This window comes from Rhea americana, unplaced genomic scaffold, assembly GCF_003343005.1.
Source record: "Rhea americana isolate MKP2758 unplaced genomic scaffold, rheAme1 scaffold_267, whole genome shotgun sequence".
NCBI classification, from domain to species: domain Eukaryota; kingdom Metazoa; phylum Chordata; class Aves; order Rheiformes; family Rheidae; genus Rhea; species Rhea americana.
Genome location: NW_028186387.1, coordinates 844,818 through 916,906, shown reverse-complemented (window position 1 = coordinate 916,906; position 72,089 = coordinate 844,818). Strand labels below are relative to the sequence as shown.

At 35.3% G+C, this 72,089-nt stretch overlaps 1 protein-coding gene across 1 annotated transcript; it reads left to right on the top strand.

Moving 5' to 3' along the window:
- Positions 1-13,752: 13,752 nt before the first annotated feature.
- On the top strand, positions 13,753-68,535 carry SHOC1 (shortage in chiasmata 1). The gene is made up of 28 exons (XM_085307888.1): positions 13,753-13,797; positions 18,026-18,155; positions 18,774-18,855; positions 25,230-25,420; positions 29,375-29,537; positions 31,394-31,496; positions 32,472-32,619; positions 34,000-34,107; positions 37,532-37,655; positions 38,529-38,623; positions 40,637-40,879; positions 42,049-42,504; positions 45,767-45,892; positions 47,912-48,088; positions 50,299-50,406; positions 52,184-52,371; positions 55,023-55,095; positions 56,531-56,600; positions 57,086-57,270; positions 57,804-57,909; positions 59,644-59,755; positions 60,770-60,891; positions 61,254-61,347; positions 62,457-62,588; positions 63,952-64,101; positions 65,552-65,714; positions 65,934-66,473; positions 68,435-68,535. The coding sequence occupies exons 1-28, from the start codon at positions 13,753-13,755 to the stop codon at positions 68,533-68,535; spliced, it is 4,335 nt and encodes a 1,444-aa protein (XP_085164014.1).
- Positions 68,536-72,089: the final 3,554 nt, after the last annotated feature.

The following is a 72,089-nucleotide window of genomic DNA, read 5'->3' as shown; positions in this document are numbered from 1 at the left end:
TGCTTTTCACTGCAGACACAATGCAGCAGTACTGGGAACAGTTCTGAAAAACTACACAACTTTCTGCTGGATGTGGGTGCTGATGTAATCAGGAATATTGCCAGTTCATGGGGGGAGAAAATCTTGGTGATCTCAAATGCAGATCCTTCCTACAACTTTTATCACATGGTAAATACCCTTGGAGGTGTCAGAATACCAAGACATTTGCTTGCATTGAATCATAGGCAGAAACTTGACTTAGTAACACTTTGCAACAATTATGACATTTCTCATCCATGAAATTTTAAGTGATGAAATAACTTACTCAAGATCAGGCTGGAAGCTAGTGGTAAGGACTGGCATCAGAGGTGAAAATACAGCACTTAACAGATAAAATAAACAGTTTATATGTTTTTAGCTTTATCTCCGGCACTTGAGCAAACAACATTCTCATAATTGCCAGTCCCACAGAGTACATTCGGCACTTTGTGTTAATGTAAGCCTGCGGGTGCTAATAGTAACATACTGATCAGGAGAATCCATTGCACCTTTTCCTCAAAGCAATGTCTGCTTGCTATGAGGTACTTACAGAATCTATTTCCTAAGCTTTTTTTTTTTTTTTAACCAATCCTATTGTCATTGGATTTTACAGACCAACATAAAACTGAAGTCATTAGTGGCCACAGAAGTTTTGCTAAAGATYATAATGTAGAACAAGTTCCACTTATGACATTTACAGTTTCAGTGATACTATGCTTCAGTAAACAAAGGAGAGCAGCCTTTCAGCAGTTAATCTTTCATGGCACTTTAATGTCAGTTAAAATAAAGCTTCCCTCTGAGCTCTATCAGGTGTACAACTTGAAACCAAACAGATGACTAACTAAAGTCTGAAGAAAGCAAGAGTAAAAATGCTTGGAGACACAGATATTTTAAAACGTAAGATGTAGTCTCTTAGGATAAACCACAATATATCCACACTAGTCTCATGGCTCCTCCAGTGGTGATGAACATTCGATGCTTCTGAGGAGCGGAATAAACAGATTATGCCTGGCTGGTTTGGGAACAGCTAATGAGAGGTGAAAGGCAAAGGGAAGAGGAATTGGTATGCATTATTGGTACGCATGAGGCTTTCTGACCACAACACTGCCTTTCACCACCAGCAGCCTTTGGAGGGGGAGTTAGAAAGGCACAGAAGAAACAGCTTCAGCACAGTCCTCAAGTTTGATATAGACATTTCCTGAGCTTAGGTAAATTCTAATCCATATGTCAATGGATTAGAATGTCTATTATGTCTATTTAGAAGACCAGAACTCTTCTCAAGGTCACCATTGCTACTGTAGAGCCTTGAGATATTCAATTGCAGAGCTCTACTTACTACAGCAGGCAGCTCTGTAAGTCAGAAAGGCTTATTCCTTGAGGGCTCTACCCAATACCAGACATCACAGTTCCTGAATGCACTCCAAATACCCATTAGGGTGCTATCAGATGTATTATATCATAGGTATTGCAAAAGGCTGCACTTATTTTGGATTATAATGTACAGGAGAAGCTATCAAAAGTGTATCATTCAAAAAGTAGTTCAGTGCACTGTCAAGCTGATAAAAGGAAATTCACAAGAGTTAGTGCTCCCTTCCTCATGATGTCAATCCCCGCCTACACTGCCCACCATGGTAAAGCATGGGACATTGACCTCACCTACAGAGGGTTTCACATGGCAGTTGCTTCTTTCATCTGACTCTCCAACTAGGAACGGATGATCCAGAGACCACATCCCAGCTCGGCACTGATCATGAGCAGATCTCTTGAATACCTTTTCTGCTTGGAGGGATAGCATTAGATGGGATCAAGGAACTAAGAATGCTCTCAGTGCACAATTTCCTTCCAAATTTCAGATCCCACACCTACTCTCCTTCTGCGTTTACCTGTCAATATCATCAGTGTTTCCAAACTTCAGACCACTCTTGTTTGGAAGYGAGTTTTCAGGACATCAAATTCTCCTGAGCCAGCTGCTCCCCTCATTTCCTTAGAGCTTTGCTATCAACCATCTGAGGCTGCTGACTCCCATGGCAGAGGGGGAAAGTGTTCCCCTGCATTTCCTTTCCATTACAGTAGGACATGGCTTGATGGACAAGAGTAGGCCAGCCTCACAGCAGAGATGGAATCACTCAAGGCTCAGACTGGCCACTCTGCTCTCCCATTTGTAAGTTATTCCTAGCCACAGTGGAAACTTCTGAGATGATATAACTATATGATGATATAACGACAGTCTTGTCACAAAGCTGGCAGTGGTCAGGTTGGCTTGTCTTCTGAGGTGGAGCAAGCCATTACCTGGCAAATCCAGCACTTCACAGGAAGAAAAACCTGAATGTCAACCAGCTGGCTTCATTTCAGCTCAGACAAGATGTTGAGTCTGATTGTGATTAGAAACCATCCTGAGGAACTGTAAAAAGCCTCTGAAAAACCCATCTATCAAGGGAAACTGCTCATCCATAATCATAACAGCCTGTAAGTTCAGAGACTGGCTACATGCATTTGTGCTTCTTGTCCCCTCAGCAACAGCAAAAGCCAGTAATTTTCTCTGTTCTTACTCAGACAAAATTACTCTTTTCTGTCATGTGGAGCATATCTCTTTCAACCTGGGCATTCAGAGTAAGTTATAGCAAAGTTCTTTACCTGTGCTGGAAACATATGAAAACTCACCTTGTGAGATATACTGCCTCCTATAGCATAAGGTGCTTTGGTTTCCTCCACTGACAGCATTTCTGTTCTGGTAAATATGGATTGCCAGGCATAACTGAAGTGCTATAGCAACAAAGTAGTAAACAGTAATTAGTCTAAATGTTGTTTAAACTCATAAATTTTATTAGTGTGTCTTTATAACATAATCTTATCCTTGGTATCATGTGCAAAATATGTTATGTTCAGTTAAAAAAAAAATACCCGTATGTAAGTGTCCTATGTAAAAAACTATTATATATAAACCAAGAAAACAGATTTTTACTAAGCTTGTCTATTAGAATAATATAGCTGGTAACTTATATAAATGACTCTCAGATTTGCCTTAGCATTTTATTTGCTACCCCAGCTACTAAAGGTAAATACGTATTTTTCAGAGGGACATTTTTTTTTTGTTTCATCTAAGAGAGATACATACATTTTGAAGATGTATACATACATCACAATATAAATGATATGACGAATGATCTTTTCAACTTGTTATTTTGCTATTCATGAAAAACCTGACCACATCAGCAACTAATAGTACGAGCAGTGCTTAAGCACTTAGCTTCTGCATACACATCTCCTAAGACACTTGAGACAGGCTGTGCAAGGATGGAAGAGCAATTTCATCCAGTTATAGACCTGTTCTGAAAACAAGCTCTTTGGGYTATTCAGAAATATCCATGAAGCCAAGAGACAACAAAACTGCAGCTTCTCAGGAACCTTCAGCTTAGTGTTACTGCCAGGTTATCAGAGCTGTGCCCTTTTTTTTTTACTGAGAATTTTATTAATATCTAACTTTCTTCAATTCTGAATATGCAGGAGAAAAAAAATGCAAATGCCTCAAATCACTCATCAAATGAACTCACAGAAAGTAGCATCCACTAACAGCCATTCATAAGTTTGGGAAACATGTTTTAAGTGAATGTCTGATAGTCCTATCAGTGTAATTCCCATACCAGAACCTGGAAAAGTGCATGCATCAAAAAGAGCATGRATTATATAAGTCAACATCTGCTAACACAGGCAGGCACTATGTGTCTGTCTTCCTCTTTCCATGTTTTTCTCTTCTAGTTCCTTCATCTAAAGGTAACACTTGTTTTCAAACAATTCATTTTAGATTTGCTGCATCCCTAAGGACATAACTACTGTGTCTTCCCTGAGTTTACCTTTCTCTTTCATACTGGCACTGTTTATATGTACGAGCACTGGAACAGGTTGCCCAGAGAGGTTGTGGAGTCTCCTTCTCTGGAGATCTTCAAGGCCCGCCTGGATGCAACCCTGTCTAACATGCTCTAGGTGACCCTGCTTGAGCAAGGAGGCTGGACTAGATGATCTCCAGAGGTCCTTTCCAATCTTACAGATTCTATGATTCTAAGTTTCATTGAATGGTAAAAAAAATAGTCTTTGCTTTTTCCCTGTTGCCCTGCCTACATGACCTAGTAACCCCTTCATAATATACACAACATAGCATTTTCGCCCCCTCTCCAACACCCTGCATATTACTTTCACTTTTCCACTCTTCATCTTTTCACTAGTTCTCGCACCTAGCAATTCCAGCACCTTGTGTATAGGACTGTGCTCACAATTCAGAGTGGAGCAATCTACTACTGGGACTGCAGAAGAAAATGGTTAAACATATGACGTGTTTCCTAGCAATAAACGAGACACAGAGATGGTTTTCTGTTTCAATAGGTATCGTGATCTCTAACGACCAGGACTGAGAGCTGCAGGTTTTTATGGAGGGCAGTATTTCTGCTTCATGTCTGAATGTGAACTGTCTGAAATTGGCAAAAGTTTCAGAGGCTGCTTTGAAGACAGAGAAGAAAGGTGGCACCATGACAATAACAGTCCAAAAGGACCAGACAGACATGAACTTTAAACTGATGTTGTTTCTTAAGGCAGATGCACAACGTGTTTCAAGTCAGAAATGCAATCCAGAACTGCAGGGAATATCAGCTCCATCTAACTTCATATTTGGAATATGCCTGAGTTAGGAGATATCTCAGCCATGAGGAAAAGTGAGACTCTTCCCCAGAACTATTCAGAGCACTGGAATATACAACGTGTATCTATCAATGACCACATAGGGAACCTAATTCTAGATAACTGGGATTRAATGATATATGTGCCTCCATTGCAATAAAAACACATGATGACCAACATATGAAGGTTCAGGATTTGGTATGCACACAGACCTGTTTATATCTGTTCAATGTTCATAGCTGTGCAGCACAGCCCAGAAGGAGGTTGCCATTTTTTGTCCTCAGATTCAGAATCCCACCATCGACCTTGAGTGTTCCTGGCATTGTTTGATGAGTCAAATATTGCTGCAGTTTTTTCTGACAGGCAAATGAAAAGTGTGTCCTGAGTTTCTTCATTTTTTTTCTTCATCTATACAACTATGACAGGAAAATGTCATGTTTTCCCCTCAAAAGAATGCTAGTCCCTTGGTCTTAGTCACCAAACCCGCATCTGATGTGAATAAAACATGTCTTATCAAATAATTTATGCTAAAGTAAGGAGGAGAAAATAGAAAATAGAAGTAGAAATCCATAGCATCAGGGATTACACTGCATCCTTTTTTAAGTTTCTGTAAACTCACAAGGTGTTGGGATGCTTCAGACACTAGAATGGAAAGTATAATCTGACTATCCCTAATCATGCTAGAAATCTTTGTGACAAACAAACTGACAAATCAATGGAGAGAATTGCCACTGTAATTGCACTCTTAGCAAAGAGTATCTGAGACTAGCTAGAATCATGGCTGACTGAAAAGATGCTTTCTATCAGACCTCCAAATGTTGCAGAAGACACAAATTAAAGATCAGGAAATAATTGTCTGCTGTATTAAACACAGCACATCCTAATACACAAGCAATTTGGGATGGTAGTGTTCAGTTCTGAAGAAAGTTTTTCTGGCCACTAATATTTTTGCTGGGACACGACTTGAGACATATAGAATTAAAAAAAATTACTCACTTAAAGAGAAGATGCTATTGCACTGAGTCCTTGTAAGCTATTTTTTTGAATTTTTTTCCCCATGTTGTCTTTCATTTGGAACAGGATGATCAAAAGAGGAGTGCTATGGGAAATCCTTTTTCAAACCTGAAGGCTAAGAATGCACCCCAAATTTATAAAAACAAAGTTGCTAGCATCAATATTACCTGCCTGAGATGCTAAGCCTGTTGAAGCACCTCCAGCGTAGAAATATGGTGGGTGCCTGTTGAGTCACAAGAGAAAGAAATCCTATAAATTAAGGTTAATTTTTTTTTCTAAGACCATATATATCCTACAACTTAGTATCTTCCTTTTCTATGGTTTGTAGCACCCTTGCAGGCTGTCAGATAATGAACTGTACCCATACCAGCTCCACAGACTTCAAGGGGAACCCATGCTTCATAAGCCATTAGGAGAAGACTAAAGAGCAATCATGACAGTARGGCTGGTACCTCTGCCACCCATTTTCACACCACCACCTTTACTGCAACAATGCACACTTAAGAACTGCCCTTCTGTTCTGAGACTGGCATTGATAATAGTAGGCTCACTGTGCACTGAATATATATATGGATAGAATGAAATTAAATTGAGGGAACCAAGACCAGTGAAAGCAGAGTATAAAAGCATGTATCACAGATAACAAATAGTTAAATAATAGGAAATGCATTAAGGGGCTATGAAATAAAAATCAGCCTGAGGGAAAGAAAACGTCAGTTTATAGGGTGATCTTTGATGATGTTTTGTTTAGTGTTTCACAATTAGATAACAAACAAGTTTTTAATCAATAGCCATCATTATCCGAAAATTTTGAATTATAATCTGCCCCCTACAATTTCACTGAGAATTTTAGCCCAGTTGTTTTGCCTTGTAGTTTTTCATTGAATGTATGTTCATGTCTCAGTTAGCCAAAACACAAGTATTGTCTGAGCTAGTGCTTCATGCTTTCACCAAGTTTCCATAACTACCATAGTTGTGGCATATTATAGCATCTTATTATCATGCCACGGAATGTCTTAGCTCAATTTGTAAAATGAATCATAATAAAACTCCATTCTTAAAAAAAAAGTGTTTTTTTTTTTCTTTAAAGATTTGATGTGACTCCATAAAGTTTGGGGCTAGCACATCTTCACAGGATTAGTCACATTAAATAGTTCTCCTCCATCATGCAAAGTCTCAGGATCGGAGTCATCTTCTACTGTCACCCTGACTCCTGTCTTATTTAGTAAAAAATTGATTTTTCAAATGTATTTCAACAAGCATTCTTAATATTAGAATGGCAGTACTCAGCTATTATTTGAAATTCCAGGGCTTAGTGGACAGGAGTGTTTTTCATACCAAAAACATTATAAGGAAAGATTACATAGTCATGCTGACACTTCCTCCTCAATAAATACAGTTTATAAAAATGTTCCAAAAATCTTTATTGTTGTATGTGAACAGCCACATACCCCCCACACATATTTTTTCAAAGAAGATGGCCTACTAAGTATTCAAGAACTGTTAAGACAAAAAAGCTTTAAGTTCACAGAGTTTCTGTGACGATACAATAACACCTTTCATTAACATTGATTTCTTTCTATTTTGGAAGCAAATCAAACTGCAAAGAAAATACATCAAAACTTCATGAAAGCACTGCACTTTTATTTCAGGGAATATTACCAATGCCAGTTCCTCTTTTGAATATCCTCTCTTCTGACAGAGGAGCTGTTTTCTTAGCCCAGTAGAAAGATCTCTCTTTTGGGCAGGTAGCTGGAGAGCTGAAACTTCTTTTCAGTCTCTGTGAGATTCTTCAGCCTACACTCTGCTCTTGTGACTGGAAGCTGTTTAATCTGGAAGTGTAACAATGACAGCCCCTAGTGGAGTACAATTACATTCACAGTAGCTTTTCACAAAACCTGTTTTTTTAACTGCAAGTACTGCAGCATTTGTGATACCTGGATGTGTATTTTATTATAAATTCTGGTGGTGAATGTCTATATCCATAAAGTTCCCACATGCTTCATGCAATCTAACTAGATATTAACTATGTGCCCTGCTTCATCAAGTCGTTTATATTTTTCAAGAACAGCTTATAGCATTTCACTAACCTCTCTGTATTATTTCTAGACTTACTAATTACATTTTCCACTTTTTTTKGGGGGGGGAGAGAAATTGAAATGATTACACAGTTTTATTGCTTTTTTCATGATTCTGATTCATAAGTAAAAATATTTTGATTTGGTATTTGTTCTCATTTGAGGAGGCACAGTATTATAGCTGACTTTAATATCTTTGCTTTCCTGTTCAGTCTTCAGATGTCTCACTTCAAAGTAGAATTTTTATTTGTTCTTCCTTCTTTTATGAAACACTAGCTCTTTGCCAATATCACAAGCAAGAATTTTACCTTGATTTAAAGATTTTAATTATCTTTCTCTTTGTTATCAAGAAATTTGGCAATTCTGGTTTGAGATGTTCTGACAAGATGCTATGTCTTAGTGACTAAAATGATCTAATGTATGATATAATCTAATCCAAAGTAGCTATTAAAAAGTAAGCACTGAAGTAGTACTATAGGTGTGAGCAGTGTTGCAAAACAAAGGCCCATTTACCAAACCATAACAAATTTTTAAACAGGAACATGTTTACTTCTGGGATAAACTTAATCTTATTAACCTGTATTTCTTCATACTGAGGCATCAATTTAAGAGATGCATTACACAGCTGTTGCAACTACAGCAGCTGAACCTAAAAAATAAAAGACTCCATAGTTACTGCTTACCAGATCACTCCACCGTTTACTTCACTCACCCCAATGCATCATTGCTCTAAAATACTGTAGGGTTTTCTAAGAACGGTTTTTCTAAGAATGGTTTGATCCTCAAAGTCACTGTTCTCTTTTCCAGCACTGTAATTAAAAATGTTGGCTAGCACATCTTCACAGGAAACCAGGGAAAAGAACTAAGTTGGATCAACATAAAATCAGAAGGACAGGCCCCACAGTCAAATAAAAAGTTATTGAAAGATAATGTGCCCATGAGATGAAAAGTCCAGCATGTGCATTAGTCAGTCTTCAGAGGTGCGGAGGCATCTGGAAAAGCCATTTTTGAGCATCTTCCACAGGGTGCAGATACCAAAAGTTTGCATTGTTTTGGATGGATGAGATTTTTTTGTACTGCAGTTAGTTATCAGTTGATATCATCTGAAACCATGCATTTTTAATGAAAGATGTTTACATAACAACGAGTCATTCACATGCTTGTGTTTACAGTCGCTTTCCAAACTTCTAATGCATCTGTACGTCATGCATAAACCCTTTTTAATTTTCAGCTAGAAGACAGAATTATATCAACCACAAACCTCCCCAAGAATCATTCATTAAATAGAAGGACCAGTATGAACTAAATGTCAAAAGCTCAATACTGCAACAATAAGTAACTGACATATAAGATGTCAGCTTTATTTGATGCAGCTSTAACTTCTGACTGCTAGTTGACTCCCAGGCTGATGTCTTAAATTGGCATTTTAGCCTAATCTTTTAATTATCAGAACTTAGTGTCTTTGGCAATTAGGAAATGACTAACAACGCAGACACCATGCAGAGCAACTGAGCATAACAAAAGGCAAAAATGTCAGATTTCAGAATACCAAACAGCCATTCTTTAAGATAGTTGCTTTTGCAGTAAAGAGAAAAATATAGCTTTTTTTGTATTTATGATACAAAAGAAGCTAAAACTCCTTCTACTAAAGTTAATAACAGCATTCCTGTTGGTTTCAAGAATGCTGCTTCAGCATGTACATTGATATGGATTTACCTTGTATTTGGGCAAAATTTCCATTGATCAAGGTAGTCTTGATGAGATAAGGACTTCAAACTTTGCAGCTGTTGCCAGTATATTCTTACCAAGAGACTAACAGTTGTCATTATGTCTTTGCTTTCGAATAACAGTATCAAGACTGAGATGTTTTTCCAGAGATGTCCATCAAAAAAGTAGATCACCCGAAAGACTTTGGATCTTTAGGTGGGTGTGATTGCTTCTGCATGCTCAGATAAAGACGTATTGAAGACAATTTTACCGACATCAGTTAAATATCAATAAATGATGACTTTAGCTACATGATTCAGTTGCAGAAGAAAGACCTGACTTTGTTTCTTCTAAAAATCTTCATCAAAGGTCAGACAAGTGCTTTAAGAGTCTTATTTATCCTCTGGACAGTTTTTTCCATGTAAATTATCTTTATTTTCAGACTGTTACAGATAAGACCGCAATTATAAGGCATACTCAAAGAAATGATATTGACAAATCTATTCACTGCCGTATACAGGTCTTAGCTATATCTTTCTAATTTTTTTATCAATATCATTTATCTGCAGGCCTGTTTTTTAAAGAATTTTAATTTGAAAGAAATCATTCAAATTTTTAATGATATTTTAACAGCAGTCCAGTCCAAGCAGTGGAAAAGTTCCCTTTAGTTAGAAAAAAGAATGATGGACAAATAAATCGTCATGTAAAACAGAATACAATTATGCTTTAGCTAATAAAGACAACTGCATACAATTAGATTCTCATTTAGCAAAAGAAGACTAGTAAGCTAAAGTGGTCTTGCGTTTGACCATTTAAATGGTTAACAGTCACTAACAGGCTAAAAATCGATTTACTTTTTGATGGAGGTTTTACTTATTTGCTTAAATTTTTTTCCCCAAAAAATATGATTTAATATGTCATGATGGCAACCTATATATTAATCCAAACAATGATAAAATAGTTTAACAAGATTAAGCACATACTTATTCCTGAGGTGATTAAAAATGTAACTACTGAATGAAGTTATTTGATAAACTTCCACATAATGTGGAAGAAGGGACAGGCCACTTTGGAGGAATGTAAGAACTTTGTCAGAGTATGCAGGGATGTGACAAGGAAGGCTAAGGCCCATTTAGAATTAAATCTACCAAGGGATGTCAAGGACAACAAGAAAGGATTCTTCAGGTACATCAATAGCAACAGGAAGACTGGGGAAAATGTGGGCCCACTGCTGAATGGGACAGGGGCCCTGATGACAAAGTATACAGGAAGACAAGGCTACTGAATGCCTACTTTCCTTCAGTCTTTACTGCTAAGGGCAGCCCTCAAGAATCCCAGAGCCTGGGGAGAAAAAAGTAAGTCTGGAGAAAGGAAGTAGTCTGTCTGCTACAGGGCACCTGACCAGGAAGAGAAAGTCAATGAGGCCTTCTATAGACAGCAGGAGGTAGCCTCACCATCACAGGCCCTGGTGGTCATGGGGGACTTCAACCACCCTGACACCTGCTGGAGGGACGACACAGCAAGGCACAAACAGGCCAGGAGGCTCCTGCAATGCGTCAATGATAATTTCTTGTCACAGGTGGTGGAGGAGCCTATGAGGAAGGGTGTCCTACTAGACCTTGTCCTAACCAACAGAAGGACTAGTTGGAGATGTGAAGCCTGCCCAATAAGCTCTCAGTTGCCTCCTCCTCCTCCACCCCTAGGCAGAGCTCGATGCATTCCAGTTGCTCTCTCACATAAAGAGCAACTCCACCACTTCACCTCCCTGGCCTGTCTTTCCTAAAAAGCACGTAGTCATCCATGACAGTGTTCCGGTCATGTGAGCTATCCCACCATGTCTCCATGACTGCAATGAGATCATGGCCCTGTGATCGCACACAGACCTCCAGCTCCTCCTGTTTGTTCCCCATGCTGTGTGCATCAGTGTACAGGCGTTTCAGAAAGGTAGTCATACAACAACTTATATTTGTATTTTCAATGTATTGCTGTATCACTCTGCTAAATCAAAAAACTCCTGTTAACACCAAATACCTTCAAAAAAGTAGAATCTGGTATTGAACATCACACTCTCCATGTGTAGAATATTCAAATGAAACTGTCTGGAAAATATTTGACTCTGGTAGTTGTTTCCTCAGATTTTTCTCTCATACAAGCTGCTACTATTACATGGAAGTGAAAAGTTAGAGTTTTCATTACTTAGGTGTGTTTATTACTTTAGAAGTATTTTCATTTCTCCTTTAAAGATCATGGAAGTTTTCTGATATCTTCTCCTGAAATAATGATCAAAAATCTCCTTTTAGATATCAGGTGGAGTCTGCTTCTGACCCCTTGCCTGTGCTGCTCATGAAGGCAAGGCCACACCGCAACTCCACATCCAAAAGCACAGTTTGAAAGTGAGTTTCTTCCCACCCCGACTCCTCCCTCCCTGCCCACGCCGCCCTCACGGTTCCCGCCCGCGAGACCAGCAGCTCAGCGGCGCCTCCCGCGGCTCACATACACCCCGCCAGGAGGGCGACCGTTGGGGGGCGGGGCCTGTCCTCCCGCCGCGCGCGACCGTTGGGCTCCCTGCGCGCCAGGGAGCGGCAGCCAATCAGAGGCGCACGTCGTGCGTTTCTCCCCCTCTCCCCCCGCCATTCTGCGAGGCGAGGTGGGGGCGCGGCAGAGCCCGGTGGCCATTTTAAGTCGCGTTTTGCTTTCCTTGTGCTTACACAGGCGAGTGCTGCTCGCACGCCTATTTGAGGTGGAAAATGTGAGATGTATCTGATGGAGAGAGCTATGGTGTTTACTCATTAAGCAACACACTTCTAAAAACCTAATATTTCTAAGTAACTAATAAACACGATTACCACTAGATGTATTAGTTCTTAGTTATATCATTGAAAGTAATAGTAATAGTTGTAATTCTGTTGCTCAGTATTATGTGTTTATACTACTATAAAGAAATCCTAGAAATGATACACTATTAATGATGTTTTTGTACTTAAGGTACAAGTCTGTCTCTTAAATAAGCTTATTCTGTCTTACTCCACCTTCTCACACAAAATCTTTTGGATGTAGAAATGAGGGAGAGGCCAGCGGGCTGTTCAGCAGGATTAACTATCTAAGGTGTCCCTGCTGGTTTGGGTCCTCATCACAGCCTTAACACTGTCTGTAAGCATGTACACTGCTACCACTGGAAGACACCCTCTCTTTTCTGCTTGTTTTTATTCTCTCCACTTTCTTTTCTTTTCCTGAACCCATCTCTTCACCACTCCAGCACCTCCTTTTCTCCACTCAGACTCATCCCAAACAAAAACCAGTCCCTAAGGACTTGCTAGTCCAGAGTCCCAATTCTGTTACATTTGTAACCAAATTTAATGTTTCCGACACTACTCAGTTGGGCCTCATGGTATTACTGATAGCTGCAGTACCAGATGTAGCTGCTTTTGAGTCTTCAAGACTCCCTGCTGATCCTACCTTTCATGCAGTAACAGTGTATTTCATTTCCATTATACGGTTTTGGACAAAATAATCTTACTTTACCTTTGACTCCTCTAACTAATTGTAATTAACTGCAAGCAATGTCTCATGCACACCAGAGCAGGAATATAACCTATTTTGCGCATGTATCCTATCTCTGCCCTTTAATGGTTTTCATCACGCTCTTGGTTCACAACACAGGCTTTGTTTAGAGGCCTGCTGTTACAGCAGGACCTCTTGCTCGCAACCTGCCTTTACAATCCCCTTTTTCTTTCTAAAACTGAAATAGATTTTTAAAAGTCCCCTCATTTTTGCATGAGCCAGTGAAAAACTAATGGTGTAGATAGTTAAAGTACTGTTGTTAAATTAGAATCCATATAAATTTATTAAATGAGTTTCAGTATCATAATTACTGTTGAAGACGGTTGTAATTCAGGAGAGATACTTTGTATGCTTACATTCATTTGATACTTTGAAAAGTTTTATGTGAAGTTGCCTGTAACAGCAAGAGGAGTAGCCAAAATCCTCAACTCACTTAGATTAAAATCAGCTCTCCGTGGTCTATAGTTAGTCTGTTAAATTCTTCTGAAGGAGGAATATTGAATGCTTTGGGTATCATTATTCTAAGAGAAATTCCTTYTAGAATGCATGTGTTAACACAAATTAGAAAGTTATTATTGGAAAATTATAATTTCAACTTTCTCTTGTATCATCTTTGTATAATATGGGGGGACTAAATGATACTTTATTTTTGGACAAAAATTTTTTTTAGACGAAGTGTTGGATACATCACGAAACAAGAAAGATAATGTTTGCAGCTTTTAAGTATCACTCAACAGACTATTTATATGAGGTATGGTTCTATTATTTCTCTCAATCTTATTCTACAAGACATGACAGTAATTAAAATTTGGTACACAGTAAAAAATACATAGAGTACTAATTTCTTGAGAATTCTGTTTTAGTGAGTTTGTTCTACTGTACCTTTGCTGCAAATATGACTTTAATTCTCTTACTGATGGCGAAGTGATGCATTTTTTAAAAATTGGAGTATAGTTTTGCCAGATCTGAAGAGCATCAGTTTTTTGATTTTCTGTTGGAGAATCATGCTTTTTAGCTGGTTTCTTGTTCAGTGGGACTGAACAAAGGTCTTCTGAAGCGTAGAAGTCAATTAACTATCTTTTCTGGAAAATGAATCCAATTTTCTATCCACCTTAGTATCCGGGTAGGTAGATAGTATTAGGGTAATGGTATCCAGCACTGTATTACCTACTGATGGTACAGAGGAGTATTTCTTCATAACGTTTTAGGTGTTATTCAAATTTCATGGAAATATTTTTGACATCTACAAGGAATATTTTGGTTTTGTAGTTGTTGATTTGTTAAGACTTAAAAATCTTATGAACTCTTGTTTTCCTTCCTGTCTACTTTTGTGTGATGCGGTAGTATGAATTTGCTTAGCACTGAAGCCCTCCATCTTCCCTATTTCAGTTTTTATATATTTACATTTTCAACARGAAACTATAAGCCAAAGAAAAAACTTCTCCAGCACAGTGGTGCTGTGCTTCAAGGGCTGTCTTTCATGTGTGAATGAAAGAGTGAGATATTGAGACATGAGGCCTTCAACAGTTCRGGGAGTGTGCAAGTACATACAAGTACTTATGCTACATAGATGAAAGAAATGCAACCTAAGACTGGTACAGTGGTAATACCTGACGATAGCTAAGATCCACAGCATAAAATACCTTGCCTATATCCCTTGTCTTTGAGTGCAGAAATTGTTCYGTATAGTGCCCCTATATGATGCTGTAGTATTTTCTTGAGCTATAATTGCAGAAACTTCTACAGTTACTCYAACAGTATGCAAACTATCATTCAGTATTTAYGTGAAAACCTTCTCACAGTACTTCCACTAAGTTTGATCTTCTGATGTTTCYGTGGTACTTGTGAATAAAAACTGAAGTACATGAGCAAAACGTGTAAGAGGCTATAGTGGAAGAGAATTAAGTTTCAGGCTTTTCTGGCCTGAATTTTAAGAAGTAGAAGAGTGCTGACCAGAACACAGCAGAACAAATGAAAACACTTAGAAGAGAAATGACCTGCTGAATGACTACTCTGAATCTGAATAAGGATATAGCTCTCTAAAATGAGCTGTGCTGTAGCATGCTTTCTTACCACCAGAAAGGGGTCAGTAGATGTTATCACACTCTAAAGGTATTAAGCAGTAATCTGCCTATACAAGCAGTAGGCTCCTGTAAAACTGCAGCATCTTGTTCCACACTTGTTCCCAACTTCCACCGTATTAGAGTATAAATGAGAATTAGATTGATTTTTCAGGCATCTGTTAACAGTAAATACACTTACGTAGTGTTTCKTGTTCTTAGAAAATGCTGAAGTGAAGTGAGCGTACCACATTGATTCTCGCACACAACTGGCTAAACTGACTATGGAATCCTGGTCTTAATGTATTTGTGAATTTTTATCCCCCCACAGACGCTGTTTTTCTAACTGCCTAGTATAAGTGATATACTGAAGAAAGGGCATGCTTCAAGCATTAAAGACTCAGGTTCCTTAAGGCTAGTGAGTGTTACAGGAGCGATTGCAAAGTGATCTTAGAAGTTCAAGCTGTGTTCTGGTCAGCACTCTTCTACTTCTYAAAATTCAGGCCAGAAAAGCCTGAAACTTAATTCTTTTCCACTATAGCCTCTTACACGTTTTGCTCATGTACTTCAGTTTTTATTCACAAGTACCACRGAAACATCAGAAGATCAAACTTAGTGGAAGTACTGTGAGAAGGTTTTCACATAAATACTGAATGATAGTTTGCATACTGTTGGAGTAACTGTAGAAGTTTCTGTAGTTCTTATGTTACAAACTGACGATATATGCAAATCATTAGGAACTGTAAAAATACAATGTTTTTCAGTTAAAAATCAAATTTTCAGATATGTTTAAATTTTGTTAAAGTTAGGAGTATGTATGCATTGATTAAGTTATGGCTATTAGTGGCATTTTAAAACATTTTCTGAACATATATCTGAAGAAAGCAAGGATTATATGATAATAGATTTTTTAAAGTGAGCTGCTTCATCTTAACCTTTACACTCAGAACAATCTCATTCTGAAATATTCTGTGAAATACACTTTTACTGTTCATAAGGCTACCATCTGTCAAGATTGCCCTAAGACATGCTTGTTCCACTACACAAACATCAGTGACTGAAAACAAGCTTAATTCTGGACCGTTAGTTTAAAGTTATCCTCAGTAAAACGCTGCACTGATGTTACAGTTTCTTGCTGATCTCTGTCATTTTATTGCTTGAATTTATTTCTTTAGAGGTTTCTACATAAAGCCCTGCAGGTCATCCCAGCAGGTCATTTATTTGTAACTCCAGAGTACTTTAAGAGCTGTTACAACACAATCCTTACAGCTTGTTTTAATAAGATGAATTATTACCAACTAATTTTTTATTTCTTTGATTTCTGCTGGGAGCTTCACTGATTGTACCTTATTTTACTGTAAATGTAAAGGTTTTCATAATAGTTACCTCACAAGTTACTTTGTCTAATATATGGCCAGCAACATGAAGCAGGCCTAGATCCAGTTGTCAGTTTCTACTTTCTTAGTACTGAATCAGTGGAGAAGGAGATCGTGCAGGAACTGTCATGCTTTGACTTAGGCAAAAGGGAATATATTGCATCAGTGTGATGMTTATCAAATATTGGTAAGAACCTTCTAAAGCAAAGATTGTATTATAGCAGTAGTTTTTGCCTTTTGGTTAAAATTAACTGACATTTACAGAACTGGGAATTGTGTCTCTTGTATCACAGAGGGATGAACTGAAAGGAGAAAGATCCTGTGATGGTAACCTTTCACAGAAGTGACAGTGTTTGTTCACATTGCTTCCTGTGTTTTTTGTTTGTTTGTTTGTTTGTTTGTTTTTTAATTTTCTCTCTGTCTAAACAGGAAAGTTTTGAAAAGTGCAGCTAACACCACTGTTCCGGTGTTAGCAATCCGAATCAGTGAACTGTCTATACTTTGTCACCTAAAATATCTATCGTTTTGAACTGTAACTGACTTGACAGRGTATGCTTAAGTGAGTGGGCTGAAGTAGGAAGATTCTAGGACTTTAAGCAGCAAAGTTTAAGCAAGCCATGGACACAGAACTACAGAGATTTCCAGTCTCGCTGATGACATTCTCCCACATTTCTCTTGCCAGTTGTACTTCCCAGTATGCCTGTTACACAAGAATTTTGGACAAGTTCTTCTTAGATCATAAACTTGTTAAATCCAAACCTCTACTTAAGAATATTTTTTTCTATACCTYCTGAAGTCAGTGTTTCATATCTGGTTCTGTACCATTTATATAGTACTGCATGTGGGCTTTTGTGACACAAAAACTGTTGCACAGTTTATTGAAGGTGGTCTTTTATGAAAAGTTGCTGAAGTTGCCCTGTTGAGTATTTAATTCTAGAATTCAGTTGATTGTAACTAGTATCAGTGGCATGTTTCAGAAGACTTTATATACATTGTGTCTGTCTAAATGTGATGAAGCTACTGTGTTTTCCTTATTACTTTTAATGAAGGTAAATTAGGTTATGAGGGAGGATTTATAYAGGTATTTTAGCTTTTAACTTTAGATTTATTTAGGTATTTTTAGCTTATAATTTCRTATGAAAACTGGAAGGCTTTAAAAATATTTTGGCCTATTATGAAAGCAGTAGAAAGAATCATTTCAAACTGTTTCTAGTCAGGCTGTGCGTGTATCTGTTAAACTGTTCCAGAGGTGTATGCAAGTTACTATATGCACCTGTAATTGCCCATTAGAAATTTAGATAGGTATAACTAAGTATATGTGCAGTTCTTCATAAGCGGAAGTGTAGATAAGGTTAAATATCAGGTGTCATAAATATTAAGCTTGTGTCCTAATTCTGACTGTATTGATTTACAAAAAAATRAAGTTTGAATGTATAAGTAAAACCTTGAAAACAGAGGGACTGTTTGAACAGGTAGAGCACAAAAAGAATAAGAATGGAAGTTTATCTCTTACAATTTTATTGTTTACTTTTTATTTGTGCAGAGCCTAGCAAGGCAGAAGTTTTCCATCTGTAGATTATCACTTTGTTTTCCACGCTGTTTACATCAAGATGAAAAGTATCACCTCACTGGACTTTTTGCTGATGATAARTATAGGAGGCCTTGGACAAGAAGTAAGTTATAAAGTCCTGTATAGTTTAGACTCACTGTAATTAAAGAAAAAGCTGGTGATTAGGCATAGTATGATACATCCAGTAGAAAATAAAGTATTTCTAAAAGTGTCAATATATCAGTTCATAAAGCACTTGCAGTTAGTATATGTTCATTATCAAAGTAGAAACAAATGGATAATACATGTTTATTTATGTATAGTGTCACAAATAAGGGTAATTGATAAGTTTGTAGAAATCTCTGGAAAATTTACTGTTGAATTAATAAAATACAGTACAATATGTCAGGAGTGTGCAGTTGTGGAAGGAAATGAGATGAGAAAATGAGTAAAACTGCRTCTAATTAGTTGGGAGAGGTTTGAACGATGATGCTGAGATTTTGAGGTAATGAAAATGGGGGGGGGGATTTCCAAGTATAGAGGTAAAAATAAAATAAATAAGAAAATATTTGCATCTTTCTGGTGTGTTTTTAGTTACTATTGCTAATGGAAACTAAAAGCATTTTTTCTTCTGTACATACTAGCCACAGTTTTGTTAGTTTCTGCAGTGTTTTGTCCAGTACATAAAAGTAAAATCTCATATTCTTGTTTGATTTTATTTGTTTCTCTGTTTCAGCCTCAGTTATTTCAACACAGAACATGACAGATATTTCTGTATTGGATCAATGGAAGAAAAGCTTGTCTGTGGAGGATTTCCTGGAAAAGTCAGTAACCTTAATTTAAAAATATAGACAATTYCTTTGGTATCATTTGAGTACTTTCTGAGTCATAAACTAATGGTAATAACAACACAGAAATGTTTTCTGTCAGGTGTAAGCATACAATGCATGTAGCTGTGTAAGCAAACATCCTGAAGAAGTCTGTTTCTCTMAAACTACTATTTTTTTTATGGAGTTCTTTGCTTTCTTGCCTTTTTTATTAATTGATCTTGCAGCATATTTCTACTCTTAGGGAAGGTCCCTGAAATCTGTGCACAGTCATAAAAGTAAACCATGAAGACATTTTTCCTCCTACTCTCTTTAAAAAAGGCAATTATCTCATCTACAGCTTATTTTAAAAGGTTACTAATAAACCTCTAAAAAAGTRTCAAGGGAAGCTAGAAAGCTATGCATTGCAACAATAGGAGATATAAGTAATTATTTTAAAATTCAAATAGCAATGCAAATGGCTGGTATGGCGACTAATATGAAAACTGTGTTATCTCTGAAATACAGAGTTCATTTTAAAAATAGGCCTGCAACTCAACCTTAGTCTGCATAGAACATGAAGAAAAAATGTTTCCATAAAACCAATAAATTGTGTGAATTTCTGCTCTCAAATTTTTGTCAGTCTGAAAGAAATGGAAAAATYACATTTCTTCCATTCTCCAGTTTTACAGACTAGACTGAAGTCTATGTTACCTTCAGAACTGCATAAAAAATAAGCTTTATGAAGAAAACTTGTAGTTGCAGAACTAAACAATCATATTTAGGAAATGTCAACACCATGGTTTACGGTACCTTATTGTGTCACTCTTCTATAATTTTCCTGTGATACTGTCTTTAGTTACATCACTACATACTATTTTTTCTTTATAATCCTCTCCTCATTCATGAAACAGAAATGATCAAGCTCATGAAATTGATCAGAACTATGTAGTGGATGAGGGTGTTGACTATAAGATTATGTCTCTGCTGTAGCAATGGAGAGATGACTTGTTTGTGTATGTGGTATTGCACGAGAAGGAAGTATAAAGCTCTTCAAAACAAAAATTTGTTGTTTCAGATACTGATATCTAGAAGATAACTGGAATAAAAGGACATACATAAGAGAGTATCTGGAAGAAAATCTTTACCCTAAATTTAAAATGACTGATAACTCCCTTAATGTTCATCTTGTGTAATTCTTGGATCATAAATTAMTGAAGATAATAGACTCTGGAGTGGTTGTCTTTTCTTGCTAGTATGCAATTTGTGAGGCTTGGTTAAGGAAGTTGAATGCTCCCTGTGGAACTGTTTATACTTTTGGCTCTGCCAGAACTGTGGTTTTGGGTAAGTCACTTGACCCAAAATCTCCACAGTGATCCATTGAATGTGATTCTGTTATTTTCTGAAAGAGTTGACTGGAGCAGCACTTGAACACTGAAAGTTCTGTAAAAATGCCAGCTGCTTTCAAAGACTGGAGATTTGGTATCTCAGTTGGGGCACCCATCATGAGTACTGTGGTCCTATTTTTGAAAGAATCTTTTGAAGATTATTTAGATTATTTTCTGGTTTTCTTTCAATGCTTTTTGAAATATCAAAGAAAAAATTAATGTAGTTGTTTTCAGTCTGATATCAATTAAATGGCCTATAGCCATATGCTGAATAGTGAAGATAATAATATTGAGTAATTTTCATTATTGGGTAAGTCAACAGATTTGTAGGAAAAAAAAATGTGTGATCACAATTATGCCAAATGCAGCAGCCAGTAGAGCGTAACATGTTGTCAGTCTTTACACAGAGTCCAAGTCAGATTAGAAATTCTCTAATATTTCAATGAATTCCTTTTGAACTTTTAACTTTCTTTTGACAGGGATTTAAAAACAATTCCATTTCTTTTTTTCTTTTTTGAAAAAGAAAAACAACAAATAACTGGAAAATACGCTGCACTGCTTTATCCACTGAACACAGTAGTGAGCTGAATATTTTATTAGTGTCACAGGAGGATAAGAGTGGGTTTCCTGGTGACACTTGTTTTCTTTTCCTGGCTTATTGATGGGAATACACTCAGTAGGCTGACCACCATTCTGCCTCTTGTCATTCCTTCTTCTCCAGGGAGTCCGTTCTCCCTCTCTCCTTCTCTACTCTGTATTTCCATGGTTGACTGCTGTCTTTGCAATATTTATTCTAGTTTCACACCTGTTTGTATCTGTGATATCTGTGTCCCCTGACGTTTTCCTCTCCCGTCAGTCCCATTCTTCCAGTCCTATACAATTACTTCTTTTTCTCCTAATCTCTTTTCCCCGTACATTTCTCTGATATCTTTCTCATAGACAACAGTACCATAAGTACTGAAAAATTTCCTAAAATAGGACCATAGCCATGAAGCCAAAGTCTGGAAAAGTGAAAGAAAATTGAAAAAAAGTTTTTATGAATGTGTCAGGCAATGTTACTGATCTACTTTGTGGTATGCAGAGATAGGACAATAAATTTTGAGTTCTTATTTCTAGCTGATAATTATCATATTTATGAATGATGTTACTGTTGGCGAAGAGATTAGAGAGAAATACATACTCAGTTGTTTTTTTTTTCTTAGTGCATTTTGAGCATAAACGTAATGAGTTCCTCTACTTTCTAGCAGATCAGCTACCCTAGAACCCATGACTCATTGGATTGCTCTTTAGCTGTGTTTGGTCTACTYTGACAGTGTGTCTACCCTGAAGTCCTCACATTGCTTTGGGGAGAGAGGGTGGGTAGGAAGAGATGATAAAAATTGTTCTGGCTGCAGAGATATGCTGCTCCTGACCATCTCTTCTGCTATGTAACATCAGATAAAAAATAAACATAATACATAAGATTTAGAAATTGACTGAAATGTGTATATATGTCATACTGTTTGTGATAGGGGAGGGCTATGGAATATGTCCTTGATGGCAGATCGGTACAAATGAAAGTAAAGTTGCATAGTTTGACTTTATGCTGCCTGTTTGCACTGTGTGTGTGCTGCCTGTGCTCCCATACTATTGTGTATCTTCTTGGATTCTTGCATTTGGATAGCTAAATGGAAAATATTTGATTACCTTTTCAGTTTTTAAATCAGACCAGTGTGTATCAGTGTAACCAGTATATTACTACCTTTTTAAATAAAACAATTTAGATTTTAAAAATTTACGACACAAAGGGAATTATAAAGTGAATTATACSTGAAATGATTTTGTACTCTAATCAGCTTGAGCTGTGGAGTTGGACTAATACCAGAAGCAGTATTGAAGAACAATTTAAATTACAGTCTGACTCTACAGAAAAAAATGAGAGTTATTACCTATAACAGTTCTTATCTCTCTACCTTCACAGAGTGAGAAATGTACTAGCTTCCTGCAGAACCCGTGCAAAGTTATCTCCCAAGGCATTGTCTAAACTAATAACATTAATAAAAAAAGAAATCCTTCAGGAAGTTATTCTGCAGACCCAGTAAACTGCGCTATGTCAACAGTGAGCAATCTAACAATCAGTTAGATGYCATGTCAGGGTTAATTAAATGTCAGTAATGAAGAAGTTGTTAAAACAACTGGCACCTACTTTTCAACAAATCGCTCTTTGTGTCTGTTGTTTTATCTCTGTTGTTTTATCACTGAAATTAGTTATTCATACCATCTACATAAACCTGAGGAAAGCAGTGCCYGTATCAGTCTCCAGTTACGGAAAAAAATACGTAATTTTACTTCATATATTTTTAAATTAAGTTGACTTAGTGTATATACCAGCAAAAAAWTAACTGGAATCAAAATGTAAAATAATAGCAGGAGCTAAATTTAGGAAGAAATTATGTGTTTGTKCTTCAGATGCTTCAAGTGCTTTGCATTGTGTTTAAGACAATGTAGGTAATTCAGCAATAGTGGCTTTTCTGTGAGTAAGATTAAACACTATTAATACACTTAATTCATCACAAATCATTCTAAGTATTCTTAGTGTGGAAAATAATATACTGACATGCATTTGAGACCCAAGAAACAGAAGAAAGAGAGGAATGAGCAGTAAATGCAGTAAGTGATTATTTTGGGGTATTTAAAAAGTAACCTACAGTAGCTGCTATTCAGTAGATTTACTGCTGAGAAGGAAAAGAAAGTGAATAATGTGATAGGTAAATTTAGCAATAACACCCAATTCCTTCTCCTAGTCAAAATATGAGATGATAGGAAACAAGCAAGAAGCTGTAATTTCTTCCAGCATTCCAGTATGGATAGAGACAAGTACTAAGAATAGTGCTAGGTGTTCTCTGGACTAGTGTTCACTGTTGGATATGGCCTACAGAAGAACTGTCGTTTTGCAGTCATGCAAAAGTAGTATAGCTGTCTAKTTAAAAGATTCTAGAACTACTTATATTTTGGCATAATAATTAACAAAATATGCATCAAATCGGATACATAATATCTGATACATAATTGGGTTATAATTGAGTGTAGTGTCTTCTTTGCATTGCTTCTCATCGTAAGGTGCAGTGCATCCTGTTCTAAGAATCTGCTCATAACTTTGTCTTGATATAACAATATAGATACAAGTTTTCACTACAAAATGTGAGCTTTTTGCAGATTTTTTTATATTTTTCTGTGTGTCTGTAAAAATTTGGCTAATGAAATTAAGATAATTTTGGCATAAACTCATCAACTTTGTGCTTTTGGTTTGGGGTTTGTGTGAAAAAAGTCCTTCATGCCATCTAATAAGGAGTGTAAGCAGGAGTGACTGATCAGACATCAGTGAGTTGAACTGATACATTAGGGAAACTGTTTCAAAGTACCAGAAAGCCTGCTGATATCTTCAGGGAGAAGCTGAGATACAAAAGGAAGRCAAAAAGCAAGTAGGAGAAAAGTGAGGAGACACAGGTTGTTTAGGTGAGGATGAGAGGGGATCTGGCAATGAGACAAGGACTGGAGGTGGGTCTGTAATTCTTAAATGTGCCAAGTGACTTAGCTGGCTAAATGCCATTGCTAGCTTGGGTATCTGCATTCAGTTACCAAACTCAGATGTCCATATTTCAAAGCTACTCCTGAAAACTTTATATCATAAATAGCTAAATGAAACTACACATGTTAAATCTGATGTGGTGCATTCTATCATCAAAACACCGTACAAACAGAGCTCTACTGTTTGAACATAAGTTCTGTATTTAGGAAGTTTGTCATGTAGTATTTATCACTTTTCCAGTATGGAGAGTGCTACCCCTTATGGTCTCTGCTCAGCAAATCACTTAGACATGAACTRTCTGTAAAACTGTAGGGAAGCCCATTAATTCTAGGCAGGTCAGCCCCTGAGTAACTTGAAATGGTTTTCTAAGGTCCATTGGTTTTCATGCTTATACCATCTTAAACATTAATTTTTATCAGTACTACATAGATACTACTTGTAAACTGTRATGTTTGTAGTTTCAAAGTAAGCTTCTGATCTGTTTCCTGCTGTGTGAAATAGTTGATTTTTTTCAAATACATGCAGCAGAGATTCCTCACTATTACCAGCTAAATCTGAGGKTTTTATACTGAAAGTCGTATGTGCATTCAGTACTTGTATTCTGATTTACATTTTAGGAGTTCAAACTCCAGATGTCTAGCAAATAATAAGATTGTTTAATACAAAGAATTATTAGGATGCTGAGTAAATCAATGCACAACTGAGTAATCAATGCATGAAGTTCAGTAAGTACATACTTACTGAGGAGAAAATGGGTTTTTTGGAAATGTCAGCACTCATCAGTCAGAGTCAGCCTCTTGTTCAGTTATTCAGGGTAATACAGCATTATCACAAGCTGCATTTTTATCATCCAATTACAAATATTTTGGCCCAATGCATAATTAGTCCAAAACCATGATCTTTTTCCTGTGGTCAAAAGATCTTCTTGTTTATCTAGCAACCAGTCTTTCTTCTTGATAAATGATAGTAACATTGAAATAAATAWGAAAAGGAATGGGAAAACTTCAGTTTTGTTTCTTCATTTATCCTGTCTTTTCTCTGACCACCGTTGCTGYTGTGCTTTCAATTTCTGCATATTGTTTGAAACCTGGATATATGTGTAACCAAGCAACAAATTTTTGTCATAAATGCTATGACTTCGTAGGTTTGGTTGGCTTTTTCAGCCATTATCCTTTTGTTCAATTTTGTGCTGAGGCAAAATTTGAGACATTTTCTTTCTTGAACAAAAATTAAACAGAAACATAATCTAATGAGTAATGATGTCAGCTGTAATTTCTGATCTTTTCTAGTGAAATTTCTGATCTTTTCTAGTGAATACAGTGATTATCAAAGTTCTTAGAGCATCTTTTTCAGTACAGTTCAGGATAGTTGATCCACTGAGGAGTCAGGGAAGTCAACATTTATCTTACGGAAAGTATTATTTTTCTGCTTTTTAGGAAACCTATATCTTGTATAAAATTCCATATTAATAATGAATTAATTGAAGTCATTCCAAGTTCAAATCCATGTTCTCAGACTGACTTAGAAACGTCTTATTTACTAGTGAAGAACATTTATAAGAAAGAATTCACAGAGGACAAATACTTGAAGACTGACTGTGCCATCAAACTTAAAGAACAATATCAAGGTAAAGTATTTAGTTTACCATCTTCTAACCTTTGATGATGTCAACTTGATAACTTCCATAATTTTTAGTACAGGATTCATAGAATTTGAAGAGATCTTTTGTGTGAACGCATCCTTTGCAGTTTCAGTAGTTATAACTGTTTAAGAGGGATTTAGTCTGWGGAGAAGCAGGACTTGTCTGAGCAGTGCAAGACAGATGCGAGCCAAAAGAAATTTCAGGTTGATTAAAGATTTGGCAGAAGATGTACAAAAAAATCACATTAAATGGACTTTATCAGGCATTGTTCAAAATGGTCATGATCTTTTTAGTTTAATAAAATTAGATCCTTGTTGCATGTCCTTTTACTATATAAAGGAGAGGAAGAATTAAGTAGTTCTGGCTTTATTGCTAGGATAAAGATAGTTCAAATTGTGCAGTGTTCCTGTGTGTTTTCTGAAACATTCTGATCAGTAGCACCCTAATAAATAGAATAAATGCTGATCACAGAAAACAAAAGTGCTTGGTTCAACTATACTACAGCTTATTATTCCAAACTTTTTTTTTTCTTTTTTTAAATGAGGGTTTTAGTTTGAGGAATTCTACCTCTAAGCAGATTAGTGTAGAAAAAGAAGGTAATTCAATCAGTATTTACTAAGAAGAGCTTTGTTCCACAATTACAAAAGGGAAACAGCTGGTTCTTGATACAGGATTGTACAAGATAACATTTACTGGAGACATAGTATCAATAATGCAAGTGTATTGTAGTTAATAATTGAAAGACCGTAATCTTAATTCATCATAGTAAGTAATTTCTGGTGTTTTTCCTAAGATAAGCCTATGGCAGAAAAGAATTAAAGGATACTTATTGTTCAAGATTTCAATAATTGATTAAGGTTTGGTATATAAGATACCTTCACAAAGACTGTAAAAGGAATTCAGATGGTTTTCCATTTCTTAATTTTTACCTTCTTAGAAACAACCTCTAAATTTCCACTGATAAGACTCTCCAGTAGAAAAAAAAAGCATGAAATTCATAACACATTTTTTATTTTTAAAGTTACAGGTAACTATAATTGTATTGTTGAATTAACAAGTCAACAAATATCCATCAGTGTAACTAGTATATTACTGCAAAATCTTTTCTAACTTAACTGTTTTCATTCAAGAAGTAAAAAATAAAAGTAAATAAAAAAGTAAATAAAGTTTTAAAAGTAAGTAAAAATCAGTTAAATTTTGAGGGAAGTCTTATTAAAAGCTGCCATTTTGAAAGATTTGTGGCTATTTGAGAGCCTGCTATTTAATGCCTGCTAGTCTGCTGGCAGCACAAAACCAAGCAGGTTTTATTAAAAGTATTAAGTTACATATAGAAAATTCCACAATGTGGAGAATCACTGAAAGGTAAAGATAATTAGAACATGGGTATTGTGGATAATACGACATAGCTGTCAAGTCTTTATTTAAAAGAATGTATGATACAAAATTAAAAAAGATAGATAGAATTTGAATGATAACTTGAACTCAGTATTTCCAATAGAGGATGGCTGAGTTTTAATTTTTAATAGCTTAGTTTATTAGTACATRGGGTTTTTAATACTTGCTTGAGCATATTAAAATGTTTCATAGTTATTTCTATTAATATAACCCTGTGCTTCCTTTTAGAGACCAAAATAAATTTCTTGAGTCATTTAACTTTTTGAGATGTAGTATGTGAAAGTAATACATAAAATAAAACAGTCATAGCACTGCACATGATATGAAGGTTCTTGTTTAAAACAAAATTGTTTCTAGTGAGGTTGTGAAATTTAACGTAATAGGTTGTGCCTACATTTAAATGTAGCTAGTAAATTAATTGTTAAAGTATAGTGGCAAACAACTCCAAGCAGGTTAAAACTGTGAAGTATGCCCAAGCAAATAGAATGGACAAGCTGAAAACCAAATTTTGTTCAGTTAGTAACATAGATTTCTAGACTTCTTCCCAATGTATGTCTCTTTAAATTAAGTAGAAACAAGCTCTCAGTAATTAATGTTCAGTTAATAGTCCTTCTGTTTTGCATATGCTGTCTGTTATGTGTAAGGGGTCACACTGGAATGACTACCATCTCTGTACTGTCTAGCTCCAGCTAAAGGTCAAGAACATTAGCAYTGCAGTTGCACATAACAGCAATACCAGTAAGGCCCCCATTCAAACATGAATTATGACTGAAAAGTATTTAAGCTCATACTTAAGCCCATTATAGCTTTTTTCTTAAGCTTTTTGATGAGCAGGCGGTTCTGAATCAAAAGTGTGTAATGATAATGCCTTCAAATTATAATTCTGAAAAATAATTCTCTACTTAAAATTGTGCAATTACACCTCCTAAAATCAAGAAGTAGTAACAGTGAGTTTAATTTTATATTGGATTCTAACACTGGCATTTATGAATATGTAATTTTAACTGTTTCTCCAGTTGTAAAATTCTGTATCAGGAAAGCAGTTAGATATGTGATTGTATATATTCCTTTTCAAGAGGGCAGTTGAGTACATGCTTCAGTGCATTCCTGAATAGACATACTTTCCTGAGGTGGGGTGCAAGAGGTTAAATGTGTTAAAATTAACAAAGAAATGAACTAATTAAAATGTTTGAATCACATTAGAGTAATATGAAGACTGATTGAAAAAGTCCCTTCTCATACATTTCAAGTAATAGAGCCACTTACAATAAAAATATACACAAATCAATATAATCAAAAATTAATAGAAGCTATACCTAAATTGAGATTATAAATACAAGTCAAGAGCAAAGTTACATGCCTTATCTGACCTGATTTAATGTTGGCATGTTAGACGTGTTCTTGTGTATAACATGATCAAATTAATGATGTTGAAGCAGTTCTTATTTTCTGAGTAATTTTAGTGCTAATTTTTCAACTAGAATTTACATGAATATTCAAGTGCTTCTACACTGTTTTCCTGGTTGCCTTAAGAAAAGAAAGAAGTACAGATTCAGGAYCATGAAACTCACAGCAGAAAATAGAGTATTTTTCTTTACTGGGARGTATTCTAAGTTTTGTCGGCTACTATTAAGTTTCAGTAGCCTGCCCTGAACTAGTCATTTATTTAAACACAGGCATATTATAGCAAGGCATAAATTTTTGAATTGATAAATTTCCTTATTGGGAGCTGTTTGTGTTGTGCAGCATAAAATTTCTAAACAGGTTGAGAGGCCATATTGGGTGTCTGTCATTTCCAGCCACTAGGAGGTATATCTTTATAGATAAAGAGTCATCTGAGCAATGAATGGGGAATGTGGGAATCAGGAGGCTTCCAAGTTAGTAAAAGAAAAACGAGTTCTTTGCTCTCCTTCCATACCCTCTCACTGTAAGTAAAAGGCTGCAAGTGTAAAGGATTGCATCAAACTATAATTCCTCTATAAGCTTCTGTCTCATGAAGAGTAGTAAACTGAATTCAAAAGAAATGCAAGTCCATAATTTTATCTTTATTGAAACCATACTAATTTGTTACCCTCTATATTTTTGACTCTTTGTTTTTTAAATAAATTGATCACTATCATAGAGTTACAAAGTCCACATTTAGGTTTAGAGATATGGTAGTATAGAAGAGACTGTTTCATCACTGGCTGTCAGARTGTGTGAGCCTGTCATAAGTGGCATTGAACTAAGTTACTCAACCAAAATGTGCCTCARAAGTTCCTTTAGAATAGGTTAATAATGCAAACAATGGAATGACTAGACATTTTTAACAAGTATTACATATAGCAAAAGAGAAAGGAGAAGAGAACCAGGGCTTATTAGGTAAATCATTGGAAATCTAGACTTTGTTGCATTTACAACTTAAATTGTAAAACATAAGAAGTCAAAATTTTACTGTTGTGCTAATATTTATAGCATTTCAATAGCCATTCAACGACTGTCTTTATTCCAATAATGATGATTGTTTTTTATGCTGTTTGCTAATGTCATTTTATTTATTTTCAGATTTATATGTTGGAGATGAACCTGTTTTTGTTGATAATCTTGAAAATTACAGTAAAAAGCTCCCTACTTTATATGCCCTTCTGGACAGGCTACATTTTTTTTTTGTGAAAGACCCTCTTCTAGATTCTGAAGGACAGAATTTAACAGAAGAGAGTATTTTCAGGTATATACAAAATTTTTGTATATTATTTAAGATAAATTGTAATAGTTGTGTAATATCATTTACATTTTAAAATCTTAACTTCTGTTGTATGTTAAACAATTTCTTTATATTTGCAATGAGTAAAGATTTTCGCTTTTCTTATATAGGAAAAAATGAGTGGAATGGAATTTATATATACTAATAAAGGGAATTTATTTAATAAATAAATATTTTTAGGTTCTGTAACTGTCAAATGTGATCAAAATTTTAGTTTTGGAGTGCTGAATAATGCATATCTTTAAAGAACGTGCATCAGACTGACTTATTGTCTGATGTCAATATATCTATATTAACTATAAAATGCCAATAAATTTAGCAAGGCCAGGAATTTGCCCAAGTKTGCATGTTCCTTCTTCCTCTCCTGTCTGTCCTCTTTCAGTAGATCCTGGTGAGTTATAGTTCTTCAGGTTCAAATTTTATTTATTATTGTTAAGTTGATTGAATTTAATTGAAATGTGTCCTTTGTGTCATGGGTTTGAACAAACTGGTATATTACAACAGATATAAATTATATTCAGAATATGGCTAATATTTTATAAGTATACTTATCTATGTATATATATTTTTAACAAACTCTGGCTGAATTCTGTGATGATTTACTCTATGCCTTGATGACGTATATAACTTCTTTTGCACTTGATAGGGTTGCGTGTCTCTCAAGCAAGGCAAGGCAGAGTTTAATTTTGTACCTATGCAGTAATAGAAATGGGGAGACAGAGGAGGAAATTGATGACTTTTTCATGAGTCCTGATCTTGCAATGCATGCCAGGCAAAAGACTACATGAACACAGCAGACTACTCCTAAAAAAAACATTTTGTTCCAAATTCTACAGTAACTTACAGAATTGCTAGTTACAGCAGAAAAGATGCTAGTATGATACTCTACCTGAATTTTTCTGACCTTCTGCAGCAAAGCCACCAGCYTTTTTGAGATGGGAGTTYGGATCTCCTAGTGGAACACACAGGGGGATGCATTCTTCAATCAGACAAACTTCTGCTGAAAATAAATGTGGATGCAAATCCTATGACTAGACCTTGAATAATTTATACTCTTCAATCTAAAATATTCCTGCAGTAAAATAGTGGTTCCAGGGACTTAGGAGGAAGCTCTCCCAGAGAAAAGTGATTCTTTTCATAGTTTCAGTGCTTGTAATAGCCCTAGAAGCAAGCCCAATAAGAGGGTTTCTAATGCTCTCTGAAAAATCTTCAGACTTGTCCTGCTGGTTGTAACCTAGTTTTTCAGGGCAAGAAATAACCTGACTCCAAAGTTTTACTTGTTGGCATGTTAAGTTTTATCAGTTAAACCACTCAGAATATTTATTATTTGTTATTTTAATATATAGTGAGCGTACTCTCTTTTGTTCAATGCTGAATGACTTCTGGAAACAGAAGGTTCACAAATGTTGAATTATATGAATATTATAGATAATATATTATAGATAACATTATAGATAATAGAAACCTTTTCTATAGTAGATACATTCAGTTTTAGAAGAAGATAAGACCTGAAGCTTTTGTATAAAGAGTTGCAACATGACAGGAGACTTCAGTGTTGGGCCAATGAACAAGTTTAATACTTTTCTGTATTTTTAAAGACAATCTTCAGTATTAAATTGCTGTGCTTGTACAGTTTTTTTGAAAAATTACTTAATTTAGTTCCACAGCCTGTTGCAGCATGTCTTGGAATTGTTTTCCTAGAAAATCATGGGTTTAAAAAAAAGAACTTCCCATATGTATAGTTATCAAGGCTACTTTTAAGACTTTTAATCTTACATATTAAATAATTAAAATTTGCTTTATTTTATGATGTTTTGAAGGAAATATTTGACATTCCAAAATGAAATGGAGATACAGGAGAATAAAAAAGAATTGCAGGGAATTAAAGAGAACTTCAGTCCAGTATCTTTAAAAGATGAAGAGGTATTACAGAGTTATTCCTTGCCAGTTACATTACTGATCGTTATGCACAAGTGTTTTTTCATCTGCAAGTCATTTTACTGAATTCTTTTCATAGCTGCCAAATATTTGAAGGCTTCCTATTTCTCAGATATAAAGGCACTATTATTATGCCCATATYTTTTATTCCTGAATGCCTTTGTTATGAATCCCCACTTCAGTCAATTGTTTCTCCTGGGATCTGATGTACTGGCATTTTTATGTCAGTTATGACATTTTTATGTACCATTACACTAAGAGTAGAAATAAACCAGAATAAAAAGTTATGATGTATGCAAGGGAAAGGGAAAGTATTTTGTGTTTTGTGATTGGGAGGCTAGTTTGGCCACGTTTTATATACATATCTGTATATATTTTGCTCAGTTCTATATACATATCTGTATATAGTTTGCTCATTTTTTATCTAAAAATGTATATTGAGGCAGATGATGTTTCTACAGTGTCAGCACTATGGAGGAATAGTGGGACTCAGGAAATGCTGAGAAGAATACTGCATCAGAACTGCCCTCAGTGTATTTATGATGAGTTTTTATTCAGCATAACAAAAAAAAGTATTACAGTCATAGTCTCACACCACTGGGGAAATGTATTTTGGTGCCAGTAACAGTGCTCATAACATTATCCAGTTATATACCAAACTTTCAGTGAAATAAATGAGGCTTCTGCTTGATGGGAACTGTAAGTTCAGATCTGCTCTTCCTACWCTATTGGCTCTTTTGAAATACTGTAACACTATTTTATGTTATTTTATCTTTTTTCTTTGTCTTGAAATAAGCTTTGTTGATACTGTGTGCACATCATGTGACATCACTGTTAAAAGCTCTAAGAACAGTTTAGAATTAAGCTATTTCAAGATTTTCAAAAAGCTGAAACTCTACAGTAGCATCAAGAGAAACTTGGAATTTACTTACCCATTGTGTTGTGGTTAATTTTTTTCAGTATTTAATGCTGCCTGTTGAATTAGAAGTCTACAGGACAAGCAGATCAGAAATCAAGAATCCATCATACTTGGAACTGAAACAGTTGTTAAAATTAGCCCCAGAAACTATGAGTGATGAAGCCACATGTGAAGAGTTGATCAAAGAAAGTGAGAGCAGGTTTTCTTTTATGTTTGACTTGATTTTACTCTTATTTGAATAGATATAGAACAATCTGGCTCTTTTGCTTTCACCTCACTTATAATTTGCATCATAATTTATAATTTGTCAAATAAGAATTTCTGTGTATGAGACAATAAATTTTGCTGTATCCAGATGTCAGAATATTAGAAATGTCTCCTCAAATAGGCAAAGGAAGTGAACTATTTGCTGCACAGTCCTGTTCAGGGTTATGTTGTAATCCTGAAGTCAAACATTATATGAGCCATAATTCTTAATGTCCAGCCCTCTGTGAAGACAATGATTTAGTATTATGTTTTCTTATCTGTGATTAAATTTGCTTCCAGAGTTATACCAAGAGGATTATATGCGGTATGGTCATGCCATATAAATTGCATGTAATGGCAATTGCTTGTAAATGGCTTCTAATGACATTGTAATGGCAAAAGCCAAAGCAAGTTTCTAGGAAAAAARAGTTAAATATTTCCGTGGATAATCAGAACATTCTAAATTACAGAAGTCATTTCTTTAAAGGATTTGAGGAAAAATTACTAAATGCTTTTACATTGTAGCTAAGAAATACATCTTTAAAGACAGTTATTGGCTATTGAATTTGTATCTAAGGCGGTATCTTTTATTATTAAGGGAAAAAGACGTTTTAATTTTGACAGAAAAAACAGCTTCGTTTCAGCAAACAAGTGAGTAAAGACACTTCTTTGGGGGACAGGAGGCAGATAGTGTTGCTCAGAGAAGCCAGATTTATACTTTTAAATATGGTGAATACATACTGAATTCTGCCACTGCTAGGGCAGTAGTTTCGGGTAATCCAGTCACATACTAAAGGTTAGACAAACCTTGAAAATGCATTTGCATTTTTGGCTAAAGCAGTTCCTTAGCACTTACATACTATGTTCTAACTAAGCCAAATGACTCTACCCCTACTGCAGAGGTTTGGGGATTTTGCGTGTAGACTTCAACATGTTCCTTTTTGTTTTGTTTTTGTCTCTTTTAGTAGGGGAAAAAAAAAAAAACACAGGCAAACTCCTGGTGAAATACCTTGAGATCACCTACTTGTTCCAGAAATCACATCACTGTAGTCAACTGTACTTTGAGTAGTTCAGATACTGACCCAAAATACTTATTTATGCAAGATGATAGTATATTGCATTTGTCTTTCCGCACTTTGAAGGAATGAGACTGCACTGCTCTGGTCCTCTATGGTTACTAAACTGCAGTTCTTCATAGTGAAAAGTTATGGAGATCCAGTAAAATGGAGACCCACTAAAAAAAAAAAAATCCTGAAAGTTTCATTTTGGTAAGAAAAAGAAATAAATGGCTAATTTATGATATCTTTTAAAATCTGTTTTCAGTTCTCAATGCAGAAATTACAAACAAATTAGAAATTTCCAATTACTGCCCCAAACCAGAAGAGATTTGTTCCAGTAATAGGAGAAGTATGTTGCATTTCTGTGAGTCAGGTAAGAAGACCTAGATAAATCCAGTGGTATTATTTAAAATAAGTTCTTCACGTAACTGTTCTCTTACCTGTTCTTGGGTCACATGTAGTTGTGCCACATGTACTTAAGATCTGAACGTTTGCATTGTGAAATCTACTATTTTGTACTGGTACCRTAAAGAAGTAGAAGTTCCATGCGCCTTTCAAGAGTTTTAAAAGTGAAGCACAACTTTTCGCTTGCTTTTTGTTGATTTAGCTGCAAGTTCTATCCATATCTTTTGCACTTGAATAGCTTTGCAAGCTTTTTTTCTTCCCCCCTCCCTTTTTTTTAAAAAAAAAAAAAAAAAAAAAAAAAACTAACACCTTCCCTACCCAGAAAGGGGAGAGGAAAGTTAAGGCAAATTGATGCAAATTGAAAGAGCAAGTGAAAGAGTACAGTTTAAAGCTTTTAAGGTCCTATGTAAGCACTTTGAAAAGGAGTAATAGAGGAAAATTTAGGGAGAAGTGCTTAAGATTTCTTTACTACATCCGTACCTTCTAGAAGTGGAAAACTCCCAAGCAGACGTTTTGGTTTATGAATGGTCCAGTATAGCTGTGTGATCAAGAAGTAAAATCAGGTAGTCACAGAGCTGTTTTCCACAGAATTAAACTGTTGTTGAATTTTGTTTTGCGTGAGTTGAACACTGCCTTCTCATATGTTTAGTGTTAAGAAATTCTGTGTATACACCCCTAGTAGCTTGAAAAAACATTGGTCAAGCGTGATGGTAGCTTATAATACAAACTAATGCCAGATAGTTTCAGTGTCTGTCTGTTCAAACTAACTGTACAACTCCAATTGAAATTTTCTGAGATTCTGGATATAGTCTCTCAAAATAATGGTTATTCTTCCCAGCCCTGTTTTCACAGCCTAAATATTAGCTGACTAAAAAAGGCAGAAAAATGATGTTCTGCTGATATTTTTCAGTTTTAATTCCAAGCAGAAAAACTCGTACAAAGACCCACTGATCTCAGGAAAAGCATGTCAGTATATTGGCCTGTGCACAGTAGCAGTGTTACAGTTTTAGCCTCCAGTGCATATTCACTTGATGATCTTTCATCCAGCGGTTACTAGAATCCTGGAGATTTTCTGATTTTCCTCCAGACTAAGACCCCTCCTTACCTCAGTTTGCATGTAGTTTTAACTAGACTGGCTTTCCTCTTCAGGCTAATAGTGTAATACTTCTGATATTGTAGTGAAAATGGGCTTTTCATAGGTGCAGTCGTATCAGCTCGTATTGTCAGATACAAAAGTTCCAGGACACCGTACGCTGTCCTACAGAGACAAAGTTATACTTAGGCTCCATCTGGAGGTTATTGCCTAGTATGACTAACTTCAGTCTGAACCCAGTGAGCTACCTGCCTGCTTTTTACTTCTAAAATTTATTATAAACAAGAGGAGCTTAAGTATAGTGGTACAGCTGGGCAGTTTGAGACCCTCCTGCTGTATCTAGTAGAAAAAAGTTGTTTGTGAACTCATCTAGGATACTCTTTGTTCTTCAGGAGTAGGTTAGTAGTCAAACTGTCACATTTCAAATTCTTTTCAAAAGAATCTACATTAATTTGTGTTACCAGTTTGCTGGCTTAGCTGTACCATTGAATCAGGCAAGACTCTCTGCAGAGCATRGACAGCTTCTATGTCTTCTTTCTTCAAAGGTTCTCAGGTCTTTAGGACAGAGACATGCAAACCTGTATGTGCAATGCTAAGATACTGTTTTTTAGTGGAATTACCTGTATCAGGTGTCAAATTTTAGCAGAGATACCTAGCAGTCTTTTCCTTAATTTAATTTTGCTATTCGTGAGATACCAAGAGTGAAATATATGGCCAAGTACTCAGAGAAGAACCAATCAAAAAATAATGGCATTGTTGATACACATTTAATGTTTTGCCCTCCTATCCTGCTAGCTATGTGGATTGTTAATTGATAAATATGTTGAGGGACAGGAGAAGTCACTCAGTTGTGTTCATGTTTTTAGAAGGAAAATGGGGTATAGGCTCCCTGATTGTAGGCAGATTTCTGGCCAAAATGTTCCAATCTCAAAGGCAAAATAACTAAAGAGAAGAAAATAAACATTATTTTTCAGATAGAAATAATGGGTCTTTTTAAAAATTTCAGAAATTTTTGCTCTCCTAAGAGTAATTCCTTGTCCTTTTGGGGAAAAAATTTTCATTTCATTTCTTGCCAGAAGAAACAGTCTGTGAAGGTGAAGTTCAACCACTGATAAGTCTTTCTCATTTCTAAGTAAACAGGGGAGAAATTATATTGGTTGGAAGATAGTTTCTTTCTTGTATAAACACTTTTTCTTATTTTTTCCAGTGTATACTGTACATACAATAGCTTCTTACCACTGCCCTGTATCCTTCCTCCCCAGTCTTCTAACTTTTTAGCTAGATGAGTAGCAGCTGGGCAGATGGCTGATTCAGAGCCAGCTGTGTTCATGTTGGCCATAAAATGTGCATGTGGTGATTGCAGCTGCTTTCTGCCTGATGGAATGGATATGGAATTTGTTATAATTTATTTTTTCTTTAGGGATGCATTGATTTAACTGATTTTTCTGGCTGTTGGTTTTCACAGAACGTATAAGAACTTGGATTTTTTTCTGATCTCAACTTTCTGGTCCAATTTGACTAGAAAAAATGTTAGAAAAATGTCAGAGAAATGAATACAAGGGCAATCACGTAAACCACCAGCTTTTAAGAAACAAAATCAAGAAAGATACAAATTACGTATTAAATTTTAATAAAAAGAAATAATAAAATGTCTACCTTTAATATATTTAGCAAGAAAGGCATTTGCAAAGTGACYTGCATGGGATTTTTTAACATCCCAGACTTACATGTGTACTGTTTAAAAATAAGATATTAGAATTAATTTCATCCCTGAAATTCCAATGAATATTAATTCTATTCAACAGAGTAATTATATGCTTAAAATCTTGAGGTTTCTATTTATGGATTTCCTGGGTCCATTCATGTGTTTATAAAGTTACAGGACACTGCAAAACTTCTTGAGATATCTCTGTCATCTAAGTAGTTTCATTTATGTGGGGACTACCTATGAAGGCCACTACTGATCAACACTTAATATCAAAACCTTATCCATAATATTTGGTGATTTAATCATAACAATTACCTTATATGGGAAGGATATGTAAGCAGAAGCATATTACAGAGTGAGTGAAGGACTGTGACCCGTACATTATCTTCTCCATAACTATCTGGAAATTAAATATGAAGAATGTCACTGATTTTTACTGCTTAAATAATAAATCATTCTATGAATATATCCTATGTGTTAATGCAAAGCTTCACTAATGTAATAAAATYCGTAAATATATAAATTTTATCACAGGTAGCTTTATGAATAGTAACAGTTTTTTGGTTTGAGTTAATTTTATGCACTTTCTAACTAAATATGCTGCATATCTGAAAGAGGAAATGGAAGTACTTTTAAGTCCTCCTTGCAGACAACAAAGATCTCAGTTGAATTTTCTGGGTACAGGACTCCAAGAGGAACCTCTTTCTGATAACAGGTAATGAAATCTTTATAGGAATAAATGCTATCATAAAATACTCTTAAATTAGTGCAAAAATAATCTTATTCTATTAAATAGTGGTTATATTCTTTTAGACAGTTGTGTTTACTTTGTACTTTGCCTTAAAGAAAGCAAAACATTTTAAAGAGAGATTGCACCCTCTGTATTTTGCTCACAGAGGGCACAATCTCTATCTGTGACCTTCTTCCAGGGAACTTGAAAAAGAAACCCAGTGTCCTGTTGTAGAACTCTCTTTCTCCAGAGAGGCTTAAGAGCCTAAAAATCCAGTTTCACTTTTGGAGTATGCAACAATAAGTATTTGTGGAGCAGCATCACCTACAATATTTCCAGAAGGGATACAGTGCAAATGGGTTGTACAAGTTCTGGAGAAATGCAAATGACAGTGGAAGTTACACCTTTTCTCGTTGGCATAGAAGCAGAATTGCTTTACCCTTTCTTTCTCATCTTGTTTGTGAGACTAGCTTTTGTTCTATTGCCATAAGCAGGAAGGATTTAAATGTCTTTTGGGGGAGGGGACCACAGTCTAGAGAGAATTATTTTTCAGTACTATTTTAATTTATGAGATACATGCACAACCTTTGTGATTCCTTTTACCGCTTTCTGCTCACAGTGGTCGTAGATGAAGTGACCCTGTAGATGCACGAGAAAACTTTTCATGAATGGATGAATGAATGAGTGAATGAATAAATGAGAAGTTTGAGGAGAATGAATAAATGAGAATTTTGAGGAGAAAACAGAGACTTTACAAAGTAATTTTGTATAAATCAATTGATTTTGAAATTCAATGGATAATGCTCTTAAACTTCATTCAACAAGTATTATTCATTCAACAAGTCTTGTTCTTCTTAGTATTTTTATGGCAGAGCCCTCTAGAGAATACTTGGAAAGTTTGATATGGCAATCAGAGAAGTACCAGGATGATGTGAAATCTCTTTTGCTTAAAGGTAAGGCATAGGTGTTCTAACTGATGTTGAAGATTTCCACATACATGGAGGCAATATAGTGAAAAGGATAATGATGTTACTGAGCATATCTTCTCCTCAAATMTTGAAGTTTATCTAACCAGAATAACCCACCAAAACTTGGATTATATGATTTTTTTTTTTTTTTAGTGTAGATAAAAAATTATGTATATGGCAACAAGGAAGTTAGTTGGTCATGTATCTTTCCGTGGAGATAATTTGAATGATGTAAGGGATTTATTTCTTTATGAAAATGTCCAGTTCACTACTACTAACATTTTTTTTAATGAGTATGTAAATGAAATTTAGTAATCAGACCTATTGAACTTAACTCTTTTCTGTTAGCTATTTATCCTTAGATATTTTTTTCAAATAGCTTCTATAGAAAGTAACTTGTTATAACATATAACAAGTTATATGTTAACAACACCAAAGTTGTCCCATCCCACCTGGGTCCCATCCTGTTCAACTTCTTCATCAGTGACCTGGATGAGGGGACAGAGTGCCTCCTCAGCAAGTTTGCTGATGATCCCAAGCTGGGAGGAGTGGCTGACACACCTGAGGGCTGTGCTGTCATACAGAGAGACCTGGACAGGCTGGAGAGTTGGGTGGAGAGGAACCTCCTGAGGTTCAACAAGGGCAAGTGCAGAGTCCTGCACCTAGGGAAGAATAACCCTAGACACCAGTACAAGCTGGGGGCTGACCTTGTGGAGAGCAGCTCTGCAGGGAAGGACCTGGGAGTGCTGGTGGATGACAAGTTGACCATGAGCCAGCAATGTGCCCTTATGGCCAGGAAGGCCAATGGTCTCCTGGGGTGCATTAGGAAGAGTGTTGCCAGCAGGTGGAGGGAGGTGATCCTGCCCCTCACCTCAGCCCTGGGGAGGCCTCATCTCGAGTCCTGTGTCCAGTTGTGGGCTCCCCAGGACAAGAGAGACATGGAGCTACTGGAGAGAGTCCAGCGCAGGGCTACAAAGCTGATCAGAGGGCTGGAGCACCTGCCCTCTGAGGAACGGCTGTGAGAGCTGTGTTCAGCCTGGGGAAGAGAAGCCTGAGGGGGGATCTGATCAATGTGTACAAGTACCTGAAGGGAGGGTGTCAAGGGGACAAGGACAAACTCTTTTCAGTTGTCCCATGTGACAGGACAAGAGGCAATGGGCAGAAATTGAAGCACAGGAAGTTCTGSCTGACCGTGAGGGGGAATTTCTTCCCTGTGAGAGTGACGGAGCACTGGCACAGGTTGCCCAGAGAGGCTGTGGAGTCTCCTTCTCTGGAGATCTTCAAGGCCCGCCTGACTGCAACCCTGTCTAACATGCTCTAGGTGACCCTGCTTGAGCAGGGGTTTGTACTAGATGATCTCCAGAGATCCCTTCCAACCTTACTGATTCTATGATTTAATGATTCTATGAAAGTACCTGTTAAGAAGGAAACTGTGTAAAAACAAAATAAGCTGTACATGGTTTCTAACGGCATCAGAACACTCATCGCTTGCTTTCATTTCATGTTATTTCGCTTTGTTTTACAAGTCTCAGGATTGAGTAAATGACATGTTACATTGTCCAATTCATTTGTATATTTTTTATAGTTGAAAATGTATTAATATATTATAGTGTGTAGAATGCATAGTAGTCTCATTACTATTTCATTTCATTTTTTTTCCTGGTAAGGATTATGTTAAGTCCTTGTAATTTTGACAGGTAAACCAATCTGTAACCTGAGAAATGCAGCTATGTATTAATAGAGCTGAAAAATTTTAACACACACACACATGCACACACACATATACACACACTCAATTAAAAAAAAAAGCACACTTGCTCTAATAATGCTAGCTGCTTTGCGCTTAGGTCCATTAATGGACACTGAGTTGCTAATGAAATTATAGCCAAGGTATATATCTAGAATGTCACAAGTACCTTGGGGCTTTCTTTTTCAAAATGGCATTCTGTTTTTGTGTTTCTCAAATACTAATGTTATTTATTGATTTCTCTTTTTTAGAGCGTCAGACTAGTAAACTTACTTGTCAGCATCATTCGCTTGCAGAACTGAAAGAACTACTGTCTGTTGACATAGAAACACCAATGTTTAGCTCACTGGAAGTGGACTGGTGGTTTCATTTAGGATTAAGTCCAGTCTCCTTAGAGACTTTGGAGCAATTAAGTCTGAATTCGAGTAGTACAAACAGTTGTTCTCCTGCGGAAGTAGAAACATTCTCACTGTTTACAGCATATCAGCTACACTGTAAGTATGGCGGGGGGTAGGGAGTCCAAGAAGTTTTAGTTATTAAAAGGCAAGGATAGGTACTTCAACAGAAAGTTGCACAGTGACAGTCACATACTTCCTAGAAGGTAGGTATGAAGATTCCTTATTCTCAAGAGTAAAATGTATTGTAACAATATAAAGCTAGAGCAAATTTAAAGGACAAAAACCTGTGTTTTAATTACATATGGAGTTACGCTTTTTAATACAATGACCACACATTTCCAAAAAAGTTTCCRCCAGCGTATATATTAACAAAATAGTCTCATACAGAAAGATCCTAGGTGAACAGTAACTATGTATTCAAATTTTTCATATTGTTCTTGTTGACTGATCACACTATATCACTGAATATTTTGATAAAGCAGACATTCATGTTGTCTTATATGCTCGAAGGCTAGTGGCGAGAATGTGCTACAATGAAGATTATAGATATTATTCAATTTTTTTTATTATGGTTTAAAAGATTTTAACCACTTCAGAATTTCTAACGGGCCGCAATACATACTTACTCTCAAGCTTCAACAGGAAATACTAAAAGATTTTTCAAATTTTATTAGAATAACTTCAGCCTGGCTGCAATGCACAGATCATTTCTATAGAACACCGAGGACTGACAGATTGCAATTTCAGAAATGTAGCACTACTGTGCTACTCTCATGGAAGAACATTGCCACTTAACTGCTACATACTGGAAAGTATTTAGATACATGTATACATAGATAACATGGATATATAGCAGCAACACAAAAGGTTACAGTTCTAGTRGAGAACACCTTTAGAAGGCAGTGATTGCATGCCTTATTTCTTCTTTTTTTCCTGTAAGAATGTTTCTGTTAAGCATTTAACCATTAATTAATTAATTAATTAACCAAACTCCTTTCTTCCCCATTCTTAGGAAGATAAAACCAATATATACAAAGAGATGGTGAAAATTTTTCAAACCAGTACTGTGGCCTTCTGTTTTCTCAGCATTGTAGATTTTGACTTGTGAACAATCAGTGTAAATGTTCTAAAAGTAGGTTTGAACAATCTGAGAAGGCAGAAAGAAGAAATGAAACAAAACTTTCTCTATAATCAATCCAAAATAGTATACTCCAACCAGGAAAGAAAACCATGTTGCAATGCAGAAATCAAATTTTGTCTTTTAGGGTGGCTTGAAGAGCAGAATTCCATGGCAAACTGGGAATTGCTTTCTGCTGGAAAACATCAGTTGGACAAAATAACCAAACTTCGCATGTCAGCTGAGACTAACAGGCAGCACTTTTCCCAGCATGTGAGTGCTGCATCTTCTGTCAAAATGCACAGCTCAAGTACATCTGTAGAAGAGCTTACTGGAGACAGTATACAAATGACTAAGGTAGAAGGACCTATTTATTTCTTAAACCAAGAAAAGAAAATGCCCCGATCTCCTGAATCAGTTGGCTGTAAAGATGCATCTTTCAAACAAGATAATTCACCTAGGAGCCAGAAACCATCAGCAGTTGCCCTAGCTACAACAYGGGATACTGATGATTCTGATCTTCTGAGCAGCTTTATCATGCTGAGATCTAAACATATGTTCACTCAAATGGAGAAGAAAAATGACATAAATAGTCCTGAAAAGGGTATGTGAACCAGTTTATTATGGCATAATTCCAGTTAAGGCAATGATAAAATTTTTATGGTCTTTTGTGTGGCCAGATTTTCATCTAAGGATCATACTTACAGGGTTTTTTTTACTTTAGGTATTTTAGTTAGTTTKCTTGTCTGTTTTAATAACATACGCATATGAGTTTAGTCTTGTTCTGAAAAGCAACTCTAAATGGTACTTTGTTACTCTAGGARATCGGTTCTGTTCACGTGTTCTGAATCAGATCTCCTGACTTTCATGGAAAAAGAGTAGTTATCAATTGCTTTTGACTCTTAGCATTGTATAAGCATCATAGACTAGAGAGCGAGCAAAGATTATATTTCTTCACTAAAAAGAGCTGTTTTAGCCCTTTATCCTGCTGAAAACTCCATCAAAAAATGGGACAGAATGGGTGTTAAAGAAAACAATGTTGTTTGCATGCTTAATGTCATTGATAGCAATGTTTATGAAGTAGGCCCAGGCTTCTCAGGTTGAGCATTGCAGAATGGAAAATAAGAATGGGGAAAAAGAAATAGAAGATTTCTAAGAATATTCTTCTTAGTAGAAAAATACTTACTAACATAAAAAGGTATATTCACAAAATCACAGGATGGCTGAAGTAGGAAGCAACCTCTGGAGGTCATCTAGTCCAACCCCTCTGCCCAAGCAGGGTCACTTAGAGCATGTTACACAGGATCACATCCAGGCAGATTTTGAATGTCTCCAAGCATTCAGACTCAACCTCTCTGAGCAACCTGTTCAGTCATCCTCACAGTAAAGAACTGTCGTGTTTAGACAGAACTTCCTATTGCTGGCAATACTGGGAGGGGTCTGGCCCCATTCTCTTTACACCCGCTCTTCAGATACTTACACACATTGATAAGATCTCCGTAAGTCTTCTCTATTCCAGACTGAACAATGCCAGCACTCTCAGCCTTTTTTTCATATGAGAGATACTCAGGTCCCTTAATCACCTTAGTAGTCTTTTGCTGGACTCACTCCAGTAGCTCCCTCTCTTTTTTATATTGAGGAGCTCAGAATTGGACACAATACTGCAGATGTGGCCTCATCAGGGCTGAGTAGAGGGAAGGAATCACCTCCCTCGATGTGCTGGCAATGCTTTTCCTCCAGCAGTTCAGGATACGATTGGCCTCCTTTGCTTCAAGGACACATTGCTAACTGGTGGTCAGCTTGTTCACCAGGGCTCCCAGGTCCTTCTCCACAAAGGTGCTTTCCAGCAGATCAGCCCCTAACCTGTAGTGGTGCGTGGGGTTATTCCTCCAAGGCGCAAGACCCTGCACTTGCCTTTGTTGAATCTCAGGAGGTTCCTCTGTGCCCAACTCTCCAGCCTGTCCATGTCTCGCTGAATGGCAGCACAGCCCTCAGGTATCTTAGCCACTGCTCCCAGTTTGGGATCATCAGCAAACTTGCTGAGGAGGCACGCTGTCCCTTCTTTCATGTCATAATAGTGAATTTGTACAGAAATATACAAATGTATACACAAGTATAAAAGAAGTATAAATATATTAAGTATATATATATGTATGTATGTAAGTGTATTAAGTATAACAGAAAATACAATGCAAATATAAATATAATAAAATATTTGATGCAATAAAATAACAAAATATTGAGAGACATGTCATTTCTAAATTTACTGTCCATGGTAAAGTTGTATTTAAAAATTTTTGGCATGGCTTGGACCTCATATAGCAGAATTCTTGACAATTACTTTTGTCTGTTTGAGGTATATGCTCCAGCATAAAAAGAATTTGTTACATAAAAATTTTCAGCAGTACTTTGGCTTCAGTATAACTGTGTTCTTTTATAATCTTATTTAACAAATTATTTCTGGGTAAAATTCATCTGCTACTGATGCTCATAGACATGAAAAATCTTCCATGGCTTCAGAAAGTAACTATCCTGCTTTTTAAAGATCAAGATATCTGAACTGAAGACTTATGTTACAATCTAGTGAGCTCTGAGCAGAACTTCATCTCCTAAAAGGAAAACTACAAATGTATTAAAAGGCAAACTGTCCACGTTGCATTTAAAAATAAAAGGCAAATAGGCCTGTGGAGGTTTAAGCTAGTTAAATGTAGTATTAAAAAAAAATAAGTTTACAGGTGGACCCCACTGCATATCAGTGATGTCTGGTATGTAGAGAACACATTCAAATGTATAGCTCTTTGCACAGTGATGTAATCATGTATTTTATTTCATGTATTTTATATTCTTTGAAAGAATTAATAATTCTTATAAAGGGTGGTTCTAAAATTAATTGAAGAAAAGAAATTACAATATTGCTTCTCAGACTGTTTTTTTTTACTTTATTTTTTAAAAGATATCATTCTGCATAATATAGTTCAGAAAATATAAAGGAGAAATGTACTAAAAATAATTTATTGACCCAATTTTGAACCCTGTATAGCTTTTCAAAATCAGGAAGGCTTTTTAACTTAAACTAAAAAAAATGTTGAGATTATGTTTTTCTTCTGTCAGTTTGTTTACTGAGGAAACTGGAGTTCGCAGCTAAAAATAGTAATGTTTCAGAGCTACCTATCCTGCCACTGTCCCTCTCTGAAATAAAGAAGTAGAGCTGCCAAAGGCATCTTTATGGGAAAAAGCTATAGCTGGTGAATACATATTTATAAGGAAGAAGGGAACAAGCTGTTGATATACTAGGGAGTTGCAAAAGAGCTGTAAGAAGTGAGAACAGGTTCTTTTCAATATGCAGTTTCCTTCTTTTATCTTTTCTGCCATTTGCAGCTTCCATGTTCTTTCTGGGTCACTCCTGATATCTAAAATTTTCTACGCGTACTACTGATACATTTTTCTTAGTTTGATTGAGCTCATTATAGATAGTACCAGCTTACTGGCTCTCAGGCATGTTTTCTCTCTGTATTAAGTCATATGAGTTTCACTATAGAGCTATACTGTTGAGCCGTAGTAACAGTTCCTTAGCAGCTCCTTTTCCTGCTCTGTGCCTTTGGCCGAAGAAAGAGGAGGCTAATAACATGAATAACATGAATTCTTGGGAAACATCGTCTACCCTCTGAATCATAGTGTTCTTTTAAGAGTATACAAACATATGACAGTAAAGAAGTAAGTTCATGAAAAGAATTGTAATATGTGCCATTGAAATTACTTCATTTGAAAAGTTATTTGCATAGTCACATGTGAAAGAGTTTTCTTATTAATTGAGTTGTTCTTGTGATACCTGTATATAAATGTTCACCTATATTTTAATGATTTAGTACTGCAGCTTGAAGAAGAGCATTTGCATGCTCAGAAAGAGGACAGTTCTGTTTGCGAGACTGTGACAACAGAAAAAACAGAACAGGAAGATGAAGACAGCATCACAGTCAATATTCAAACATCAGGTATACAGCATATCCAGAATTTTTATATTAGCATTGTAGTAAAATAGAATTTTATATTAAATCATGTCCACTCACACAAAACAAATGTGGAAATCGTTAGGCTTAGTATCTGTTGCTTATGACTGAAAACATTCAAAATAGATGTATATTGGTTTTTATACAGATCATATGCAGACTAAAAAATACTGCCAYTGAGTTATGCCCAAACTGAATCACCTAACATGAAGTCTTTTCATACCGATCTGTTCCTCCACATTATTAATTTGCATTTTTTCTCTGGCTGCCTAAATGAGAAAAAGAGAGATGGCAGGAGAATAACAGTGATTTTAGTAGGGAATCTTTAAAACAGTAACAATCCAATGTGACTTTATTCAGTAGGTAACTGCGCATTACCCAGTGAACTCTTGCCTTTGTACTTTTCACAGTATTATATCAAGAAATATGCACTCAGAGTGGTAAGTTTTGCATTTTGGGGCGGTATAAATGGTGGAGAAGTACCTAGAAGGTGTTYATCCATGGTATTTTACAATTTTACAGGCCTAATGTCAGCACACCCAGTACAAGAAAGTTTTAGGCCTAGTATAGATTGGTTTTGCTGGAAATACATTTGCATTATACATTTGCTTAAGGGGAGTCTCCTTCACAGAGCCAGTAAAAGACAGGAGCACTGTTTTCATCCATTTCCAGTTGTGAAATGGGTTTATAAAATATCATGTAATAGCTGCAAATTTACTTTTTAATGATTGTTTCTATGCTTTGGGGAACAAGGCTCCTTTAATGCAACTGAAAAAAAAAAAAAAAAAAAAAAAAAAAAAAAAAAAAAAAAAAAAAAAGCTTTTCAGCAGTCAAAAAGTAACATTTTGCAAAGATAGTATTTAACAGGCTTGAATGTTATATAACTATCCTTGAAATGAAGGACCCATCACAGCCTTGCACATGAAGTAAAGAAATCTTTCTCAAAAACAAGCTGCAGACAAAACAGAGGTTAGAAACCTTCACACAGGCATTTTTCTTAGCAATAGAACAGTAAAGATATGTGACTAGAAATATGCTTTGAAAAGAAAATGATACATTAATACAGCAATGCTTCCAAAATGCTATAGCATTTCTGATCTGATTCAAGAAGGGATGAAAATCTGGAGGTAATTATATGCACCTTTTCTTAAGAATGCTTAAAAATATGAGCTAATTAATTAAGCATGTTCTTAGGAAATAGTACAATGACTAAGTGAAATCAAACTGGATGACTGTATAGGTCAGTTGTTGGATATATTTTTTTAAAAAAAAGAAGTATATCCTTGAAAATGAAGAATCATAGAGTTCTGATCTTACTGACATGATGAACTTAGCTATAATGGTGAGTACATTAAAAAGTTGATGCTGAGGAGTTTCACCTATTTCCCTGAGGAAAAGAACATCCTTTTCTACTCATTCGGCATTAAAAGGCTTTGTCACTTCGTTGTCTTGGATTCTAATAGCAAAAAACTCAGTTTTGATTTAGAAGGAATAACAAAATACCCACTCAGAAGCTGTTAAGAACTGCTAGCATGAAAGAATGATGAGACAATGAGCTTGGCTGATTTACCCTGGCTAAACAAAGACATTAGAAGTTAAATATCAGTGAAGGAGAAGAGCTTTTGAAGTCTGTTACAGAAACAAATGGGTATCAAATGGACTAAAAATAAGTTTTACTACAAAATAGAACAAGCTTGTAAAACAAAGAGGTAGTAGAGTCTTAGTGGGAGTTTCAAGGGTAGAAAATTACAACTTTTAAAAATGAAGTTTAATCACTTTATGGACTCAATAGAATAATRCAACTGTACATTTTAAGGAATGGCTTAATTCTGTGACAGGCAGCTCCCTGTGAGCATCTGTTTTTCTATTTAAGTAACAGCTTTTACAAAGAAGAAGGTGCCCCTTGCAATTTGCCAGGCCTTTTTTGTCCAGTGATGTATTTTTGTCCAATAATAGTATGAAAATCCAGACTCTGTTGCAATGTTTTCTTTATTGTGTTACCAGAAAGCCAGTGCCAAGCATACTGTCTCTTGGAAGCTGCTGCTGCACCCATTCTGAAAGATTTGACACATCTAGGCATACTTGCAGCTGTAAATTGGAGCTTTATCAATATTAAATTTGACCACACAAGGTTTTTCTTAAAACAGCAGGAGAAAGTGATAAGTGATCACTTTAAAGAAGGTATGTTTGTAGAAAATCTGGATGGATTTATGGAATTACGGGTTTAGCTGGTAACACATGTTTCAAGGTGTTTGATAAATTAATGATAAACTTTCAGCAGTGTGTCATATGGGTATACAATAATTGATTGGCTCTTTTACTTCCAAAATAATTTGTTCCCATAATACTACATTTATTAACATAAATATTACAAAAAGTGTTGAATTTCTAAGAAACGTTTAGATAAATGTTGCTCATACATCAAACAGTGTTTAAATAGTATTTTTTTTCATGCTAGAATTTAAAACAAAAAGCTCTACCTGTGTTTTTGTTACTTCCTCCTGTTTAATAGTTACTTTTTGTCATATCTGCATGATTGCAGAGAAAATAAATGAAAAATGCTAAGCCTGGGTTAGAAAAGAGGAGAATATCATTTATTTAGTTTCTTTCCAACCTTATTTTTCTCCTGTCTGGCCTGTGCAAACCTAACAGAAGAAAAAGAAGAATTTTCTGTCTGGAAGATTTGTAGAAACAGAGAGATGAAGAAGATGCTGACATATCCAGGCCATTTCTAATGAATATTTTTATAAATGTGTAGAAAAGTCCACAAACTTCCATATTTTAAACTACTTGCGTTGTATCCAGTGTAATTCCTCCTCTCTTTGAAGGTTTTTTTTCTTTCTTACTACCTCAATGAACTTAAAAAACAATTATTCACAGCCTGATTATGATGTATTAGAAGACTACTATTCCTCTGTTGGTCTTTTCTTTTACACTGAACATCACCAAGTTCTCCAGTCTTTCTTCATAAAACATGTTTTCTTACTGTCTTGTTGTTTTCATTCCAAATGTTCTGTATTCTGTACTTGATTTTTAAATATTTATGGCAAGTGGTGACAAGAATTGGACACAGTCCTTCAGCTTTAGCACCATCACTGATACAGAGGAGCAATCACTTCCTTTGTTTTGGTACAATATAGCACCAAGGTCTTTGTCTGTTTCTCACTAATTCTTCCAAATTTATACTTAAAAAAGTTTGATTTTTCCTTCCTGAGTGCTTCACATGTCTTTTTGAACTAGAAGCTATATTAATCATAGTACACAAAAGGGTTTATTCAGGGTTAGCTAACATTTCTCTGAGTAATCCTTAATCAGCTCTAGTCATTTATCTTCCCCAATTTTTTTTTAGTATCCTGAAATGTACTTTCTTTTCTTAAGTCCACTTAGTCCACAGCATTCACATCTTTCCTTTCTTAGATAATAGCAGATAATAACAGATACTAACACTAGATAGTAAGATAATAACACTACCTCATGATTGCTCTTGTCCAAAATGCCTTCCTTCTGCGGAGTAGTAATTCCTCTCTGTTTAGTAAGATCCTTGCATGTTTGTTCAGAAAGGGTATAGAATACCCTGTATCCCATAAATTGTTTTATTTACTCAAAGAATGTAAGACATCCTCCAAATATACCTTCTCAAAGTTTATTAAGATTCTCATCAGGAAACACTAATTAGGAGTGGGAAAGGTGATTCCATAAGTAAACACTTGGATCATTGGAGGAAAATAGGAATGGTACATGTGAAAACTAACCAGATCCAAACCACCTCCTATAAAAAGTGTAGATTTACAGTTTATAGTTTAAATTTCAGTGAAAAGGTTCTGTGAAATATGAGGTTGACATTGTTTTAAAATTGCTTATTAGTTAGCAAAGAGTCTCATTTTGGTTTCTTGGGAAGAGTTCTGTAATGTTTGGAAAATTGGTTAGAAGGAGTGATGATGTCAGTGAAAATTTTAGTGATTTGCTTTGTTAGGTGGAGAAATAGTAACATGAACAGCTGGGCTTATAGGGAGGGCCTAAAGGACAGGTGGCTCATCCATTTCCATCCATATTTGAAGTTTCCGTTCCTGAAATCCATGCATCACTGGGGATTCACTGGCAGACCTACTGGAACTGTTATCCACTCCTCCAGCAAACATTGTCCATCTCTACACACCTCTCAAAAACACCCCATGTTTGCTACTTGCTCTGGGTCAAATGACAAGGGAAAGGTTCTGCCATTTCATAGTCACTTGCCATCATTATCACCTCTGTCCTTCCAAGTTTATAGCTGCTTAATTGTGCTTAAATAAATTCTAAAATATCGAGATCTTCTTTTAAGATGCTTACATATGTATAGCATAATTTTTGAAATTTTATATGGACCACACCTGTTTCTTCTATTTATAAAGGTAAAATAGATGAGAAAGAGACCATGCTGTTCAGACATGCTGCTCTAGTACATCTGTTGGTGACCGTTCGAGACCTTCTTTTAACATGTGGCTTGGACACAGCATTAGGTTTGTTTTTTAAAGTGAAAAGTACTACCTAGAATCCAAATGCTTGGTGTGCATTCTGTAGTTATTCCTTCATGTTTGTAAGCTGTGATTATTTGTCATCAGTAAACCCCCAGCATAGCTTCAGTATGTTTTCCAGACCCCTTTGTTTCCCTTTTTCTGTTCCATCTTAGATGTGAATTCACTACAAATTGTGTGTTGGTAGTGGGTGTGCTCACTTCACTGTTTATGTTTTCACTTGGATCTGCCTAAGAAACATTCATGGGAACTTCATCCACATACATAATGTGTTTTTCACTGTCTCTCAGAAAGACAAATTTATGTTGGAATCTCTGYCTGGAAACTGAGAATCATGAAAAAATGACAGGCCCTCGTTTTCACAATCCACCCACTGAGTGGGTGGAACAGTTTCTACCTAAAAATATTCATAGACTACTTGACGATGAATTATTTAGAACTGAGAGCATTTTAAGCAAAATATGAAATACTACTTAACACATCTTGGGGATAAGGTTTTTGAAGTTCGAGTTTAATTCTTATCATTAGGCTCACATGAAAGCTTTTTTGAGCTTTCTGCTATTAAGTTAATCAGATTTGAGATAACAAAATTTTTAGCAACTGATTTTACACCTGAAAACAGAATAATATGCTTGTCAAATATGTATATTGTGAATTTTCACATAGATGTATCAGAATAAATTCATAAGGTATAAAGTCAGCTTTTATGAATGGCCTGGGAAAGTTAGACTCCCTCTGTATTTATGGAAGGAAATAAGGCACACTAGATGGCATTTCAGAGCACCTAACATTAGTCTCTCTGAATTATCCCTTGAAGGAGGATTTTTTTTAAATTGACTTAAAATGGAAAATATTTGTAGTAAACTGAAGTGGAGGGATGCGGGAAGAAGATTTTATATTTACTTAAGTATTTCTAGTCATAAAAGTGTGGGAAGAAAAATGTATATAAATATGAGAATAAAGTTCTCAGCAGAATTTTTTTCTGAGATAACCTTTAACAAACTAGCAGGATGGTAGGGAGACAAAGGAGCAGTTCCTTCTCGGCAGTTAGCAATTGTGCTTTAGCCAGAGCATTCCTACATGTTGTTTCATGATTACACAGCACCTGTCCATCCAGATCCCAGAGATACCTGCCACAGGAAACTTTACACAACTAAAAATGATCTGAGAAAAATTTAAAAAAAATCAGCCAGATACTGAGTAAACAAATACTGAGATATCCTTTAGTCCTCTTATGTTGTGATGTTATGCTAAAATTCAGTGTACGTATATTTTAGATACGTATTTTGTTTACACATTTTCAAATGTCCCGGACATTGTTCTCTGTTTATACAGCAAACACATCATTCAGGGGTATCTATCTGTTGAGAAGTAGTTGTGATAGTATGAACAGACTACTGAAGGCCACAAGTGAAGTAAAGTTTTTGAGAGTGGGAAGTATAAAGTTGTAATTTAGCATAAGCCCTATGGAATTAGTTAAGTGTAAGCATAATTTTGGTATCTGCAGCTCTAGAATGTGATGTTCTGTGACCTGGGCTCCTACAGCAGATATTGTAGGAGCTACAGCAATTTTCTAAAGGTCTAAATGCACCTAATTAAAAATAGTGTTCTTCCATGTTGGTTAGTCATCAAATTTTCAGCTTTTCTGTGTGAGTTACCTTCACGTGAATTTTAGCTTGAAATTTAGGTTAGATAGAAATCTTGGCAAATATCTTTTGTTACTACAATTACTTTCTTTTTCTTTTTGATGCTTTATTAACAGGATATTTGTCCAAGGCAAAGGATATCTATAAAAACGTCTTAGAATCCTGTTTGGATAAAATTTGGAGGCAGTTGAAGATTGTACAGTACAGCAGCCAGAAAAAGCATGAAACCAATCCCAAAATAACAGAGCTTCGGTGTCAAATGCTAAATTGCATGCAAAGTGGTAGAGAAGAATGCAGTGTTAAGGTTAACAATGTAAACACATTTTCTAAGCAAACAAAACTGTGCCAAACTATAGCAATAACTATCAAACCAATTTCTTTCAACGAGGGCTGGTTTATGGAAGACAGTCTTATAATTAGCTTTCTMATTCACACTGTCTGTTAAATCTGTGTAACATAAAGTTTACAACCTCTTTTAGGAGCAACACAGATTTGTGCTTCATGGGCTCTCCCTTGCTGGAAGAGTGAAATAACTTACATAAGGTTTTAACATTGCAAGGATCTCATAGTATTGCAGGTGTTTTTTGTCATTAAGTATACTGTACCACATCAYTTTTTGGAAGTTAAAACTTCCCATTTGAAGGTCTCAATCTTCTTCTCATGCAAAGAAATCTAGAAACAAGTAAAGATTGTGTACTTGTGCACGCACAGAGTGGAATGTATGCATGATCCCACCTAGACAGCTCTGCTTGACCTCTGTATCAGGCTAATTTCCTGACATTATATAAAAGGCATACTCATAAAAGGTAGTTATAGCATTGAAAATAGAGTTGTCAAGGAAATTCAAGTTATCTAGAGGTATCTTTTTTTCCTGAATATGTGACTGTTTTAGATGATACTGTGTGRTACAAAACGCCATTTGCCGTGGCAGCTTGTTTATTATTTCATTTATAGATTATTTATCACATAATGAAAAAAGAGGAAATATATGTTTTCTTAAATGTGTTGTTTGCAATAGAATTTATACTGCTGAACACTCAGACAAAAATTCTACTTGCATGAATTAGAGTTCCTTTCCATGCTTCCCTTTCTGGAGCTTTCTTCTTCTTTACTTTCCGTTGAAAGAGTTGCACTAAGAGCTTTGGACACATTTTGATATAATTTTCCTGAAAAGAAAAATAGAAGAGCTTACTGTACATCCTTTCGCAAGTTAAAATGAAAATGAAGCAGCCAAAGCAAAATGTTGTTGATTGTTTTTGTTGTCAGCCTCTCAGTACCCCCTCCAAGCTGCCTTTAGCATTATTTGCTTCATCTTTAGAGAGCAACCCATTTTGCTTTCTCATACTAGGGTATGCTGTACTAAGGGACATAGGACAACTTTACCATCTGCATTTCAGCCTAATGATAATTTTCTTTTGCTTCTAAACCCCGCTAGATCTGATTTTGAAAAACATGTAACTCTCCTCAGTTTGGCCTGCTTACGTGATTTAAACCAGGTCATACATGTGTACTTAGGCAGTCTAAGAGTATATATAAATTTATTAATAATTTTAAGAGTGTGCATTATTCACTTATATTCAGAGACAGAATTCAATGACTCAGAAGAGACAGAAGGAATATTCCTGCTTTAATGAGAAGTAAAAATTGCATTACATAAGCCATTTTCTGTTCTATCGCATCACATCAGCCTTGGTTAATGTGATGTGAAATATGATAATCTGGTTATACTTTTATTAGCCAAAATTTGCATTGATGCAGGATTATAATGGGAAGTAGCCTTGCAAGCAAAGAAGTTGCCAACAGAATGGAATAAACRTATTTGAAGTAAGCTTCTGGGCTTTACTTTTTATTTCATTATTATTTGTACACATTGTTATGTAGAAAAAGAATATCGCTAAAATATCATCTAGCTCACAAGGGGAGATAATAAGTACAATGGTGGATGGTACATGAAAAAGCAGGTTGGCATTTTAAAATGCAGCTGTTCAAAACTTCTGCTTTAAAAAGAGCAAATGGTTTGCCAGGTGTCTGTTCTGTGTACCTACATATGAAAATAGATGCCTGCTTTAAGCTTGTCATACAGACTGATACCCAGAAGTTCTTCTATGACAAGGTCTAGCATAGTGTTAGCATTTACATAAATAATTTTATTGCGTTTATAAGTCTTAGAAGCCATGTGCCTTCTTAAACATCTACTCCATGGCATGTACCATGAAACGGGCCTATAAAATGGCATAGATGGTTCAAATATTATCCTATCTGAAACAGAAGATATGGTGCAGAAGATACCTGCTTCTTTACATAGTGTGATAACGTAGCACAAGTTCAGTTTGTGTCGTTTGAATTGTTGGACGAGTAAGTTCTTTCTCACTAGCAATTCTTTTAAAAAGTATCTGCAATTTGTTAGATTGTAATTCTTTTCAAATTTTTCATCTTCAGCAGTAAGAAGTGAGCCACGGAGATAAACAATCTTTAGCAGTGCACTCAGTGCAATTCAGTGCACTCTATTTACAATATKGAAAATCTTGCCAGTTAGCTCAGCAGTACATCTAGTACCTCCCTCCAGTTCATTACCATCTTGCAGGCTAAATTTCTGATATCTTCTAAATTTATGTCCATAAAGGTATCAGATTGGTCTGAAAATCTTATCCTTTCCCATAATCACTTTACTGGAACAGTAATCTCCCTAATGTGACAGCAATAATGTGGTATAATGTCTTTAGAAAAATATCTTATTCTTGAATTCAGGTACTGATGTCTTTTGTAGTGTCGTTTCCGCAACTCTTGTAGTAATATTACATATACACTTATTATTTTTCTGAAAATTCTTAAGTTTATATTTTTTCTCACTGCTAAGTCAGTCTTGTATTTTATATGCAAAGGAGGAAGAAAGATACATGTGCACCGAAAGTACAATTTTTAAAGCACTAGTTTCTTTTACTTGCCTACTTTCAGATACTAATCATAACAAGAATGGATTCGGATAGAGAAAAAGCTGCCCTAATTCACGATTTGTCTACAGTGGAAGGTAAATGATGTTTTTCACATGTGTTTTTGAAAGATGAGAAAAGTGTTTTTCATTCTGTGTTTCACTGCATTCCTGCTTATGTGTTTTTCTCATGTGTCACTCGTTTTCCTCAAGGACCTTTCTATTTACTTTTCTAACTGTTTTCTGTCTCCTGACTCTTCCATCTTCCTTTTCTTCCTTCTTACCATTTTAGTTTCTCTTGATTAAGAGTATGATGTCTTGTCTTGCAAGAGCAATGATAGCTCATCTGTTAAGTCAGAGATTTATTTAACAGAACACATAGGAGGTGTGGACAGTCCATTGCCTAATTGTAATTGCATCAGTTCTCTCAGTCTGTTGTCCCCCTTTTTTTTGCTGAGCAGTAGTCAGAATTTTTATTCTTTAAATATTTCCTAACAGCAGTACAAGGCAAATTCCGAACTCTTAACTAGGCTTCCTAACATAAAACCCTAACTGAGTAGTAGATGCATGTCATGATTCCCCTTAGACATCTATTTCTAATCTTGTTTGTTAATTTGTTCAATGTGTAAGCATAAGCTGTACCAGTCTACTAAACTCAGAAAGGTTTCCTGTTTCCCAGGCCTGCTAAGCCAACCAACACTTAGATCGTTTTATCAATAGGTAATTTTTCTACTAGCTTTTTCAACGTCAGAGATTCAGCTGGCAGAACAAACAAGTTTCAGTAAGATTATTATTTGAGCCTGTATTTATGCCTAATGAAGCCTGCTGATTCTTTCCTTCATAGTTGTTTTTTAAAACCATTTTTATAGATCCTGCTTGACTGAGCCTTATCAACAACGTCATATGCTGTATTGTTCTTTTCCTTTCAAAATAAGGTTAAATTTCTTGTACTCTTAAAAGATAGAAATCTTATCTTTTAGAATGTTTTGAAAGGAAGAGGCATGTTTGCAATACTATCACTAATTATAATAATATTTAGTGAAAATTATTTGGTTTGTTTTAATATTTTAAGACTTGGTTATGAACACAGATCAAGCCAGCTAACTAAACTTTTGAAGAGAGGAATTTGTGTTTCTCAGATATTGYCTATTAGCTGCATCTTCCAGGCATACTTTTGTAACTTGAACTATACAAGCAATGTAAAGGAACTTAAAAGATCAACTTAAAGGGAAAAAAAATGCTTCATTTTGCACTAGCCTTTGATTTCCCATTTAAAGTTGTTCAGAAATACTACTTGAGTACAAACTGATTTAGTCTTAGTTCTTCCTTAGGCTCAAAAATAGAAGTCTCCAAATCATTGCACGTGCCTGTACAATACAAACTGAAATTATGTAGGACTTTTTCAAGACAGACAATGTAACTCATAGAATTTAAATATTCTATGTTATTCCATATTTATTGCTTATTGGTGTGCTTTGATTTATGCCAGCAAAAGCTCACTTATTTGACTAAGGCTTTAATTCTTTTTATGCAGGTTTAAAAGTCACAGATTTGAATACCGAGAAAAAAGGAGCCTTTTTAGGTTATAAAGAYATCATGAATAGGTAAGTTAAATTCATGATTTTTGAGGATGTAGAGCGAAGCTAACTTTAGTGAAACTTCTTTTCATTTCCATGCAAGTGTCCAGTCTAGAGTAAAAATTTCAGAATATGGAGCTAAAACTCCATTCTGAAAGGTAAGAAATTTGGCCAAACTCAATTAAAATGCTTAGATGTAGGACTGACAGGAATTTCCACTGCTATCAATCCTAAGTATTTTAGAAAGACTCCCTAATGAGAAGAAAAGGCTATAGCATTGTGATAATACCAGATTATGAAATTACAGGAAAATATGAGCATTTAAGGTAGAGAATAGGAGTGGGAAGGAAAAGTAAAAAAGGAAATTACAGTTTTTAAATTCAGGAAAGGTACCTTCTCTTTTGTGAATAGGCTTTAAACAACGACACTTCTTCAAAATAAAAATATGTTGATTTTGTTCTGTGGGTAGTTATACATGAACATAATTTTCTTAATTTTTTTTTTCTTTTAAGCCTAAGTAGATACTCCTGTCTGATTGTACATAATCAGCATATAGGAGCAAATTTCCCTTGGACACACTTCTCATTAGTGATGGAATATGATTACTGTGAGAACTCGTGCTGGAAAAATCTATGCAAAGATCTGAATATTACTTACATGACTTTTAAAACCATCCTCCCTGAAACAATACTAATGGGTAAGTGCTCTCCAGAATTGCAATAATACATCAACAGCTGGTCTGGGATCTGAAAGCAAAGCATTTCATATTGTCTAAAATAGTTAATTCATGTGTCTGCAGAAAGGAATGGGTAACAAATTCTRAACGCTAACAGAAGGCTAAGCAAACTGAACTAGTTTATCTCTTGAACTGTACAGCAAGATAGGAAAGGGCTTTTCTTGTGGGGTGAGCTTTGTTTTGGCTGAGATGTAGTAGTAAAGGTTGGTGATCTTTTACAAAAGTCTTTGTAAGTTTTTTACAGTTGATGCAAGCTGTATCCACACTCCTCRTTATAAGGGAAAGTTGCTGCAGATCCAAAGGAATAAAAGTTACAGCTTAACCTGAAGTGCCTTATTCATAGAAAGCATAAAATTGAAGCTTTTTTTATAGGAATGAAAAAGAARCTGCATTTTTAAAAGATATATCCTTAATGAAGTGGGTGTATCTTTAAAAATATRTTTTTTAATTTTCTGCTTATGAAATTACTACCTTACATATACAAACTGTTTYAGGGGATCACTGTGGTTCCTTTCTTCTGGAAGTGCAGATTCCCTACATATTTCTGACATCTGAAGGACTTGTTAACATGCCAGGTATCCTTCAGCTTTTGGAATCAGAGTGAGTGAAAATGACCTATTTAATTATAATGAATATTTATTTTCCCTTTTCCAGGACGTGCATCATCTATTTGGCTATAAGGTATCTACATGTTACTGCAATTATAGCATTAACATTGCAAGAGACAACAAGTTCTTATACTGAAACTGATAGCTTAATTCTGTCGGTTCACACAAATGTCAACCAGAGCAGAACAGGTYAATTTGTTAATTATAATGATGAGCTGGAACCTTTAACCAAAACAACTTTTTAAATTATCTATCTTTCCCCAAAAATAACAATTTGGACCCAAAATATTTTGCCTTGAATGCTTCTTTGTGCTTGGAAGAGTTTGTATTGTCAGTTTGGTTTTAATTCTTTTTTTTTATTTTAAGATCAGTTCTCTGCTAAAAAAAATACAAACTAAAGCAGTCTCATTTTCTGATCCTACGTGTATTTCGGGAAAAGATAAGTTAAAAAGAAAAACTACTTTATATGTAAAAGATTTACTATTAACTTAATCTTGAATAATCCTTCAACTTGTACAAAAATTTCATGTTTGAAAATTTTTTGCACATGTGCGTTATTTCCTTTGACATCATTTTCTTGTATTTTGCTTTCTTAAGAGTAAACACCTATTAAAAGTACCTTTTATCATGAAAGAAAATGAGAAATAGAGGATGTAGCAGTTTTGCCAAGCAGTGTCAGAGATATAGATGGTTGATTTCACCAGGTTGCTGAAGAGACTTGCCGTTATGGATGTTCATTGTATCCTACAGTCAGCTGTGAAGCCATTTTTGAACTGTTTCTAATTCCAGATCAATACACTGAATGTATTTATAAGTTTAATATTTAAAATTTGCACATTTAATTTGACATGCTCTTTTAAATACTGAGCTATTCAAATTCACTGTTCAGCCTGGCCAGAAGTGAAACAGTCAGGTATGCTTTACAGTTCTTTTCCATTAGATCTCTTAGCACTGATGAAAAAATTAAAAAGGGAAGCAAAGAGCTATGTAGTTTCAGAGAAACTTATAATACACTTTTTTATTAATTTATGGATACATTTTCTATCAAGTTTCTATGAAACTTACTGCTGGCAGAATCAGATTTAGAGTGTGCCTGTTTTCTGTTGTCTAATTCCCCTTCATTGGTCAAGACTCCCTTAAAACCATAAGCAAATGTGAGCAAAATTTAGAATCATGCAAATGGCAGATAGGGAACTTTCACTCAGTTCATTTTCCCTGTCCCATGCAATCATGAAAAAAATAGACACAGTTTTAATTAGAAAAGATGGACTGACGATCAAGAGATCCTATTGCTAAAGCATTTTCACGTTTTAAAGAAATGCAGTATACCTTTAATTACTCCAAAAGATGTTAAGGAGATTTTAATTACTACTCTATAAACTTCAACATAGGTGTGTTTTCTTGATTTATGTACTTAAATTAACTTCCATAGTATATCATATTGTTTTGTACGCTCACTGGCTGTGTGTCAAGATAGTACCCTGTTCAGTTAGCAAATTAATTGAATCAATCTTGTAATATTTCAGTAAGTCTCAGCCACATTGATGTTTATTATTTGAATGTGTCTCAACTTAAAGTGAACTTGGGAGTTTGAGAGAGCTCAAGCTAGAGTAAACACTCTACAATTTGTACAATCTTATTAAAAGTTACAAATTATTTATTTGCTTTAAGAAAATGTCATTGTTTTATTTAACTGAGATTTAGTAACAAGATTTTACTTCTACAGGTACAACATTACCTTTATTGAAAGAAGCTGTTGTCATTCATTACAGCTCTTTGGAAATACAGATCAATATGTTGTTTTAACAGTAGATGAATGTACTGCAGTCTTTTTGCAGGTAAAAATTAAACTAGTATGTCCAAATTCTACTGTATTATGTCACGTCCAAGTCTTCTCTGCATCCTTTTAACATATCTTTTGCTCCTCTTAATTATATGGAATACATGCATTGTGTCATAACACAAATTATTTCCAAGTTCATTATCTCCCAAAGTGTGTCTGTGCCTGTTTGACTAGTTTAAAAAGCTCTCTTGCCTGTACGTACATTTCTTCTCAGAAATGTCACATTTGAACTCCAGTTGAGTTGTACTAAGTATTGTTAAAGCATTTCCAAGCTTGCCAATAGGGTAGCATACAGTACTATTGTAATAACCAAACAAGTATATCAGTGAGGCTACATAATCTCTTTAGTGTACCTGATAATTTCTCCTGATTCAGAAAGTTATCTAAGTAAGTCTAGAGAATAGTTTRTCCTAGTTTTTATGGTAAGTAACAGTTTACAATAGTTTTAAATGGTTTATACAATGCAGAACAAGATCATGTCTGATTGAGGTTGTGTAATACTTGAATTCTGTTAATCTATTATGTAACAAGACAGGTGACTTTAGAGATAGCATAACTGAACTGAAAGATATATCAAGAATAACATAATTACTTCTGTAAGCACAATAATACAGATRAACATTCTTGTGTGGTAGCATTTAGGAATGTTGTACTTCATAAATTTAGTACAACTATAGTGTGACTTACATAGCTTAAGAAAATACCTTGGAGGCTTGTAACAGTATTTTGCATGGTTAATATTCTCAAAAATCTTAGAACAGCCTGAAAAGTTGTAAGTAGTACTTCCATTTTTATATAAGGAAAACAGAGRCATGAAGCAGTCAATTCGTTTTTTAAAGGTCATACAAAACAGATTGGGAATGCAGCCTAGATTTCTTTACTTCCAGATGTGTCTTAATACCAGTAATGTTTGTTCTCACTTCTGTATAGTACAGTGATACACACTAAAGTGTTGCAACAGCTATGGAAATTTCTTTTGTGTTTWCTTTTTATATTAATTTTATATTAGAATATAGATGAACTAAATTATGAGAAATCCTGTGATAATGTAATATTGAAGCTGATGGCATTATCACTCCAGTATACCTGCTGTTGGATTGTCTTCTATTCCAGAGAAAGACTGAGTTCAGAGTAAGTTAAAAGAGGTAATTTTGCTATCTTGCTATTATTTAAAAAATTTATCATTATAGCAAGCTGCAACAAGATAAGAACAAGATAACTTTCTTCATTTCGTCTTCTCAGTCTTTTTGCATCAGGCCAGACTTTTTTTCCTTGAAGGCTGACTTCATATTCTTCCTCATAATATATCCTTCACTATTCAGTTGCTTAACTATATTCTGCTTCTCTTTTCACAGATATTAATGTTGAAGGCACAGTAGTTAGTATTCTAAATTCCAATAGATGAAAAATATTTATTAATACACATAGCAAGTGTTTTTGAATTATTACATGTTCATATTTAATATTAATGGTCCAATGGAAATATTTTATAGGTACAGTCTCAGGGGAGCTACTGTGCTTCACCTTGTCTTAATTTATGCCAYTTTGGTTCAATTTGCACAGAGATCAGAAGACTTTGAAGTAAAGGTAATTTTTTTCAATAGTCTATTTACAAATTTGTTTTAATCTTTACTGTATGATATTCCAAAATGTTTAATAACATATGCATTCTACATCAAAAATACGAAATAGCTCAACTTGATTAACATAATTCTCTCTGTGTACATATGTGTATATATGTACACACACACATATATATACATAGAGGAGTTTAATTCAGTACTACTGAAATCAGTGAAAAGACTCTGGTTGCCTCTAGCACAAGTTGAATCACATTCGATGGTAGCTGAAAACAGTGGTTTTACCACTAGAYGTTAAGAGATTATATTGTCCTTTTAATTTTATAAATCAGTAGAGTATTTGGTAATTCTTCTTACGTCTAAGTTTTGAGTCTTTTAAGATTGATAGTATTCTATTAATTTAGCAGAAGAAAATACAGTGTTAGTTTTCTCTACTATATCAGCTACTTTGCATGTTTTTATTATATACCATGATAAAATACCTATTTTATTTTTTCTTTAGAAATAAAACATCCAATATCTATAARAATAGATATTAAAAAATGGGAAAACATTTTCATTTGACTCACAAAGATGATGTCTGTAACTTGCTGCTTTTGCATGACAAGTCATCTTTTATAAGTGAATGTTTTATTTATTTGCATATTAAAATATATTTTAAACTTCTCTGGTTAAATAAAGGTTAGAGACAAAGCCTTTTTCATTCCACGTACACAGCAGTGTAGCTAACAGTTCATTTGAAAGTTACTTCCAAATTTTTAAGTATCTTAATTTCTTTAAACTTGTTTTATTTTCCRCATCCCATATTTATCTGTTTTGTTAGGAACTGATGTTATACTGATGAACTTGATCACATATGAAAGGCTGTAGGTGGAATTAACTTCAACTACATAAGATTTACATGAATAAGGAGTGTTCTCTGGAGCCAGACTACTGCTCAGATGTTGGATTTCTACCATGTGACATGCAAGGATCAGCTTTAGTGACTCTGCATTACTAGCCACTGGGTTCAGGGCCAACTTTTAAGCTTTCTTATTTGTTAGCTACCAGTTAAGACATTTGGAGTTCTACTCCTTAGTATATATGCTTATCAAAAATACTGTGTGTCAATTCTAGGTGGTTCTTATGCCAGGGATTGAAGAAACAGCTCTGTTAATTCGTCAAATTGCTGACAACATTTTGATAGCATCTAATATCAATCCTCATGAATGGTTGGACAAGTCCTGGCTTTCTGTCTTGCCRTCTGAGGTTTGTTTGTCTTTTTCTTAAATTACATGATTTTCTTCCCATTGCTAAGACTCAAAGTTCTAAGTACTTTTTTGTTTTTCTGTTTTTCCTTTGTGCTTTAAAATACAAGTATAATATAAAAATAAACATAACGTAAAAATACAGGCATAATTTTTTTGTCATCCACCAGCTCATGAGTCCAGCCAGTAAAATTAGGTGCAACCTGGACTACCTGTGCTTTCACAGTTAACCAACAGAAAAGTTTATCTTCCACATCTGCAGGCTAATGCATAGAGTTGTTTAATTCCAAGCACTTAATTTGAAAAACTGTCAAATTGTAGAAGTTATTCTGCAGTGGCTTCCTTGGACAGAAAAACAGATTCATCCATTAGTGAAGCTAGTGGAATTGGTTACAGACTTACTTTAGCAAAAAATAGAATGGATTTGCTTAATTTCTCATATCGTAGTTGGTTTTAGATATTCACAATAAGTGATGGAACAGGTCAGTCAATCACAAGTTAAATATATAATGTGCTTTGACTCATATATTAATATTTTCAAATTAAATGTGTAGACTGAGGCATTTTAAGCACATTTGTGTTATAGGTTTGAACTCTGGTATAGCCAAGATCCTTTTTACCTTTTGCAGAACTCAGAAATACTTTAAAGCAGGTTTTGGCACCACCTGTCAAGTGTGGAGCACAGGATTATAGCTTTTCCAACTCAAAGGCTAAGGATACTGGTTAAAAACTCAGAAGACTAATTGGTTATGTCTTTTCTCTGTTCAAGGCATTGGATCCTGGCTTCTGTTGAGTGTAAGGCTCTGTGGAAATCAGGAACTGGAATCTGCCATTCTTAAATGCTACAGTTCTCAACTTGACAACATCTGTGTGACATTCAACCTTCCTTGGGACTGTATTTGGCACCTGTCACATAGTTGTTTTAAAATCTAACAACTGTTTCGTAAGACAAAAACATCTTTCTCAGTTTATCTTAAGTAATTCTCTTAAATGGAGAACAAACATGAGAATTCAGTAAATCTGGGAATGTATTTTGAAGTCAAGTTTACATGGTTGACTGGTTTCATCCTTAATTATAGAAATGTCTCTTGGCTGTGCTTCCTTTTTTTACCAAACTACTGTGCAAAATATATTCTTTTGTAAAAATGATGCTGTGTTAGATTTGTAGCCAARCCCCCATCCCAATGTTTCCATGTGACAGGTCAGAAACATCTGTCTGAAGTGCACAGATTCAAAACGCTGTTTCTATGATACAGGGTATGTCCAAAGACTTCAGAAAGATGTCATTCTGCAAACAGAGGGAGGGGAACAAAAAAAGAAACTGTGATCAAATATGAATCTGACAATATTACTTCAACTTCCAGACAGAGAAATGCCTGCTTACTTTTCCATGTATCAACCCTCTAGTTGCTCAATTCATGTTAAAGAAGGGATCTTCACTGAAGAAGCTGCTTCTTGCAAGTTTTGATCAACTTCAGGAACTCCTGCCACAAGTTCCAAAAAAAGTTTTAAAGGTTGGCCAAAACTAATTTAAGTAGCAAAATGGCATTTTACATTATTATAATGTGGGGTTATCTGAAACTACATGTCTATTTCTCGTATGATTTTAAAAATGGAGGAACTAACCGTCATTGYTTTAGCGTATCATTATTTATATCTAAGTTGATAGGTCTGCTAATTCTCAGCAGGCTTTGTCAGGTCACCACTATGTGCATGTGAAGGTTATTAGAACATTTCCTCAACTTGGAAATATTCCACTGATCAGCTTCCTTTCCACGCTTCTTAGTATCAAGTATGCTATCAGCATGCAAGCCTGTATGTTTTCTTATCACAAAAGATTTTTCCTGAGTAAATGTTTCTAGAACATTTTTGCTTCCTTCCTTTTATCTAAGTATTTCTTACACAATAATATATCCATCTCTCACAGATTAATAGTACTAAGCATTTGAAAAAGCCCTAGAGATTAAGATGAACAATTCTGTCTAAAAGAATCCATTTTGCCATTAGAACTGTGTGCTCCTACTGTTTCACTTGAACCAAGTCTGGGAAAAATATAGCTTGATTATATTCTGCTAAATAGATTTTAAAATATAAAGCTTTTATCAGTAGAGAATAAGGGAGGAAACTGTTCCATCTCCACATTGGTTACAGGTATCACTCACTGCACTTCCCTATATCTGCTCATCGTTCTCGGAAAACTGCCAGTGATAATTTAGAGCCTTAGATATTTTAGATATAGCAAATAATTGTAGTTTAAAAAATGAGCAAAGAAATTGAAAACACTTACTTGTTGGCTTCCTTCTTCTCTTGACAGTCCTCTAGAAATTTGTTATGTGACACAATCAATCACATAGTGGCCRAAACATTTTTTCTGAATAACTGTCCTATCCAGGGAATATTTTAGATCATACAATATTTCTTTTTCCTCTGAGCCAAAATGCACAATGTAAATGTGTCTAACCACCTCTAAATACATTGAAACAAGTTTCAGTGGGTACAGACCATTTCTTCGCTCATAAACATTCAGTAAGGATGAACGATCAAATGAACAGATAATTGGGCACTGAATATCAATTTGTGCATGTTATTATGACAATTGCGTATGTGTATAGCAGTGTTAACAGAGGGAAAATCAGAAGAAGATCCCATTAATTTGTTTCTTCCATTGGAACCAATATTACTTGCAATTCTGGACTAGTAAAAGAAAAGAAAGTATATTATGGTAAGGATTTTCCTGTGTTTCAAGTGATATGCTATTATTTAGTCTGTTTATAGATTTAAAACAGTTGGTTTATTAGCAACTGTACATGCCTCTCTTTCATACTGATGAGCCACTTTTTTGTCTTTCTAGCAAGCAAAAATGATACATAAATCTTACAAGCGTAACAACTGGTTTAACTTTCCGTATTTTGCAGTGTAGGCATGTACTATAAACACTCCTTAAATATCTTTCTTTGATTTCAGCATTTTAGTGACATCACATCTTTGCACAGCCTAAACTCTGCTGCTCCACCAGAAGCRGAAGTAAAATGTGCATCACCACCAAAAAAATGGAATATCTTCAACACACCCTATCCAAATTATAAGCAGAATTATCAGTCTTTAGAGCTGCATGATAAAGGTAAAAAACAGCACAGATAGTCCCAGTTACTACTACATTATATCTCCTTTAAGATTAGGTGAATGTCAAAGAATATTAGACTCTTAACTGTTTAATCCTGGAAAGATCTATTATTCAGAGGAAATAGATTATAATTTAAATGTTCAGTGCCATCTTGTTTTTCTGAAAAATATGGAGAAATATGCTAATTTTTCTCATTCTCCAAACAAAATGATTCAAATTTTTCTCCACCAGGACCATCTGATGTGAATTCTGAAGCCATGATCCCACCACTGAATGATCATCAGGATTTTATTAATTCTGACCTTTCAAGTTATGTGCGAAAGAAGTCATGTTCTTCAGATGTAACTGTGGGGAAGAAGCAGGACTTCTTTGTTGTGCCAAAGGATTATGAAGATTTTGCTCATCTAGATGTTAAGAATTCTGTTTATGATCAGCAACAGCCCTTCATGATGTATCATAACTTTGATTATTATTCAAAAAATTTGGAAGAAGATTTCTTTACATCTTTCAGTGAATATACATCTGCAGAGAGTTCTAAGAGTTTTCTAGAAGAATTTAGAGACATGACATCTAGGAACCCAGAAACTCTGATTGACAAGACCTCTTTGAATGATTGTGCATCCACTTGCACGTATGATTCATCAGCCTCTGTTGATCCAGATGAGCTTCAAAGTCTGAACTTTCCCCAAAGAGCTAGAAAATCTTTTAGAAAGAGAAAAAAATGTGCATCATTATTGTGGACAGAAAGAAAAAATGTGACAGGTATGTGCAAAGCAGGCAGAAATTGCTGAAATTCTATTTGTAACTCTACCAAAACCAAGAGTATCTGTAAGAATAGATTCCATATTTTGTCTAAGTACTTGTTAAATCCAACCCAACAGTTGCACTTRTCCCTTACTACTGAACTTATTTGCATATATATTTCTTGTGTAAAAATTCCTAAATTAGTATTTTGAACAGTAAGAATATTTTTTCAAAAATATTTTTCGGCGTTAAAATACTGAAACTTTAGCTCTCCAGTTTTATAAACTTCAACCTCTTCTCTCTTTTACAGAGTCTGAAATGTACATAATAAACTTGCCAGAATTATTTTAAAGAGCTGTGGGAAATACTATTTTATAAACATAGTTTTAAACAAAATGCAAAAGAAAAGACTAGAAAATACTTTTCTCAAAGGACAAAAAGTAAATTCAGCAAATTCAGAAAATGAAATTTAGATATTATTTATGGCTGTGTTTTGCTATTGACTTCAATGGAGTCAGGATTTCATCCTAATACCTTTCTCAGTTTCTTTCATGCAGTTTCTTTATTCTTTGGATCATTTTTTATTAGCTAATATCTCTGAGGCTAAAACATTCTATTTTGAAATCATAAAGCGTATTTCTTTAAACAGGTAGTGTATAAGATGTATTTGAAACTTTATTAACCTTGAAAGTGTGTACAGTTCTTATAAAACTTCAGCTTTCTCTTTTTTTCAGTCTCTGCCTTGTTTTCTTATCCCCTATAAACTTTCCCAAATACAGTTAGCCCAAGATGTTTTTTTCATAAGGCGTAATATATATCGATGGAGTTTTAAAAGTAATAAATGCTTGTTAGTCCCTCTAATGCTGATTATTACTGTATCATAGATTGTACATTTTTTTTTAAACTCTGCTGCTTCTTTATAGGTAAGACACCAAATTCTTTTAAAATCCAAGGTTGAGTTTCTCAAAAAGAGTGCCTAACTCCTTCCAAGTACAGATAATTCAATTTATATGTTCTGCACTGATATGTATGATTAAACCTCTTGGCAGTATAGCAAGGTTAGCWCAGCACTAATGTTTTCGTTTATTAAATCAGACACATTCATGAAAACACAATTAACTAATCGGTATCATTTTGTTTCATGGGCTGCTTAAGGCAATGCTGGCAGTAAACAGAGGAAAAGTGAACTTCTTCAAATTAAGATGTTTATATAGAAATTTTGAACAGGGTTGTTGTCTCTTCGTTGGACTAAAATTGAGATATGGGGTGCTACTAAGTAGTTAACAGTATTTCAGTAACCTGTAAGTGGAACTAATAGTAGAAAATTTTAATTGTATTAGTTTAAATAAAGATTAGGGACTTCTGCAGGCTTCAGGTCAAACTTTTATTAAACCATAAACAATTAATGCCAATATGCCAAACCCATATTTCCATTCAAACATATGAAATTCTTAGGTCACTGGTAAGGCTTTCTGGTAATAGTTCTTGCAAAGGCTAAGTAGAATTTGTTCTAGTAACTTATTTTGAGTAAGAAAATTTTCAAATATTTTATTGTAAAAACTACTGTGAAAAGACATGAATTTCAAAAATGTCAGTAGCCTTTTTAACTTTCTTGAAAACAGGACTAATTTATGTCTCTGATTAAAAAAGATTAACTTTCACTGTTATTGAAGATTGAATTAAATTAAAATAAGCATTAACATCTTTACTGAAATAATACCCTTAAATGTACTGAGGTTGATGTATTGATTTTGCCTATAAGGTCCTGTGTACTTGCTGCAGGATAATATGCATAAAACTGTGCAGTAATAGATCTTAGTTAATCTATACACATTTTGTTTCATGTTGTTTTATGTGCTTTTCATATAAAGCATACTTATTAAGCCTGAAGTCAGTTACTGCTGCTGAGAAACATAGTTAAGCTTGTACAATAGTAGTGTTTACAGTTTATCATATCTAATTTTTTTCATTTTTTCCAGATTTACGATTTGCAGAAGTACCACAGGGCAAAAAGAGAAGATTGACATTTGAAAGAGTCCCTGGAAGAAGTGACGGACAAACACGTCTTAAGTTCTTTTGAATGGAGTGGGGAGTTGCATGCTATAGATGCTTTTTAAATTTTTTAAAATATTTAAAGCAAAATGGATTAAATTCAGTTCTTTGTTCATTTTTAAAGAAAATTTGGGGTTGAGGAAGAGTGTTGGCAATTTACTAATTAAGGACTTTTGTTTGTTTTTAAAATTTTACTAACAAAGATGTTCCTTCCACCTGGAGAATTTATTGCTTCACTGTTTGTTCTTATAAGTCATATAAAGTACCTTATCATTCTTCATACAAAAAGTAAAATGTGAATGAAAAATGCAAATGCTGAAACTTWTAGACTGTCCAACGGTCCTGTGTCTACTCTGCAAGGGTGTAGGCTTCCGAATTTGTGGATGAACAAGACATCTCAAGACTTCTCATAATGCGTTAGAGCTTTCTTTCACATAAARTCTGGAGCCTTTCCATTCTTCCTTTAGGCTCAGCTACGCTTCCCTCCTTGTGACAGCTCACTTAGAAGCCATGTGATGTTATGAGCTTCTGAACTGGCTTTAGTCATATTCAGGCTTCAGAAAAAAAAACGTACTTGTTTTATGGATAGCATGTGAAATATATATTGAAATTTAGGATTCTACTAGTTTGATTCAAAGTTATGAGCCTAGCTCTCTTTGTTAGTCGGTGGAGACCATCTGTTAGTGAAGACCGTTTATTGGCATCCAAGTTTTTCAGCCTCCTACAGTACATCTGCAGACAGGGAAATGAGAAGCAGTTGAGATGCACTGTCAGCCATTGTAGGCTAAAGCCAGAAGGAGTAGAAGGTGGAGGGAAAAAAAAAAAAAAAAAGTCATCTGCATTGCAAGCTATAGAAGAGAGCGGGTAGAGTAGTAACTGACCTCCCATAATCCATTAAAAGATTTGGTAACAATATTGGAAATACAGATGAGAGCAATGGTAGACAGTAACTCCATCCTACTACAGGAATAGATGTAGCAGTAACATGGTTTGCAAAGGAATGCCAGCCAGCTCCAGAATGTCACTGATCATTCAGTGGCCTTTAGTTGAGATTACTCAGTTTTCAAACCCACTATTTTTTTGAATTTTTAATGCATAAMAAAAAAAAAAAAAAAAAAAAAAAAGGTGTAGCAAGAGGGTTTTTGCTTGTAGTAAAATGCTTTCTTGACCATAGGCTTTCATGATGCATATAGTCACTATTTGGATTAAAAAAAAAAGAGAGAGAGAGAGAGAGAGTTCTTAGGCGATTAACCTTGGTTTCTCAGGGAAAATTGGATACTGATTTTTAGTGAGAATCCCTAAAAGCTATAGTGAAAGCCCTAAGAGCAATTTTAACTTAAAATGATATCCCCAAATTATTTGTATCCGAATTGTTTACAAGATTTTAGAAAACTTCTTTCACACATAACTTAAAAAAAAAAGATTTTTTTTTCTAGAACTAGAAACAAACCAGTGTTTCTCTGTTTTCCCCAAAATAAGAAAGAGATTTAAATAAAAATTGCAGTCCTCTCTCTGTTTCTGGTCCATTTTTGTGGTCACTTGACCTAACCATTTTCCCTCTCTCCTGTCTCCCAAATTACTAGGCTCAAATCTGTTCTTTTAAGAGTGCAGCTCTGCAAAAACTCAGTCATAGACAACCACAGTGGGGAAAATTATAGTTGCTACTGCTAGCTATGTATTTATATCATTCTTTCTTTGAGACACACAAAGGTTGAAACTAGTACTTCAGTTTGAACATTCATGGAAAACTAGCACAGCTAATCCACAGAGTAGCAATGACAGTTCCCTTCAAAAACAGAGGCAACCCAGATGTTGCTTCCATTAGATCAGTGAAGAAAATTTAAGTGCTGTCTGCATTCAGTTTCTGTTAGACAGAAAAATGTTAGTGAACAGTTAAGTTACTGGCAGCATAATGGGATATAAGGCTAATGCAATGACAGTTTAGTTTTTACTCTGTTTTTGTCTCAGTCTCACAGGTGCATACATCCAGACAAATTAATCACATGTAAGGTTCTTTCCCATCAGCCTGATGTGAAGGAAAGTTAGTATTGCACTCTATAAACAATTTTGTGTCCTAAAGTATGTAACTGAGAWGAATCCCACAGTGTTAGAGTATCAGAAGACTGTCATCCTGGACRGGGAGGCAATTAGTGCTGACTAAACCATGAATGACTGCTATCCATGTTTTTTCCAAATTGAGGATAAGAAGGGAATGTGACGTCATCTCTGCACTGCATCTTTTTTTGTCTGAGAATGAGTTGCTTCCATCAGCAGTAGGAATAATCAGGTCCTGGATGAAATTTGCAAATTGCTTAGCGAACAGGCAGGTAGAATTGAAGACAGAAAAAACAGCCTTGCTGACAGGTTGTGAGAGGTGATGTTGAAGGGCTATGAGAGAGATGACAGTGAGAAAAGATGGCCTTGTGGCTGATGCTACAGGTTTGGTGTACAGATTTTTGCATTCACTTAATTTGCTTTATCGCAGGCATCCTGTGAAACTTTTGGYTATGAAACTGATAACAAGGCACCCTACACTCCCCCAGCAGCAGGGACCTTGACAAGTAACTTCTTCCATGGCCTTCATTAGAGGAAAATAAGATACCATTGYCCGCAGTAGTCCAGCCTTCTAGAGATTACATTTGCTACAGCATGGGCAACCCAACAAGATGATTATCCCCACCTAAGCCATCCCAGCGCTCAGGCAAATAAGCACAAAGCAAGCTATGTCCGCAGTTTGAGCCYGGACACTGCGCTGATGACCAGAAAGCTAAAAGATTTCCTATTCTGCCTGTAGAGGCAGGCTGCTGCCCATGTCCATCTATCAAATTCCTGTTGCAGGAGACCTGCAACAGCTGAGCTACTAAGATYCAGGCTGTTTCATTTAGCCAACACAGAATAAACAGGAGTGGGGTGCCTGTTACAAATCACTCCACACGGGAATTTACATGCCACAATGCCAAGCAATCATGCTCCAGAGTTAGGTATTCACGCCAAACTTCTATCACAAACCATGCCTGGAAGGGGGGAGGTAGTATCGCTGCCATCCCTCCCTCTGCTTCTGCCCAGTAGTTCAGCTGTACAATGCCCAGAAAACAAAGAGGTRGGGAATACACCTCTCTGAAGAGACCTGAATCCTTATCATCTTCCTGTAGGGCTGACCATCATGCTCTCAGGTATGACAGGACAGAGCACACTCAATCTGTTTTACCGCTATTGTCCAGGACATTTAATCCAGCACTTGCACTGGATGTGGATGCCGTCAAGATCTTGCAAAATATCAGTCCTGAATTATGTGCTCAACTCAGAGTTGGGAGTAGTCTGGATTTTGGAGGGAGCTGACTCCAGGATRCAGCTATGTGTAATTAAGATATATGCACTCTTCTGTAGGCAGCCAGTGAAGCAGTGTTTGGCCTCCAGAGTATACTCACAAAGTGGTGCTTTCCACCACACGTTGCAGTGGGGAGACATCAAATAGGGCTGGACTGGACAGCTGATAGGCAACAGTATTTGACTGACAGCCTAGCAGCAGCTACTTTTCTTGCATGTTGTAACTTAAAAGCTCTTTGTGCCAGCTCRTCAGCG